The following is a 64,950-nucleotide window of genomic DNA, read 5'->3' on the forward strand; positions in this document are numbered from 1 at the left end:
AAGTTCTTGGTAAAGACCTGAGAATCTTTCTTACAAGCTCACTGTTAGTATAGGACTTATCAAGACTCTTTAAACCATCAATAATATCAGTAAAGCGAGTAAACATTCCAGTTATGGACTCATTATGCTCCATTTTAAACAATTCATATTTATGCATAAGCATGTTGATTTTAGACTCCTTTACTTGATTGGTTCCTTCATGGGTTACTTCTAACCTATCCCATATTTCTTTAGCAGATGAGCAAGTAGAAATGCGATTAAATTCGTTAGCATCAAGAGTACAATAAAGAACATTCATTGCTTTAGCATTTAATTGGGCCATCTTCTTATCAACCTCATCCCATTCTTTCTCGGGTTTGGTTGATTCCTCACCATCTATAATTTTAGTGGGTGTCTGAGGGCCGTTCACTATGATACTCCACATATCATAGTCGAGTGCTTGAATGAATATTTTCATCTGAGCTTTCCAATAGGTGTAATTAGACCCATTGAAAAGTGGAGGTCGGTTGGTGGATTGCCCCTCGGCTAGAGAAGTGCCGACATGAGTTGCCATAGATCTTTGGCTCTTTGATTGTTTAGATCAAAGAAGGGCTAGAGCACCGGGCTCTGATATCACTTGTTGCCCAGCTATGCAACCCAAGAGGGGGGGTGAATTGGGTTTCTAAAAATTTTAAGCTTAACTTATGACTTGTGAGAAATATTTGACAAAGCTTAATAGATAGAGTGAGTAGAATTAATTCAAGGCTAATAGCAAGAGCAAGAATGTAAGAGAATAATGAAGAGATAAAGAAGAGCAATTAGACACACACCGAACAAAAAGATTTATAGTGGTTCGGTGCCAACCTTGCACCTACGTCCACTCCCCAAGCTCCTACTTGGGAATTTCAATCCATTAATCTTGTATTCAACCCGAATACAAACGTCGAAAACTCTGACTCTAGCTATCCCAAGCTAGACCACTTATTTTACGGGTACAAGCCAACCCAATACACTCCGATTCTAGGTTCGGATCAATCTTCTCTTGTTTTGGAACCCCTCCAAAACAAAAGCAATCACTCAAACCGAGTATAACAATTTATAGCACAAATAAGTACAAAAAAAGCTCCTTCAATGAGCGAATACACTTTACTTAAGAGAAGAAGACCCTTTTGGATTTCCTCAAAGTGGATGGAGACTTGAATGTGCACTTGAGGAGTTGGTGAGCTTGGATTAAAGGCTTCTTGAAAGCTTTGAATGAGCTCTTGCTTAGGGCTGAAAAGTTTGCTTGAAATTCTTTTTTCAAAATCTCTCTACTTGAATGCTCTTCTTGATTCCCACCTTTTTGTCTCTTTTATAGCTTTAAGAAATAGAGAAAATCATTCTAGACTGAAAAAAGAGCCGTTAGACTGCATTAAATGAGCATTAAAAGCATCTAAAATGGGTTAAAAACTAGCTATTGCAGAAGAATCCCGTCACAGGGGTCGACTCATGAGTCGACTCATGCCTGGGGGTCGACTCATGGGTCGACCTCTGTGGAAAATCATCACAGAAGTGACCGGGATCCATGGTTCTGTAAAACTGGCAAAAAGACCCGCAGAGGTCGACTCATGAGTCGACTCATGCCTTGGGGGTCGACTCATGGGTCGACTCACAGGTATTGCCAAGTCTGTGCCGGCCAGGAATTTTAGCGTGCCAGTCATCTCATGTGCCATGAGTCGACTCATGGGTCGACTCATGATTTTCAATCATGCATATCTTTCAAAATACAAATCCAAAATCAATAAAATTTTCACCATTAGATCACAAATCTTTTATTCTATTATTTGATACTATCAAATCAGGATTTTGATAAAATTACAATTTTGCCCCTGAAGAGCAAAAAGGCTTTTTCAAGTGAGAAATATTAGTACCCCTTCAACTGCTTTGTAATCATCAAAATCAATCTTAGGAGCAACACAAATGCTAAGTTGAATGGACTCTCCTATTTAAAATCTGAGAGTGGTTTGATAAGCCCAAAGAACACATCATAATTCATCCACCCATAGCCCTTTAGCTCGGCTCAATCTTATTTTGAGGTCTTATAAAGTAGTCATATTTGTCACTTCAGCTTCTCCATTTGATTGTGAATATCTGACTGAGGTAAGTTTGCGAGCAGTATGGAGTTTCACACAAAATTTGTTGAATTTGGGATTGTCGATGCCGTCCATTATTTGTAACTATAGTTTGAGGCAACCCAAAATGACATATAGTTCACTTCCAAAGGAATTCTCTAACTTTTTACTTGGTAATTTAAGCCAATGGTTTTGCTTCTACCCATTTGATAAAGTAGTCAATTGCAATGATAAGAAATTTTTGTTGCCTAGTCGATTGTAGAAAGGGATCGAGAATGTCGACTCCCATTGATGTGAATGGCCATGGTGCTAACATTGGGGTCAATTGACTCACAGACTGTCATTGAATATTAGCCTACCTTGACATTGGTCGCATTTTTGGATAAGATCGACTGCATCACGTTGCATTGTTTGCTAGTAGTATATATTGACCTCTGGATTGATTTTGATGAAAACAAAAGTATTTGAGTATAAATTGTTAAGTTACTAATATTGTTTATGAGGATGTGTAGTTTCAAATTCTAAGTGCTCACAATTTTCAAGCATTTTTCGTCAACTAAATGAAGAACCACCACTCAAGAATTAAGTGAAGAAACTGTAGACTAGATATACTTTATAAAAAATTTTAATAAGGATTAAATCAAGTTGAGAAGGCAAGTCTAGCCTAGAAATCAAATTGGAGAAACAAGGTTGTCTAAGAACCCTTAGCATGCTTGGCACGCCAATTGAGTTGATCTAGTAAAAATCTGAGCCGACCCAATCTTAGAGAGGATAAAAAGATAGGAAGTCATATTTTGAAAAATAGGAGACTTAGCCGACCTAGTTTCTATTGAGCCAACCCAGTGAAAAACTTAGCCGACCCAGAGGATCAGTAAGCCGATAGAAACTTAGAAGGCAGCAAAAGATCGAGAGCTAATTTTTTATCTACCTGATATTAAGTCAATTTAAAGATCAACTGAGCTGACCCAGTGAGAAACTGAGCCGACTTAGAGAAGACAGAGTCGATCCAGTGAATGTAATGGCTAGTTTTTCAGAAACATGCCTCATAACAGATATTTTCTCTCTTCCAATGGCTAGAACATTAAATGCAGACATTCTAAATGCATTACAATGGTGAAAAATCTTAGGAGTATATAAAGAAACCCTTTGGAGCATTGAAGACATCTTTTGAAACCTATATTGAAGAGCATTCAAATGAATTTCTGTATATTCAAGTGTGTGAGCAAAATAATGAAGGAAAGGAGTGACTTTCAGACATTCTTTTTGTCCTTCCATCATCTTCAAGTTGAGAGAAGTCAGGCCATCAACATTGAAGATCACCACCTACTTCTTTCAAACATTCAAAGAGAAAAAAACCAAGCCAACAAGCAAAGTAACTCAGATTTTTTTCCCTTGGGCTTCATAGTGTTCGTTTTTTTAAACTTTAACTCTTGTATTACTTGTGGTTTTATTTCAAGTTTCTTCGGATGAGAAACTTGGGTTGGTCCAAGCCTGGAGTTGGATACTGTATTTGTTTGATTGGTGAGCCAAAGTTAAAATCAATCAGGATTGATTGTTAGTCCCAAAAAATAATCTTTGTATGATTGTGGTTGGTGAGCCAAAGTTAAAATCAACTAGATTGAATTGTCAACCCAAGAAAAACAATCAGACTGTAATTAAGCTAAGTGATTATAGTTGAATTTTTAAATGGTTTACTTGGAGAGTGGATGTAAGTACTGAGTTTGACATCGAACTACTATAAAATTGATAGTGTTTGTGATTGTGTGTTTTCTCTTTATTATTTTCATTCTATTGCATATTTTATATTTAAACTTATTAAATACTTAAGTATTATGATCTGCATAATTATCATTTAAAATTTTAAATTCTCAATTCATCCCCCCTCTTGGGTAGCCATCCTTAGGCAACAAGTGGTATCAAAGTAGGTGCTCACTTGTTACTTATCTTTTTGAGCTAAAAATACTATGGCAACCCTAATTGGGACTTCATTGGTTGACAGACAATCAACCAATGGACCCCAACTTTTCAATTGGACCAACTATATCCATTAGAAAGCAAGAATGAGAATATTCATCCAAGCACAAGATTATGACATGTGGAATGTCATAATGATGGGCCCACATACATCCACAATCATAGTTGATGGCATATCCATCTTCAAACCTAAAAAGAATTGGGATGAACATAAACAAGCTCAACTTCATGCCAAAGCAATAAATATTTTATATTGTACTTTGGATGCTAATGAATTAATAGGATATCAACATGTTTATCCACCAAAGAGATTAGAGATAAACTTGAAATCATCCATGAGGGTATTAGTCAAATCAAAAAATCAAAAATAAATATATTAGTATACAAATATGAGCTATTTAAAATAGATCCATAAAAAACTATCACTAAAATGTTCACAAGATTCACTGACATTTTGAATGGTTTAAAGAGTCTTGAAAGAGATTATACTAATAGTGATATTATACACAAAATTTTGAGATCTTTGTCGAAAATTGGGAGCCAAAAGTGACTACCATTCAAGAGGTCAAGGATATAAATAAGCTAATCTTGGAGGAGCTGATTGGTTCACTCATGACTCATGAGTTGAACATGAACCAAAAGAAGGAAGAAGAAGTGAAGAAAAAGAAAACATTACCCTCAAGTCAACTACCATATATGAAGATGATAATAACTCCGAAGAAGACTTGGAGGATAATGAAGAGATGGCACTACTCACTAGAAAGTTCAAGAAATTCATGAGAAGAAAGAAGAAATTTGAACCAAAGAAAAGAGGGTATAGTAAGGGAGAAGGTAGCAAAGAAAGAGAGAAAAAAAAAAGAGATGGATCAAGCTCTTTGCTATAAATGCAAGAAGTCCGAACATTTTTGAATGGAGTGTCTATTGTTAAAGAAAAGCTCCAAGAAGTCAAGAAAGAAAGCACTAAAAGCAACATGGTGCAATGTTGAGGATTCCTCTTCAAGTGAGGAAGAATTTCAAAAAGAAGAAAAGATAAAACTTTACCTTCATGGCTCTAAATGATGAAGTAAATGATGATGACTCAATTTTTGAATTTATATTTGAAGAATTATATGATACTTTCAATGATTTACTTTGTAATTTTAAGAAGCTATCTCACAAGAACAACGAACTTAAGAAAGAGAATCAATCCTTAAATAAAGATAAAGTTAAAATAGAAGAAGATATAAAGGAATTATAAGGTATGCTAGATGAATCAAATACAAAGAATGAATCCTTACAAGAAAAAGTGAATAAATTAAAATCTATAGTAGATAAATTTATGCTAAATTTTTAAAATTTATAAATATTAATTGAACAACAAAAGATGATTTTTGATAAAGCCGGTATAGGATATAATCTACTAAGGAAGCAAAAATTTTTAAAGAATGTATTTACAAAATCTCAAAATCATGATAGGAACATTACTTGTTGTAGACGTAATAAGATTGGACATAAATATATAGAATGCAAAATAATTAATGCAAGTAAAATCTCTAATTCAAGTAAAGCAAAGATAAAATAAATTTAGATTCTAAAAAGAACCATTTGTACTAATTCCAAAGGATTCAAATTAGCTTGGGTACCTAAGTTTACTTGATTGCTTGTGTAGTTGTGCTTAGCATCTATAAAAGCTAAAAGAAGATGGTACCTTGATAGTGAATGCTCGAGGCACATGATGGAAAATAAATCATAATTTATCTTTCTTAAAGCTAAAGATGGAAGTGTGATGATTTTTAGAGACAACGGTAAAGAAAAAATTATTAATCTCAATAATATCTTGTTAACATCATTTACTAGTATAGAAAATATATTGTTAGTTGAAGATTTGATGCATAACTTGCTTAGCATTAGTCAACTTTGTGATAAAGACTTTAATATTTCATTTAAATCATCTCATTGCATTGTAACTAGTTCATTTGATGATAACATTAAATTCATAGGAAAGAGATATGGAAATATTTATAATATTGATCTTGATGAACTTAAAAATGAAAATATTAAGTGTCTTGTTGCTATGAATGCTAAAGTAAATGAATCTAGTTGGATTTGACATAATAGATTAGGTCATGCAAGCATGGATTCATTAGCAAGATTAATTAAACTTCACTTAGTAAATAGTTTATCTAAGATAGATTTTGAAAAGAATAAAATTAGTAAAGCTTGTCAACTTAGCAAATAAACTAAATCTTCTTTCAAATCCAAGAATATTGTCTCAATAACTAAGCCACTAGAATTGCTTCATATGAACTTGTTTGGATACATCTCAACCACTAGACTTGGAGGAAAAAGATTTGGATTTATTATAATTGATGACTACTCTAAATTCACTTGGGTGTTATATTTAGCAAATAAAGATAAAGCCTTTAATATGTTTGTTAATTTATTTAACAAAATAACCAGTAAAAGATAGTATAGTATTTTGAAAATACGAAGTAATCATGGTATCAAATTTGAAAATCATATGTTTAAAAATTTTTGTTCTAAAAATAGAATTAATCATAATTTTTCTAGACCTAAAACACCTCAATAAAATGAGGTGGTAGAAAGAAAAAATAGGACTTTAATTAAAATGGCATGGACCATGCTTTGTGAAAGTAATCTCCCAAAATATTTTTGGACCAAAGCTATTAACACCGTATGTTATGTGCTAAATAGAGCATTAATTAGATCAATTTTAAAGAAAACTCCATAAGAACTCTATAAAAAAAAGAAACTTAATATTTTATATTTTAAAATTTTTGGATATAGGTGTTTTATTTTAATAAATGGTAAAGATAAACTGTAAAAATTTGATACAAAATTAGATGAAAGTATTTTTCTAGGTTATTCATCTAGCAGTAGAGCATATAGAGTATTTAACAAAAGAATGTTGATTGTAAAAGAATCTATGCATGTCATTTTTGATGAAACTAACTCCCTTAAAATAAGAAAAGAAGAGCTTGATGTGGATGTAGAAAATCTTAAAAAAAAAATTGAAAGACATGACTATTGAAGATACTACTTCTCAAGAAAAAAAAAATACAGAGCAAGATGTGGAAGAAGTTGTGCCACAACCCCAAGATGAGTAAGATACATTCAATTTATTAAAAGAATGGAGGTATGACCACAATCACCCTAAGAAATTAATAATAGATGATCCATCTCATGGTGTTAAAACTAGAGCATCACTTAGGGAAGCTATGAATCATTTTGCCTTTGTATCATATTTAGAATCTAAAAATATAATAAAAGCTGAAAAAGATCCTAATTGGATATTAGTAATGCAAGAAGAATTAAACCAATTTGAAAGAAATAAAGTTAAGAAATTAGTTGAAAGACCTAAAAATTTTTTAATAATTGAAACTAAATGGGTCTTTTGGAATAAACTTGATGAGAAGGATAATGTAATTAGAAACAAAGCTAGATTGATTGCACAAGGATACAATCAAGAAGAAAGAATTGATTTTTATGAATCTTTTGCACCCGTAGCTAGACTTGAAGCTATTAGATTGCTCTTAGCATTTATTTACTTTATGAATTTTAAGTTTTTTCAAATAAATGTAAAAAGTGCATTCTTGAATGGATTAATTGAGAAGGAAGTCTATGTAGAACAATCTCTAGATTTTGAAAATCAAGAATTGCCGAATCATGTATTCAAACTTAAGAAAGCCTTATATGAATTAAAACAAGCATCTAGGGCTTGGTACGATAGGTTAAGTAAATTCTTACAAACAGTAATTTTAAAAGAGGCAATGTAGATAAAATATTATTCATAAAAAGAAGATCAAATGATTTATTGATTGTGCAATTATATATTGATGACATTATATTCGGTGCTACTAATGAAGTCTTGTATAGAGATCTTTTTAGATTTATGCAGGATAAGTTCGAGATGAGCATAATAGGAGAGCTGAACTTCTTTCTCGGACTTCAAATCAAGCAATCAAATGAAGAGATCTTCATTAATCAAAGCAAATACATCAAAAAAATATTAAGAATATTTGGGATGGAGAATGTCAGAGGAAGTAGCACCCCTATAAGCACAAGTTACAAGCTTGATTAAGATCCAAAAGAAAAAATAGTAGATCCTAAGCTATATCGAGGTATAATTGAATCTTTACTCTATTTAACGCAAGTAGGTCAGATATAATGTTTACTGTATATATATATATATATATATATATATATATATATATATATATATATATATATATATATATATATATATATATGTATATTATCAATCAAATTTTAAGAAATCTCATGTAGTTACAGTTAAAAGATTCTTTAGGTATTTAATAAACACTCAAGATGTAGGTTTATGGTATTCAAAACAATCCTCATTTGACTTAATTGGAATAGTGATTCAGATTTTACTGGTTGTTGCTTAGATAGAAAGAGTACAAGTGGTACATATCAATTTTTAGGAGCAAATTTGATCTCATGATTTAGCAAGAAACAAAATTCAGTAGCCTTATCTACGGCAGAAGCCGAATATATTGCTACTGGGAGTTGTTGTACTCAACTATTGTAAATCAAAGAATAACTAGAGAACTATGGTATTACTTGTAATAATATTTTTATTCGATGTGACAACACAAGTGTCATAAACTTAACTAAAAATCCTATATGACACTCAAGAATAAAATATATAGAAGTTAGACACCATTATATTAGAGATCATGTACAAAATAATGATATAACTCTTGAATTTATGCCAACTGAAAATCAAATTGCAGATATTTTTACTAAGCCATTAAATGAAGAAAGATTTTGTACAATAAGAAAGCAATTAGATTTATTTGATCTAATTTGTTGAATTGTTGAATGAGCATTTTATGCTGAAATGATTGCTTCTCATATAATGAATTATTCATGTTTTAATTTTATTTGAAAGGCATGTTTAAATTGCATCATCTTTGACCTTGAAACCTAGGTAGTTTAGGTTTATGCCGGATTAAGTCGGCTAACCCATTTTCATCATGAAAAACTTAGCCGACATATCACTAAGCTGACTCAAAATTAGTCTGAGTTGACTAAATTATCAAGAATCTTATTTTTAAATGAGATTTTTCATGGGACCTATTTTGTTTATTTTTTGCTTATTTTGAGCCGTCCACTGATAGATCCTTAGGAAACCTAAATCCATCCCTTAGAACACCTAATCCACTGCGAATCGAGGAGGGTTTTAGATCAATGGCACCCAAGAAATGACTTACTCTGAAAAAGTTTAAGCTACCTTGCATGCTCCTGTCATCAAGTGGAGGGATTCATAGAGAATGACGGATCAAATTTTATCAAGACCCGTACCCTAAGCTATCTCAATCTGCTCCACCTCCTCCTCCTCCGACAGTCCCTGCTCAGCCTCCTCCGGTGCCTCGATCGTCTCCACCCTCTTCCATGTAAGAAAGGGCTGTTCCTCTCTCCTCTAAGGCTGTCATAATGGGAAGAAAGGTAGATTTTGATTTTTTGAAAAAAGAGATTTTTGAGATTGGTAATTGCTTGAAGTTTCAACGATGGGAATATCTTTGCTCTATTGATCTTCCAACCTATCCAAATCTAGTGAGGGAATTTTATGGAAATGCAAAAATTAAAGCAAAATCCTTTGAAATGAAAGTGAAAAAGGTTAAAATCAATTTGATCGAGGATTAGGAGTTTTGCTTAGAGCACCCACTAAAGAAGCAGAAAGATTAGATGATAAATCTAGTAGGTTAAGTCTTTTATTTGAAAAGAATGATGCAATGCACTTTGAAGAGGATTTTGCTACAGATTTATCTGTGGAACATAGACTTCTTCATCATATGACTGCTAGAGTCCTCCTCTCTCGAATTGGAAGGTTTAATTTTGTAACTAAGAATGATATAGCTATCATGTATCACCTTTTGAAGAAAGAAAAATTCAATCTTTCGATTATTATTTTAAAGGTAATGCAAGAAGCTTCTCTTAGGGGAAAGCTAGCTCTGTCCTATGGGATGTTCTTGATTTTGGTTTTCAAAGATTATGGAGTTAACTTAGAAGGAGAACCAAGCAAGAAGCTTCAACATTATGATACTTATAGCGAGAAGTCTTTAAAGAGGATGAAATTTAAAAAGATTGATGGACAGTGGGTCAAGAAAGATAAGGAAGAAGAAGATAGAGGTGTGCCGGAGCCCATGCCGCATCCTGCGCTAGCTGCATCTTCGTCCACTATTCGGCTTAATGAGGATCAGATTGAGAAGATTGTGCGGTGAGTATTTGATCGAGTTTCTGGTTGTCTGTCTTGTCTGGTGAAGGATGCTGTGAGGGAAGTCTTTGCCGCAGCATTCTTTTGCGCCCATGGATCCAGCTTCCTCCACCCCTCCCAAGCCTATCTTAGATTAGGTTGCATGTAGTTGCATTGTCATTTTAAACATTTTATTTGTCAATGCTTTATGTAATGATTAAGCTCGTTTTGAGATTTTGGACTCATTGTATCTTTCTTTATGAATAAATAAAACTTGAAGCTTGTTCTCTTTTATATGTACAATGTTTCTTTTATATATATTGTATATTGTTTGATAATGTTTATCTTTTTGATAACGATAAAAAGGGGGAGAAGCAAGTATTGATTGTATTGATTGAAATTACAATTGATGAAATATAGAAAAGTAATTATTTGGAATAAAGTATAACCCTAAAGAACATTCGACATATAGTAAGGGGGAGTAATATGAAGTTTGAAGTTAAATTGGACATAATTATCGTACTAAAGGGGAGTATTTATAAATTGATAAAACTTGAATGTGTATGATGTGTATGCAATGATTGAAAGTGAATTAATTTGAAATTTGAAAGAAAAATTATACTCAAGAGTTTTGTCGTCATAAAAAAGAAAGAGATTATTGATCTATGGATTGATTTTGATGATAACAAAAATATTTGAATATAAATTATTAAGTTACTAATATTGTTTATAAGGACGTATAGCTTCAAATTTTAAATGCTCATAACTTTTAAATATTTTCTGTCAACTAAATGAAGAACCATCACTCAAAAATTAAGTGAAGAAACTCTAGACTAGACACACTTTGTAAAAAATTTTAATAAAGACTAAATCAAGTTGAGAAGGCAAGTCTAGCCTAGAAATCAAATTAAAAAAGAAAGGCTGTCTAAGAACCCTTAGTATGTCTGGCACGCCAACTGAGTCGATCCAATGAAAATCTGAGCCAACCCAGTCTTAGAGAGGACAAAAAGATAGAAAGCCATATTTCAAAAAATAGGAGACTTAGTCGACTTAATTTCTAATGAGCCGACCCAATGAAGAACTTAACCAATTTAGAGGATTAGTGAGCCGACCTAGTCTCAGAAGGCAGCAAAAGATAGAGAGTAAGTTTTTCAGCCACCTGATACTAAGTCGATCCAGAGATCAACTGAGCCGATCCAGTGAGAAACTGAGCCGACTCAGAGAAGGCTGAGTCGACCCAGTGTTTGTAACGGCTAATTTTTTAGAAAGTTAGGTTTTACCCAAAAAGCCTCACAACAGGTATTTTCTCTCTTCCAATGGCTAAAACATTAAATGCAGATATTTCAGATGTCTTACAATAGTAGGAAACCTCAGGAGTATATAAGAGAATCCTTTGAAGCATTGAAGACATCTTTTGAAACCTACACAGAAGAGCATTCAAGTGAATTTCTGTGCATTCAAGTGTGTGAGCAAAATAGTGAAGGGAAGGAGTGATTCTCAAACATTCTTTTTATCCTTCCACCATCCTCAAGTGGAGAGAAGTCAAGCCATCAATATTCAAGATCACCACCTACTTCTTTCAAGCATTTAAGGAGAAGAAATCAAGCCAACAAGCAAAGCAACTCAGATTTTCTTCTCTTGGGCTTCATAGTATTCATTTTTCTAAACTTTAACTCTTGTATTACTTGTTGTTTTATTTCAAATTTTTTGGAGTGAAAAACTTAGGTTGGTCCAAGCCTTGAGTTGGACATTGTGTTGGTTTGATTGGTGAGCCAAGGTTAAAACCAATCAGGATTGATTGTTAGTCCGAAAAAATAATTTTTGCATGGTTGTGGTTGGTAAGCCAAAGTTAAAACTAACTAGATTGAATTATGAATCCAAGAAAAACAATCGGACTATAATCAAGCTTAGTGATTATAATTAAATTTTCAAGTAGTTTACTTGGAGAGTGGACGTAGGTGCTGAGTTTGACATCGAACCACTATAAAACTCATAGTGTTTGTGATTGTGTGTTTTCTCTTTATTATTTTCATTCTACTGCACATTTTATATTTGAACTCATTAAGTGCTTAAGTATTATGATCTACACAATTATCATTTAAATTTTTAAATACCCAATTCATCACCTCCCTCTTGGGCAGCCATCCTTGAGCAACAATATCCTTATTGGAGCATTTTGTAAGCCAACGATTTGTCGTTAGATGATTTTTATAAATACTCTTATGAATCTCTTGAAGAGCATAGTCTGCCTCAGAAGGTTGAAGGCACTTGAGCAGAGATAATAAAAATGATCTTTTATATTATTTTTTTTCAAGAGTATGTACCATGACGCACCATCCGCTTTAATCATCGAGCTTCTAATGGGTCATCAAAGAGGATCCCTTTTGTTCAATATGCAATGATAGGATCTATCCAACTCGGCTCCATGCTGACTTGTTAAACTTCACCTGAAGTATCTGTCTTTCAAGATGCTCAACATAAGTTTTTATAAGCTTGCCATACCTTGAAATGGTAAGGCAAAATAAAATGTTTGCTTGGGCATTCTCCGACCTAGGGATATGAGTGATCTCGAAATAGTCAAATACCAGTAACAAAGTTTGTAAAAGCTGTAGATATCTTATCAAGGTCGGTTCTCATGCTTCATATTCTCCATGGGTTTGGCCAGCCACAAATTGGGAGTCAATAAATACTTTTAATCTTTTGACACCAAGCTCCTTGGCAATCTTTATCCCAACTATCAAAGCTTCATATTCAGCTTGATTATTAGAGGCTTCAAAAGTAAATCGAAGAGCATACTCGATTACAATGCCTTCTGCATTGGTTAAGATGAGATCTGCGTCACTTTTTTGTGAATTAGATGCACCATATAGATGCAAAATCCATATGGATCCACAATTCAACTCTTCAGATTTGTTTGAGGTAAGTCTGTCCTCAGGAATGATGCATTCAATCATAAAGTCGGCCAATTCTTGAGCTTTGATTGAAGGTCGGGGATGATAGGAGAAATCAAATTCAATAAGTCCAATGTCCCATTTTGTCATCCTTCCCAAGTTATCAGGATATTGTGATGAGGCTCTTAATCGTTGATCAATTAAAAAAATAACTGAATAAGCTAGGAAACATAGCCTAAGTCTTCACACCAAGCTGATAAATGCGAAGACCATTTTTTCTATTCGTGAATACCTTTTCAGCAATGTGCAAAATAATAGCAACATATACATATCAGCTCCAAAAATATTATCTTTAATTTATTGTACTGCTAATAATAGCAACATATACATATTTATCTATTTGTCAATGTGACTTTGCTTACAAGGTCTTGGTCCAAGGCCCAAATGCATTCTAAACCTAAAGAAGCGAAATGGGATTTTAATTCCAATTTTATCTCTATAAAAAATGCATATCCTTTCAAGAATATTAGAGGCAGTGAACTATAGCATAACATCATACGTATAGAATTAATATCTATACAAGTCCAAAAGGTTAAGGAAGAATGACTTCTACTGATTGGTTTGACTCCCCAAGTCTTTGCAATGAACAATCATCAAGGATGTGTATTATGTTACGAGATTTTGAGAAGAGTTGTCTTTATTTGTTTTCAATGAGTAAGGCTTCTCTTGTGTTCACATTTTCAGAGACCCAATCTCTTGTGACATGCAGCAAAAGCTTTTGCGAATTCCCTTTATTTTATACCCCTACCTACTTACAGGTTTTGGTCAATTTGTGTTTTAATTTCCTGGTTTCAAGAAAACTCCCCTTAACTATGAAACAAGAAAGGGAATCAGAATGGCATGTACCAACCTCTGAAGGGAAGAAACAGGGGAAAAAAACAATGTAACATAAATCTTGATGTACCACTCTCATTCAGATGCATATAATCTTTCTAGGCTAGCATAACATACTTCAACATTCAATAATTCTAGAGTAAGAAGAAAATCTAGTTTACATGTCTAAAGGCATCTAGAAATTAACAGTGCCACGAAGCTATCTTACAACAACCTCCGAAAGTGGGTTGTAAAATGCCAGCACCCGAGAACCTTGCCTTGTATATTTTTTATGTCTCCATATACATTGGAGGCAAATCAATCAACCAGTCCTGAATAGTTTCACATGCATCCTACCATTCTATAGCAAGAAATCAACTAAAGACAAATTGAAACAATCAAATAAATACGGAACCAAGTTGTCACCACATTTTTTTTTACCAAAAGATGATTTTCTCCCTGACTAAAGCAATATATTCAATATAGAGAAGTAACAAAGTAAAACGAAGTAAGATAATAAGGGCTTGATAAAAAATTAATTTCATAAGCACTGATAATTTATATAATTGAACAATGCACCAAAGGAAATCTCAGATATTATGATTACCATAGACTTCTAATAAATTATTCCAAGCAGAACCAAAAAAATGCATGAGTGGCTTTAGCTATCAAATAGCAATAATCATGAGAAATAATATATCAAAGCAAAGGTGCAGATAATTGCACCAGAGATGATCAGCATGATAATTAATGAAAAGCTCGCAACTTCTAATTGTGATATAACTACATAACTTTCTACTGGCGGACAAACAGTAGCACCAAATCGGTGCCAAAGAATCAAAGAGTTTATAGTTTGGCACCACCAACCTTCATGAATGCAAGAAATTATTCCTGAATGTAAACAACAACAGCCATTCTTTTTAAGTGAGATGCAAAATGGTGTCTCTGTATAATGTGCATAGTATGTCCACCTGACCTGAATTCAAGTGCAATCAGAAAATCAAAATCACAAGAACAAGATCACAAAGCATAATGCCAATCACTGATACTTAAGCAAGATGATGAACATATTAAGCTTCACCTGTGCAGAGATAAATAAATCTAAAAGGTTGATATTCAAGTCGAAGCTGAAATGGCAGGTTTCAACAAAGCTCAAAAACTCTTAATAGAATTTCATCTAAATAAAGCAGTATAACTGAGGATAAGATACCCTAAATTATCTCTCATAACATTCCACACATACAACCAAAATGATTTTGTTAGGTACATGAATTTACTTCTAAGAATAACACATTTACTTTATAGAAAGTAGGAAAAATTATGCCAAAATTGAGAGAAGGTGCACATGCGGGGGAGCAGGCTGATATTTCTTAAAACTTCTAAAAGGAAACAATTCAGGAGAGGTTGCCAGCTTTGAGTTTCTGGAAAGTTTTCAAATAGGTAAACTACACTAAGTAGCATTTCCCTGCTACTAAGGATATAACCACAATCAAAGAACGTTATAGTTATTTTTACACAAGGTAGAATGGTCACCAGCAAGCTAAAATGTTTGATCCCCAGGATAAAATAACTGATTGAACCCTCTAGTAAACCCAGTCATTTTGAAGGTAGGCACCTACGTGCATAAAGAGAATGCCTAAGTAGGAAAGTTGATCAGTTTTTTTCTGATATTTACCCACCAAAGAACTGGCCCTAAATGAAATGCCTAAGTAGGAATAGTTGAATCGTGGGAAGATGGGAATGTGATTAGTCATGTATCCTTCATTGGGAAGGAAGATATTATACAGGTTAATAAGATGCGTCGATGTGCGGATAAGAAAAGGAAGAAAAAAGATAAAGGAAAAAAAGGAAAGAAAAAGAAAGGAGAAAAATATTTCCTTTTTTCCCTTCTACTTTCTTCTTCCTGTTTCAGATTTGTTTCCTCTTCACAAAAAAAACCAAGAAAGGGTTGATAAAGTTGACATTAAACAAAATAACAAGTCATGTAAGCAATAATTAATTATCAAGGTTTTTGAATCTTATATATATATATAAAGCACTATCCCTATTCTCTACAAATGATGCAGCTTACCTTTTGGGCATTGCCTTGTCATCAGATGTGTATATCCAAGCTATTTCTTTAAGTACAGCCTTTTCAAGAGCATCACCAACCTATATTCCAATGACACATTTTATAATATTATGCATTCATGATTAGCTTGTTTATAGCCTCATCTGTTATCACAAAAAGTTTGGCTTCTAACAATATCATACCAGTCTATTCTCTACAAATACCAATGCATAGCAGGCAGCAATTTATTTATATCAGATTCTAAATTTGCATTATTAGCCAAACCAGTAACTCCTTGAAACTCCTGAAAGAAAAAGCCAGATATCACCTGGTTAAAAATAACCAAAAGAAATAAATTGGCATATGAGTTAATTGGCATACCATGTCATCAAATGTGAGAGTTCCTGTCTTATCAAAGCAACATATGTCAACCTGCACCAAGCTAAGTTGATGAAAGGCATTGATCACTAAGAAGTTAACAATGCCTACAAGATATCATAAAAATCTTCACCTTCCCAGCAAAGGATATTTTGAATGCTCTGTGTAGAAAATTCCATGGCATGCTAATGCAATTAAAGATGTGTTGACAGCTATTGATATCTCCATTGATAGTTCAGGGGGTATCACAGAAGTGATAATTAACGAACAACTCATGAAAAGTTTGGATTTGCTCCTGGTTGGATCCTCTGATCCCTAACAGCAGAAAATCCATTTATTAGATGTAATGCTAATGAAGTATCATAGTTCCAGTGCAAGAAACAACGATGCTGGAAACCAGATTTGCAGGAAACAACTCCTAATTTTGCATTCATGATACAAGGCTGTTGGGTGAATGAATGCTTGTTGTACCTTTTTAAGCACATTGTCTGTAGCAATAATTGCAAAGAAAACTAGGAAAAGAATGAACAAGCCACTCTCCCAGCTATTTGCAGTCACCTTCCAAGGTGTAGGTGGGGGAATAAGTGATGGACCAAGCAAAGGAAAGGGAGAAGAATCATTGAAAAAAGACGTTGCTTTGGTTGACCAGCGAACAAGCATGAGCCAGGCAATAAGAAAGTAATAGCCGAGGTTGGGTCATCAGGAAGGATAGCCAACATAGAAGAGCTTTTGCCCATTCCATTAGTCGAAGCAAAGTCCTGTCCTTGAAAAGGGATCCTTGTTTGCCAAAGGTTCTTCTTCCCTCTCTGCAAATGGTGATTCCATAGCATCTGAGTTCATCAAGCGAAGAGTAGAGAAAGTGAAAGGATCTACTTATTTTAGGAAAAAGAATAAAGTGATCTTGAGCTGGAGAGAAGGTTTTCGAGGTGAAGGAGTGGGAGATCAATCTCCAATTATGTACATCCACGATGTGACCCAACTTCCACGTAATGGAAGCTGACTCCCAAAAAAATGTCATGTTCAAATAGTTCCAACCATTTTTGAATCTCCATTTTCACTTGATAAGAAATAATTTCGAAAAAAATCTGACTTAGAAGGAAGGCTAGACTTATTGACTGAGCGAGACTCCATCCAACTATTCTGCATCCATCAAGCAAAGCGACATGAGTGAAGCAGCCTAAACTTTATAGTCAAAGTAAAACTCCATCGTAAATATGAGGATCCCGTTCTATTGAGCCTTCCAACTTATCCTAAATACAACTCACTCAGATTAGGACCTCAAGCTATCACCTCGATATTTTGAGCTAGCCTATCTAGTCTAATTTTTTCAGCTGCGTCTGCTTACGCTCTAGTTGTCGGAAGGCTAGCTGGCTTGCTGCTTTCTTTCTCTCCTTATCGCTCACACTAGCCTATGTGCATTTTGATGCTTCTTTAGGATTGGAGTAAGCAGCAATAGTTATATCTTTAAACCGGACATGGTGTTATTTTCACATAACACAATCCATCGTATTTGTCACACAGAAACTAAACAGCAAGGTTCATCTTCAACCTGCAACTGTAGCAAGAAAAAGGTGGAAAGTACTTATAATTAGGCTAAGAAGCCCGATGTGCTAGCGCTTGTGACCCAAACCTGAAGTGACTGACTAATAAGAAAGTGATAGGAGTCATGCTCGGCTTTCTTTCTTTTATTTAGCCAAAGATATTCTTCTTCACCTTTCTTCTAAAATGAAAACTAAAGCTTGACATCACCTTCTATAAATATAGATGGAACTGAGATCTTAACTTCTTAATATGTTGGTTCGATTGTCCTCTTTGCTAGTTGGAGTATTCCATTATTTAGAACCATTTTCAGAAACAAACCAATAGGAGACAAGGGATGGATGTCACTAGGCTAGGTCAACTCTATCATTGGTATCATTATCCCTATCACGATCACTATATAAAGATATGTGCTATTACTATCCCGATGCAGCAAAGCTAGAAGGTGCTATTATGGTGGGGGAAGGGTCTACTTCTGCTCCATTAGAATACTTTTGTGGCAGGTATTTCTACTGCCGATATGAATCTCACTAATGGGTCTCGTTCTGTACCTAGGTATGGATCTATATCACTAAGGTTAGTATATGAATATGCTGCATCTTTTCTCTTTGGTGTTGGATCATCTACTATCTACTGCACTGCCATAAGAATTAGAACTGCCTCTGGATTTGCTACTGTTGTTGGTGCTGTGTCCACTAATGATGATTCTACTACTGCCACTTTATTGAAGTGCCTATTATCGCTGATAGCTCTTATAGCTTCTTCCATCGAACCGAACCGCCAGCTGACTACTACCAATTGTCTTCCCTTACCGCTTTTCCACTGCTAGCTTTTCTAACCTTCCTCCTTCTGCCCATGGAGCCCTTAGATCTGAAATTTTTTCAAAATATATATGAAGAAGACTTTTGAAAATGTCGGGTGAAACGTTTTGACAACAAAAGTGGTTTTGGATAGGTTTGTGAGGCAATACTCACATCTGTTATCTACGATAAATCGGTAGATAAGGTAGACGATACCCGATGAGAATTATTAAACAAGCATGTGGCACTTACCATCCAATGACCAATACTTGACTACTAATCAGAAGTTACCCTTTCAGTGGAAAATAGAGTTTTTCATATTAATTTGCCTTGGCTTGTCACAAATCCCATCTACAGTACAATCAGCCAAGCATCCCCCATCAGGTGTTTTCAGATTGAATGCTTGTATGTTATATATTAATTTAGCAATCAGACAAACATTAAAGTTGTAGAAATATTTAAACAAACTGGCACCATTACATTAACTAAACACAAATGAGCAATGAATGATAGCCACATATGAAACAACTTATCTGGAGTGTGTTGCAATATTTTTGTTCCAACAAATAGGATATGACTTTTATCTTGTTTAATAGATAATTTATTATCAGAACCAAGACTCGCAATTGAATCCTCAAGAAACAAATTACAATGTAAAGCAATAATAAGGAACAAATGAAGAAATAGAAAATCCTTGTTTACGTAGCCAATACAAATATTTTATATCCCCATACTGGAAAAAAAAAATGCCTGATCATATAAAAAACAAGAGATGCAAGAACCACCTTCCACTAAGAAGTAGACTTGCCTGTGAGAATGGCTTCATTTGCAATTGCACTTTGAGCTAATAATAGCATATCAGCTGGTACAGATTTCTCCTCCCACTAGGACCAGAGGAGCGACCAATGGAAACAATATCTCCAGGAAGGAGGTCTGTGCCAGAGAGCTATGCCAACCTGAAACCAAAAGCATTCAATATGGGGTAGCCATTATGAACTATACACACATATCCACAATGCACCATCTGAGTCTGGCCATTGACTCTTTCATGCCTAAGTTCAGTTAGAGTTGTCCACCTACTCTTAGCCATTGTAGATCCAAATAGAAACAGTACAAAAAGTGTGAATAAGATGTAGTACCAATAGTCATCCAAACACCAGAGGCCCACACAGAAAATCTAAACATGAAAAGCACATAATTAGAACAATGGCTATATTGATCCTCATAATTAATACAACATAATGCTTCATAAGACTTCAAAGTTGAAACACAAAAAATGGCTCCATGAAATGCTCTTTCATCAGCTATTGAAATGTGGGTTGTGGATACTCAAATATAATTGAAGACAGTAAAAATTACCATACCGTTGAATCATTTATAGAATAGCTATAGCCGAACCCGTTGAGAATAATATAAGAGATAATTCGAGCCTGAAATCCTTTTGTGCTTTGACAAAAGTAATAGGGATTAACATCCAAACAAATTCAAAACTAGAAACATAGAGGAAAAATAATGAACCAAAACAACAGCAGTGAGCAGATGCAAACAGATTTTTTACTGCAAAAGCCTGTTAGATAAACTAAAAACAGATTCAAAAAGATACACATAGAAGGCTTTCCATGTTTGGGCAGATAGAAGTACAGATACATCATGAATGTCATAACCATCACAAGAAAAAGTTGGTTCATAGAGTATTCTTTCAGAGCATACACTTCATTTAAAAAACTTAAGCACTAATATTAGCTATTATTTTTTGATTGATTATTAGCAAAAAAGGATAATAGAAAACTTTCTATCTAAATAAATCATGGCAACATGGACAATGGTACTTATCAGCAAAAGAAAAAAAATACAAAAATAAAAAACAAAACAAAGAAGAAGAAGTAGGAATCCTAAGGCCTTATTCCTTTTCCAGTGATTTTTCTTTTTTTCACCTCGATGAAAAACTAATTACGAAGCAAAATTAGTGCATTCCCCTAGAGGAGAATGAAGCATCCCCATCCAAAATAATGTCCACAAGCAATAAGAATAAAATAAAGCTTCTTAAAGCTATGTAGCAGAAAAACATAAATGATGAAGTGTCACTAAATACGCTAAGCATCCCTAGGAGAAAACTAGGCATATTAAGCATCCCCATTTTAAAGATGCCCATAGGCACCAAGAAAGAAACAAAATAGAATATAAACAAACATATATAGAAAGATGATGACAGCTTATCACACTCCCAATCTAAGATCGCTAGTTAGGGTCACAGCAATTACCGCATATTCAAAAAAATCTCTCCCCACAAATATGTAAGACATCTCATCATTATATCATAAAGGAAGGAGTGGAATAAATAATCAACTAAGCAGCAAGGAGTGGAATAAACAATCAACTAAGTAAATCCAAATCCAGAGCCCATTGTTGATGCATCCTTAAGGCGATCTGGTAGAGTACCACGTCAACCAGACAGATACTATGGTTTCTTGGTCCGGGATGGAGATTCTATCGAACTTGATGAAAATGATGAGGATCCGATCACCTACATGGATGCAATGTAGAGACCTGACTTTGAAAAATGACTAGAGACCATGAAATTCGAAATGGAGTCCATAAAGGACAATGATGTGTGGACATTGGTTGACCCACCCGAAGGAATAAAATCCATAGGGTGTAAGTAGGTCTTCAAGAGGAAGAGGGGTGCAAATGGAAAGGTGAAAACCTATAAAGCCCGTCTAGTTGTCAAAGGATATCGTCAACGTTATGGTATAGACTATGACGAGATATTTTCTCCTATGGCAATGCTCAAATCCATTCAGATTATGCTTACGATAGCTGCCCATCTGGACTATGAAATCTGACAGATGGATGTGAAGACAGCTTTCCTAAACGGAGAGCTGGACAAAGAGGTGTATATAATACAACCTGAAGGATTCACATCCACAGATGAGTCTAAGGTGTGTAGGCTACAGAGATCCATTTATGGACTTAAGTAGGCATCTCGGAGTTGGAACATACGTTTTGATAAGACGATCAAGACGTATGGCTTCGTTAAGAACGGAGAAGAGCTCTGCATTTATAAGTGAGCTAATGGTCCAGTAGTAGTATTTTTTGTACTGTATGTGGATGACATTCTCTTAATCGAGAATAATATCTCTGCATTACAGGGAATAAAGATTTGGCTGTCGTAACAATTCTTCATAAAGGATCTACGAGAAGCTTCCTATATCCTAGGGATGAGGATCTATAGGGATAGATCTAAAAGGTTGCTTGGCTTATCCCAATCCACGTACATTGATACTATGCTGAAGAGGTTCAGCATGAAGAATTTCAAAAAAGGCTATCTACCGATAGGCCATGAAATTTCTCTCTCAAAGAAGGATTGTCCGACAACACCTCAAGAGAGAGAGCGTATGAGTAAAATTTCATATGCTTCGGCAGTGGGATCTATTATATACTCCATGACATGTACACGACCAGATATGGCATACTCACTAGGGGTAGTGAGTAGATACAAATCTGATCCAGGAGAGAATCACTGGAAGGTTGTTAAAACCATCCTGAAGTATTTAAGAAATACTAAGGACCAGTGGCTTGTTTATGGTGAATCGGACTTGAGACTTATAGGGTTTACAGACTCTAGTTTTCAGTCTGATCATGATGACAGCAAGAGTGTGTCGGAATTTATTTTTACCCTTAATGGTGGGGCTGTTTACTGAAAAAGTTTCAAGCAGCACACAGTGGCTGATTCAGTTTGCGAGGCGAAGTATGTCGCTGCATCAGATGCTGCCAAAGAAGCGGTGTGGCTGAAAAAATTCATCACCAAGCTAGGAGTAGCACCCTCCCTTGTTGGTCCAGTTCTGTTCTACTGTGACAGCTCTGGAACCATTGCTCAGGCGAAGGAACCAAAGGCACACCAGCGGACGAAGCATATTCTGCACCGCTACCATTTCATCCGAGAAATCATGGATCGAGGTGACGTCGACCTTCAGAAGATCAACGAGAAGGAGAACCTGGCCGACCCATTCACTAAAGCCATTGCGGTGAAGGAGTTCGACGACTTCAAGTCGAAGATGGGTATTAGATACTGCACCAATTGGCTTTAGGCTAAGTGAGAGATTATTGAGAATAGTGTCCCAAAGCCAATCGTCAGCCTGTTGACGGTTGTGCTCTTTATTGTATTAGTATATAAATTATAAATAAATAAAAGTTATTTTGATATTTTTTATCATAAATTATTTCATCTTCTAATGAACTCCTGTGTTGTGGTGAAGTCCTTAGGACTATTTAAACTCGACAAAGGAGGATTTATCGTTTAGTCCTTAAACCAGTTCGCGATCAAATGATACGTTGTTACCAAGGACAACAATGTTTATCGAGCATAGGTCATTGTGTGCCATATAGGTTGGTTGTCCTCTTAATCAAGGAGTGTGGAGATACTGGTATGGCATACAGGTGAGATATAAGGGTACATTTGCACTGAACATGACTGACTCCGGAGCTATCTCTGCTGTCAAGATTTGCTCCGATGGGATATGGGTATAAATATCCCTCTGACCTGAGATCACCACGGTGACTTGCAAGCAACTCACTGCACTTAGGCACTGGACTACCTGAATTTCTAATTCAGTGACGGAAGGCTGCTGGGTGTAGTCAAGTACTTGACTTGTCAGTGCGTGTGTCAAGATGGGATTGACCATTCCAGTTCAGGAGCTGTGTACAGTTGTGTTTCAATTTAGCAAAACCTTGGCCAGGGTAGTCCTAGTGAGGAGTCACAGGACTGTTTGAGTTAAGCACGACTCGGATGATCTAATCAGGGTTGACAGTTTAATTTTGAGTCATCCTATACACAGGGGTCAAAAGGGATGAATTATACAATAATCATATTCACGTAGGTTCTGAGTATTGTGATTGTGACTATTCGACCTATCCGAATATCGGGTACCATTGCTAGATGGTTACTTCGATTAGTACAGGAATTGGTTCCTGTGCTACCGGCTTAGGTTCGAACCTGCGGGGTCACACACATTAGAGGTTCCTATCTGATCTGATGGCTGATGAAGAGTCCTAATATTCGTGGACTATGAGTCCTACGTGTCTGAAACTCTATGATCGAGAATCAGAATTCTTTGATCACAAGTCCCACACATTTTGGGTACCGGGGTCAAGAGTCCCACTGATTTGGGACTCTTCGATCAAGGTTTCATATTGATGAACTTTGATACCCGATTGCTCATCGGATTTGGACTCAATATTTATGAGAGGTTTAATTAATGATTTGATCACTAATTAACTCAATTTGATTGAGTAATTATTTTTGGATCAAGTCCAATTGAATTGGATTCAGTTGGGTTTGACCCGATTAGGTTAAGAGTTGACCTAATCGTCGAGATGGTTTGATCCCTGATTTGATCAGGGGTTGGGCTTAATCAATTTATGATTTGATTAGGATTTTATTGAGCCTAATTAAGCCTAATTAAGTTAGATTTAAATTAGTCTAATTGGGTCTAACTTATTTGGTTCAATTAGGTTGGTTTAAATAATGAAACCACCTTGACCCAAACTCCCTGCGCCATCTCACATCCACTGCACCCATTTGAATCATGAGAAGGAATTTTTTATGAATTTTTTCTCAAACAAAGCCCTCCCCACACCCACATTTGTGCACCATATGGATGGATAAAGCTGATTAGTTAACCATTCAAATTCAAAGCATGTTTGAATTTGAATGGATAACTTATCTCTTGTGCCTTCATGCTTATCCATCTTGTGCGCCACATAACTTACATGAGAAAAGGTTTCTCATGAAACCTTTCCACACACAAAGAGTCCACACCCTTCTCTTCTCATGCCATAAGTGGATAGGGATGAGTTGGTTTGTATTTGAATTCAAATGTGCAACCACTTATCTTTATCCTCTCACGCGGATAAGACACGTTCGATGTTGTTTTAAAAAGGAGAGAAAGGTGGGGCGTGCGTAGAAATTTTTGGAGAGAAAGTTTGGGGCGTGAGGAACCTTTCTACATGAGGTGAAGGTTCAAAATCTTCCGAGAGAAAAAGACAGAAAAGAAAGAAAAAAGGTCACAGAGTTTTTCTTAGTGTACCCTAGGGTTTCAGCCTAGGGTTCGGGAAGTGAGAAGGTGAGCTACGAGTGTCGTGAGCCCACCAAATTTCAGGAAGACCTTCAACATCTTCTCAAGCACATCTACTAATGACCCAGAGCATCCAAAGAATCAACAGACATCGATCAAAGGAGTTCGATCAGCATCGACCGTCGAAAGGGCTCTACAACGAGCTAGCACTCGTGAGGAGTCGATTAGATCGGGAGCTTCGTGTGGATGATTCATAGAGGCCAGACACGCTATGTGGCTGCATCGTGATGATCAGACTCTCTCGACGGTGATCAGATTACGGCGATCTACTATCCGCACAAAGGTATTGTGTTCTGAACATATTACAGTAAAGTGTTTACTGTTCAAATTCGAATTTCAAATTTAAATGCATGCATGCCATATATCATATTTAGATTTTAGTGTAGGATAAATATATATTAATTAATTAGATTAATTAATTATTTTTACTGTAAAATAGTGATTTTGAAAAAAATTTAAAATTACCATTTTACCCCTGCACTCAAATTTTGTTTCAAATGGTATCGGAGCAGGTTCTAAGATATAATATATGAATTTGCATGCGTAGATTAAGTTATAATCTAAAAGTTTAAATTTAAAATTTAAAATTTAAATTTTGAATTTTGAAAGTTATTCAAAATTCAAAATTCAAATATTTGAAATTCAAAATTTGAAATTTAAATTTTAAAATTTAAAATTTGAAATTCAAAATTCAAAAATTTGAAATTTAAAATTTGAAATTTGGTTGAAATTTTAAATTTAAAATTCAAAATTTAAAATTCAAAATTTGAAATTCAAAAATTTAACATTTGAAAATTGAAATTTGTTTGAAATTTGAAATTCAAAATTTAAAATTTAAAATTTGAAATTTAAATTTTAAAATTGATATATTTAGATATACTTGATCCAAGTAACAAGTAATCGAATTGGGTTGGTTGCCATGGCCATTCGGTCATAGGAAAAAAGTAGGGTTTAAAGGCCCTCTCCTCCCATTCGATGGGATCTCCTATGGCGGTAGGGGTGCCGCTGCAATTATATCCCATGCAGATGAAGCAGCGAAAGGACTTAATTGTAAAGGTTCTGTTGGTGCAGAATTCCGTCGAAGTCGGAGAAGCTGGAGTTGGGATGACCACAGCCGCCGTCGGGACCTACAAAGAAAGTCTAAACCAGAGTTGGGGGTACTCCGGCAAGATCCTCCGACGCTCAAGTCAGTACTCTGCTTCAACAGAAATGGAGTGCTCGAGTAGAAATTTTGGTAGAGTTTCGAGATAGAGTTACCAGCCTAGAGAAGAACGTGTCTGGGGGTTCCTTATTTATAGACGGAGGGTGTAACTGACCGACAGCGACGTCTGTAACCGTCTGGTAGTGGACCGCTCAGAGCTGCATGGAGTTTGTTACGGAGAGTAGTGGCGTCAGGGGTCGTTCAGGGCCACGTGGAGCTTGTTGCGGAGAGTGGAGTGGTGTTCATTATCGGGACTTGCCAGAGAGTGGTGGAGCTGCATGGAATCTGTTGCAGGGAGTGGAGCAGGAGGGCGGCTCTTGTCGTGACTTGTCAGAGAGTGGTGGAGCTGCATGGAATCCATTGCAGAGAGTGGAGCAGGATGGCGGCCCTTGTCGTGACTTGTCAGAGAGCTCGGATCCATCAGCTGGAGCTCGACTGAGACATCTGATGGAGCGGAATGGCTCTCTATTGTTGGTCTGAGAGAAGCTCAGATGTCTCCGAAGCTGCTGACGAGTCTACTGTTATCGGGTACCCTAGGCGCTGATACTACAGGCAAGAGTCACCTGCTGTAGAAGCTCGGATAGAGATTTTTCGTTGGCGAAGCCCGGTAGGAACCCGATTGCTAGAGAAGTCCATCTGAGATTCGCCTAATGTGGAAACTCATCTGAAGATGATCCGTTGGGGAAGTTCGGTTTTATGGAGGATCCGATGGGGGGTCGGTCGGTGATGGACTTCGGATGGTGCTGGGGAGGCTCAGCAGACATCGAAGGCGATCGGCTATCGCAGGGACCCAGTTACTGGAGCTCGTCCGTCATAGAAGCTAGTCCGGAATCCATCCGCTGGAGAAGTTCGGACGGGCTTCGGCTCTCGTGAAAGGTCGAAAAGGGACCGCTTATTGCGGAAGCTCGGGCGAGGACCAGTTGTCGTGGAAGCTTGGAGTAGTGTCCCGCTGTAGAAGCTCGTCCAGGGCTCACTCGCTACGGGGTAGCTCGGTTGAAGTCTACCTATGGTAGAAATTCGAAAGAAATTTATTTATAGTAGAGGCTTGAGTTAGAATTTGCTTACAGTAGAGGTCTGGACTGGATTGCCCGCTGTAGGGGTTCGGAGTAGACCGCTCGTAGCAGGAGTTCGGAGAAGACCGCTCGTAGTAGAAGGTCGGCTCTCGCAGGAGCTCAGCTAAAACTGCTCGTAGTAGAAGCTCAGAGTAGATTGCTCGTAGCAGGAGTTCGGAGAAGACCGCTCGTAGTAGAAGGTCGGCTCTCGCAGGAGCTCGGCAAGAATCCTGAAGGCGGTCGACCACCGTAGAAACTTGAAAGGTGTTTGGTTACTGTAGAAATCTCGTTATCGGAGAAGCTCGGATGCTGACGAAGTCCGGAAGGAGTTCGGAGGATAGTTGGTCACTGTAGAAGGTCGACTGGCGGTGAGGCCCAGAGGGCCTTTGGGGCGGCCTGGTAGGTGAACGCAGAAGTCCATCATCGAAGAAGTCCGGACGGCCGAGGGAATTTGGAGAGACGTCACATACAAGGTTGGGAGCCGGAAGAGCCCCGAAGGATCAGTCCATTGTAAACTTCGGTCGGAGGATACTTTATACCCAACACCGGTCCTCCTACTTTCGAGTTTGGGTTCAGAATGAAGGAAGTACAGAGAAATTCTCACGGTCGAAGCTGCTCTCCTCGATTTTCATACTCAGCGATCGCCAGATATGTTGACGTTCGGTGCGCTGGTACTGAAATGTCCTGACAACAAAAGTGGTTTTGGATAGGTTTGTGAGGCAATACTCACATCTGTTATCTACGATAAATCGGTAGATAAGATAGACGATACCCGATGAGAATTATTAAACAAGCATGTGGCACTTACCATCCAATGACCAATACTTGACTATTGATCAGAAGTTACCCTTTCAGTGGAAAATAGAGTTTTTCATTTTAATTTGCCTTGGCTTGTCACAAATCCTATCTACAGTACAATCAGCCAAACATCCCCCATCAGGTGTTTTCAGATTGAATGCTTGTATGTTACATATTAATTTAGCAATCAGACAAACATTAAAGTTGTAGAAATATTTAAACAAACTGGCACCATTACATTAACTAAACACAAATGAGCAATGAATGATAGCCACATATGAAACAACTTATCTAGAGTGTGTTGCAATATTTTTGTTCCAACAAATAGGATATGACTTTTATCTTGTTTAATAGATAATTTATTATCAGAACCAAGACTCGCAATTGAATCCTAAAGAAACAAATTACAATGTAAAGCAATAATAAGGAACAAATGAAGAAATAAAAAATCCTTATTTACATAGCCAATACAAATATTTTATATCCCCATACTGGAAAAAAATGCCTGATCATATAAAAACCAAGAGATGCAAGAACCACCTTCCACTAAGGAGTAGACTCGCCTGTGAGAATGGCTTCATTTGCAATTGCACTTTGAGCTAATAATAGCATATCAGCTAGTACAGATTTCTCCTCCCACTAGGACCAAAGGAGCGACCAATGGAAACAATATCTCCAGAAAGGAGGTCTGTGCCAGAGAGCTATGCCAACCTGAAACCAAAAGCATTCAATATGGGGTAGCCATTGTGAACTATACACACATATCCACAATGCACCATCTGAGGCTGGCCATCGACTCTTTCATGCCTAAGCTCAGTTAGAGTTGTCCACCTACTCTTAGCCATTGTAGATCCAAATAGAAACAGTACAAAAAGTGTGAATAAGATGTAGTACCAATAGTCATCCAAACACCAGAGGCCCACACAGAAAATCTAAACATGAAAAGCACATAATTAGAACAATGGCTATATTGATCCTCATAATTAATACAACATAATGCTTCATAAGACTTCAAAGCTGAAACACAAAAAATGGCTCCATGAAATGCTCTTTCATTAGCTATTGAAATGTGGGTTGTGGATACTCAAATATAATTGAAGACAGTAAAAATTACCATACCGTTGAATCATTTATAGAATAACTATAGCCGAACCCATTGAGAATAATATAAGAGATAATTCGAGCCTGAAATCCTTTTGTGCTTTGACAAAAGTAACAGGGATTAACATCCAAACAAATTCAAAACTAGAAACATAAAGGAAAAATAACGAACCAAAACAACTGCAGTGAGCAGATGCAAACAGATTTTTTACTGTAAAAGCCTGTTAGATAAACTAAAAACAGATTCAAAAAGATACACATAGAAAGCTTTTCATGTTTGGGCAGATAGAAGTACAGATACATCATGAATGTCATAACCATCACAAGAAAAAGTTGGTTCATAGAGTATTCTTTCAGAGCATACACTTCATTTAAAAAACTTAAGCACTAATATTATCTATTATTTTTTGATTGATTATTAGCAAAAAAGGATAATAGAAAACTTTCTATCTAAATAAATCATGGCAACATGGACAATGGTACTAAGCAGCAAAAGAAAAAAAATACAAAAATAAAAAACAAAACAAAGAAGAAGAAGAAGTAGGAATCCTAAGGCCTCATTCCTTTTCCAGTGATTTTTCTTTTTTTCACCCCGATGAAAAACTAATTATGAAGCAAAATTAGTGCATTCCCTTAGAGGAGAATGAAGCATCTCCATCCAAAATAATGTCTACAAGCAATAAGAATAAAATAAAGCTTCTTAAAGCCATGTAGCAGAAAAACATAAATGATGAAGTGTCACTAAATACGCTAAGCATCCCTAGGAGAAAACTAGGCATATTAAGCATCCCCGCTTTTAAAGATGCCCATAGGCACCAAGAAAGAAACAAAATGGAATATAAACAAACATATATAGAAAGATGATGACAGCTTATCACACTCCCAATTTAAGATCGCTAGTTAGGGTCACAGCAACTACCGCATATTCAAAAAAATCTCTCCCCACAAATATGTAAGACATCTCATCATTATATCATAAAGGAAGGAGTGGAATAAATAATCAACTAAGCAGCAAGGAGTGGAACAAATAATCAACTAAGTAAATCCAAAATCTAAATAACTAAAATCCAAACTTTAACGCCACAAAATTCTACGATATTCACAAAACAAGTATAACACTTTCTAGTTGTTAAGCATATTTATTATCTAATTACTATACTAATACAACATGATTAATATTTTCTAATTAGTATTGGTACAACTTTCCTTATTAATCTCAACTCAATCTTCTTGAAGCAAGATCTTGAGATCCCATGACTTCTGGCAACACCATCAAGTATGGATACATGGACATTTGTTCTAACTTTGTTTCCAACTCTTGTAACACATACCCTCTGTGACGTGTAATAATTAGTTCTTTAGATGAGACAAACACTAGTTTGTACATAGTTTTAGATTAAATTTAGATGATCTTTCCAGTTGTCTTTATTCTCAAAACTGACAATAAACTGAATCAAATCGGAGATTATGTATATAAAAATGATAATGGAAGAAACGAATAAATATGACATAGAAGATGATAAGAAACAAGAAGGAAGAAGAGATATAAGAAAAATGGTGTGCGCAGAGAAGAGAGATTAATTCAAATATCCTTCATTTAACATGTTGCTTCCAGCAAACATACAGCAACTAGAAGTAGAATGTCAACTATCACAAGCACCTGCCCAATCGGCATCACAATATTCTTGAACAGCAAGATGGCCTTGATTCTGAAACAGCAAGCTTCTTCCAGGGAGCCATTAAACAACATTTTGGTTTAGATTGAGATATAAAGCTCTCTAGTTTGATCTTGTTATAAAAAAAAAAAAGGTCAAAACAAAAGTCCAAGCAAAACAATTGTGAAATTTTAGGTGTTTGTTATGGAAAAATAGAAAAATGGTACGAGACCTCCCCATCAAAAAATATTTCCTCTACACTGATGGATGCCGAGATTGGCACAAAAACCATCAATTATCTTGCGATGGTATGCTAGAAGTGTTGAGAAATATTTGGTACTAGACTACCAGTACTGTTGCACTACTCGAGAGAAGGGGCTTCAGAGCATAACATAGCAAACAAAGTAACATCTCAACATATAACATCATTTTAATACAAACTCCAAGCTCAAGATAAACCAAGTTCGATAGTTGAAATACTAGAATGAAAAAAAAGGGGCGATGTTGCACATGAGCTTTACTATTTAGACAGTATTTACAGCATCATACCTAGCAATTCATCTGTCCCATCTAGTTGGCTTTTAAACCATTTGTTTTATCTCAGACATTCTGACACATACAACCATTATAACCACAAACGAGCCAAGGAGGGCTCTATCATCTCCCAAAAGCATTTCAAGAATGCTGCACATCGAAACAAGTTAGTACTTTTCTATGGTGAAAATTTGAAGAACTCATTATACTGCACTAATGGCATTTCAGAGAAGACCAGCTCACAGGAAAAGCAAGAGAAACAGACATGATAACAATGCAACATGATATAATTATTGAATAAAAAGCCCATGGATGGGATTCAAATACAAATAGCAAATTTCTCATCTATCCTGTCTTTCGAACACTTACATCGTGCCAATAACATGGCCAATACATTGCTACTGGGAGTTATTGTGCTTAACTATTGTGGATCAAAGAACAACTAGAGGACTATGGTATTATTTGTAATAATATTTCTATTTAATGTGACAACACAAGTGCCATAAACTTAACTAAAAATCTTATATTACACTCAAGAATAAAATATATAGAAGTTAGACACCATTTTATTAGAGATCATGTATAAAATAATGATATAACTATTGAATTTATGCCAACTAAAAATCAAATTGTAGATATTTTTACTAAGCCATTAAATGAAGAAAAATTTTGTGCAATAAAAAAATAATTAGGTTTATTTGATCTAATTTATTGAATTGTTGAATGAGCATTTTATGTTGAAATGATTGCTTCTCATATAATAAGTTATTCATGTTTTAATTTCATTGGAAAGGCATGTTTAAATTACATCATCTTTGACCTTGAAACCTAGGTAGTTTAGGTTTGTGCCGAACTAAGCTGGCTAACCCATTTTCTACATGAAAAACTTAGCCGACACATCACTGAGCCAACTCAAAATTAGTCTAAGTCAACTAAATTATCAGAAATCCTATTTTTAAACTAGATTTCCCATGGGACCTATTTTGTTCGTTTCTTACTTATTTTGAGCCATCCCCCTGATAGATCTCTAGGAAACCTAAATCCATCTCTTAGAACCCCTAATCCATCATGAATCGAGGAGGATTTTATATCAATGGCATCCAAGAAATGACTTGCTCCGAAAAGGTTTAAGCTACCTTGCATGCTCCTGTCACCAAGTGGAGGGATTCATGGAGAATGACGAATCAAATTTCGTCAAGACCCACACCCTGAGCCGTCTCAGTCTGCTCCACCTCCTCCTCCTCCGGCAGCCCCTGCTCAGCCTCCTCCTTCGGCACCTCAATCGTCTCCACCCTCTCCCATGCAAGAAAAGGCTGTTCCTCTCTCCTTTAAGGCTATCACAATGGGAAAAAAGGTAGATTTCGATTTTCTAAAAAAAGAGAGTTTTGTGATTGATAATTGCTTGAAGCTTCAAGGATGGGAATATTTTTGCTCTATTGATCTTCCAACCTATCCAAATCTAGTGAGGAAATTTTATGAAAATACAAAAATTAAAGCAAAATCTTTTGAAATGAAAGTGAAAAAGGTTAAAATCAATTTGACTAAGAAAATATTAGGAGTTTTGCTTAGAGCACCCACTGAAGGAGCAGAAAGATTAGATGATAAATCTAGTAGGTTAAGTCTTTTATTTGAAAAGGATGATGCAATGCACTTTGAGAGATTTTTGCTCGAGATTTATTTGTGAAACATAGACTTCTTCATCATATGACTGGTAAAATCCTCCTCCCTCGAATTGAAAGGTTTGATTTTGTAACTAAGAATGATACAGCTATCATGTATCACCTCTTGAAGAAAGAAAAATTCAAGCTTTCGATTATTATTTTAAAGGTAATGCAAGAAGCTGCTCTTAAGGGAAAGCCAGCTATGCTCTATGGGATGTTTTTGACTTTGGTTTTCAAAGATTATGGAGTTAACTTAGAAGGAGAACCAAGCAAGAAGCTTCAACATTATGATACTTATAGCAAGAACTCTTTAAAGAGGATGAAATTCAAAAAGATTGATGGACAGAGGGTCAAGAAAGATGAGGAAGAAAAAGATAGAGGTGTGCCAGAGCCTATGCTGCATTCTACACCAACTGCATCTTCGTCCACTATTCAATTTGATGAGGATCAGATTGAGGAGATTGTGCGGTGAATATTTGATCGAGTTTTTGGTTGTCTATCTTCTCTAGTGAAGAATGCTGTGAGAGAAGTCTTTGCCAAGCAACATTCTTCTATGCCCATGGATCCAGCTTCCTCCGCCCCTTTCAAGCCTACCTTAGATTAGGTTGCATGTAGTTGCATTGTCATTTTGAGCATTTTGTTTGTCAATGCTTTATGTAATGATTAAGCTTATTTTGAGATTTTGGACTCGTTGTATCTTTCTTTATGAATAAATAAAACTTGAAGCTTGTTCTCTTTTATATGTGCATGTTTCTTTTATATATGTTGTATATTGTTTGATAATATTTATCTTTTTGATAATGACAAAAAGAGAGAGAAGCGTGTATTGATTGTATTGATTGAAATTACAATTGATGAAATATGAAAAAGTAATAATGTGGAATAAACTATAACCCTAAAGAACATTCGGCATATAGTAAGGGGGAGTAATACGAAGTTTGAAGTTAAATTGGACATAATTATTGTACTCAAGGGGAGTATTTGCAAATTGATAAAACTTGAATGTGTATGATGTGTATGCAACGATTGAAAATGAATTAATTTGAAATTTGAAAGAAAGGTTATACTCAAGGATTTTATCATCATCAAAAAAGGAAAGATTGTTGACCCCTAGATTGATTTTGATAATAATAAAAGTATTTGAGTATAAATTATTAAGTTACTAATATTGTTTATGAGGATGTATAGTTTCAAATTCCAAATGCTCCCAATTTTCAAACATTTTTCATCAACTAAATGAAGAACCACCAAATTCAAGAACTAAGTGAAAAAACTCTAGAATAGACACACCTTGCAAAAAATTTTAATAAGGATTAAATTTAGTTGAGAAGACAAGTCTAGTCTAGAAATCAAATTGGAAAAAGAAAGGCTATCTAAGAACCCTTGGCATGCCTGGCACGCCAATTGAGTCGATTCAATGAAAATCTGAGCCGACCCAATCTCAAAGAGGACAAAAAGATAGAAAGCCATATTTTAAAAAATAGAAGACTTAGCCGACCCAATTTCTAATGAGCCGACCCAATGAAGAACTTAGCCGATCCAGAGAATCAGTGAGCCAACTCAGTCTTAGAAGGCAGCAAAAGATAGAGAGCCAGTTTTTCAGCCACCTGATACTGAGTTGATCTAGAGATCAACTGAGCCAACCCAGTGAGAAACTGAGCCAACTCAGAGAAGGCTGAGTCGATCCAGTGACTGTAACGGTTAGTTTTTTAGAAAGTTAGCTTTTTACCCAAAAAGTCTCATAATGGGTATTTTCTCTCTTCCAACGGTTAGAACATTAAATGCAGACATTTCAGATACCTTACAATGGTGGGAAACCTCAGGAGTATATAAGGGAACCCTTTGAAGCATCGAAGACATCTTTTGAAACCTACATTGAAGAGCATTTAAGTGAATTTCTGTACATTTAAGTGTGTGAGCAAAATAGTGAAGGGAAGGAGTGATTTTCAGACATTCTTTTTATCCTTCCACCATCCTCAAGTTGAGAGAAGTCAAGCAATCAACATTGAAGATCACCATCTACTTCTTTCAAGCATTCAAGGAGAAGAAATCAAGCCAACAAATAAAGCAACTCAAATTTTCTTCTCTTGGGCTTCGTAGTATTCATTTTTCTAAACTTTAACTCTTGTATTACTTCTAGTTTTATTTCAAGTTTCTTGGGGTGGAAAACTTTGGTTGGTCCAAACCTTGAGTTGGACATTGTATTGGTTTGATTGGTGAGCCAAGGTTAAAACCAATCAGGATTGATTGTTAGCCCAAAAAAATAATTTTTGTATGATTGTGGTTGGTGAGCCAAAATTAAAACCAATCAGGATTGGATTATGAACCCAAGAAAAACAATCGAACTGTAATCAAGCTTAGTGATTATAGTTGAATTTTCAAATAGTTTAATTGGGGAGTGGACATAAGTGCTGAGTTTGGTACCGAACCACTATAAAACTCATAGTATTTGTGATTGTGTGTTTTCTCTTTACTATTTTCATTCCACTGCATATTTTATATTTGAACTCATTAAGCACTTAAGTATTATGATCTGCACAATTATCATTTAAATTTTTAAATACCCAATTCACCTCTCCTCTTGAGTAGCCATCCTTAGGTAACAGTATCCTTATTGGAGCATCTTGTAAGCCAACAATTTATCTCCAGATGATTTTCATAAATACCCTCATAAATCTCTTGAAGAGCATAGTCGGTCTCCGAAGGTTGAGGGCACCTGAGCAGAGATAATAAAAATGATCCTTTATATTATTTTTCTTCCAAGAGTATGTACCATGATGCACCATCCGCTTTAATCATCGAGCTTCTAATGGGTCATCAAAGAGGATCCCTTTTGTTCAATATGCAATGACAGGATCTATCCAACTCGGCTCCATACTGACTTGTTGAACTTCACCTGAAGTATCTGTCTTTCAAGATGCTCAACATAAGTTTTTGTAAGCTTGCCATATCTTGAAGTGGCAAGGCAAAATAAAGTGTTTGCTTGGGCATTCTCCGACCTGGGGATATGAATGATCTCAAAATAGTCAAATGCCAGTAACAAAGTTTGTAAAAGCTGTAGATATCTTATCAAGGTCGGTTCTCATGCTTCTTATTCTCCATGGGTTTGGCCAGCCACAAGTTGGGAGTCAGTAAATACTTTTAATCTTTTGACACCAAGCTCTTTGGCAATCTTTATCCCAACTATCAAGGCTTCATATTCAGCTTGATTATTAAAGGCTTCAAAAGTAAATCGAAGAGCATACTCGGTTACAATGCCTTCTTCATTGGTTAAGATGAGACCTGCTTCACTTTCTTGTGAATTAGATGCACCATATAGATGCAAAATCCATGTGGATCCATAATTCAACTCTTTGAATTTGTTCAAGGTAAGTCTATCCTCGGGAATGGTGCATTCAATCATAAAAGTCGACCAATTCTTGAGCTTTGATTGAAGGTCGGGGATGATAGGAGAGATCAAATTCAATAAGTCCGATAACCTATTTTGTCATCCTTCTTAAGTTATCAAGATATTGTAACAAGGCTCTTAATCGTTAATCAGTTAAAATAATAACCGAATAAGTTTGGAACATAGCCTAAGTCTTCATACCGAGCAGATAAGTGCGAAGATCATTTTTTCTATCTGTGAATACCTCATTTCAGCAATGTGCAAAATAATAGCAACATATACATATCAGCTCCAAAAATATTATCTTTAATTTATTTTACTGCTAATATAGCAACATATACATATTTATCTATTTGTCAATGTAACTTTGCTTACAAGGTCTTGCTCCAAGGCTCAAATGCATTCGAAACCTAAAGAAGTGAAATAGGATTTTAATTCCAATTTTATCTCGATAGAAAATGCATATCCTTTCAAGAATACTAGAGGAAATGAACTGTAGCATAATATCATATATATATAGAATTAATATCTATATAAGCCCAAAAGGTTAAGGAAGAATGACTCCTACTGATTGGTTTGACTCCCCAAGTCTTTGCAATAAACAATCATCAAGGATGGGTATTATGTTATGAGATTTTGAGAAGAGTTATCTTTATTTGTTTTCAATGAGTAAGGCTTCTCTTGTGTTCACATTTTCAGAGTCCCAATCTCTTGTGACATGCTGCAAAAGCTTTTGCGAATTTCCTCTTTTTTATACTCCTACCTACTTACAGGTTTTGGTCAATTTGTGTTTTAATTTCCTTGTTTCAAGAAAACTCCCCTTAACTATGAAACAAGAAAGAGAATCAGAATTGCATGTACCAACCCCTGAAGGGAAGAAACAGGGGAAAAAAAATAATGCAACATAAATCTTGATGTACCACTCTCATTCAGATGCATATAACCATTCTAGGCTAGCATAACATCAACATTCAATAATTCTAGAGTAAGAAGAAAATCTAGTTTACATGTCTAAAGGCATCTAGAAATTAACAGTGCCACGAGCTATCTTACAGCCATCTCCAAAAGTGGCTTGTAAAATGCCAGCACCTGAGAACCTTGCCTTGTATATTTTTTATGTCTCCATATACATTGGAGGCAAATCAATCAACCAGTCCTGAATAGTTTCAGATGCACCCTGCCATTCTATAGCAAGAAATCAACTAAAGACAAATTGAAACAATCAAATAAAGACAAATTGAAACCAAGTTGTCACCACATGTTTTTTTACCAAAAGATGATTTTCTCCCTGACTAAAGCAATATATTCAATATAGAGAAGTAACAAAGTAAAAAGAAGCAAGATAATAAGGGCTTGATAAAAGTTAATTGCGTAAGCACTGATAACTTATATAATTGAATAGTGTCCCAGATATTATGATTACCATAGACTTCTAATAAATTATTCCAAGCAGAACCAAAAAAAATGCATGAGTTGCTTTAGCTATCAAATAGCAATAATCATGAGAAATAATATATCAAAGTAAAGGTGCAGCACCAGAGGCAATCAGTATGACAATTAATGGAAATCTCGCAACTTCTAATTGAGATATAACTACATAACTTTCTACTGTCGGACAAACAGTAGCACCAAATCGGTGCCAAAGAATCAAAGAGTTTATGTTTTGGCACCACCAACCTTCACAAATGCAAGAAATTATTCCTAAATGTGAACAACAACAGCCATTCTTTTTAAGTGAGATGCAAAATGGTGTCTCTGTATAATATGCACAGCATGTCCACCTGACCTGAATTCAAGTGAAATAAAAAAAAATCAAAATCACAAGAACAAGATCACAAAGCATAATGCCAATCACCGATACTCAAGCAAGATGACGAACACATTAAACTTCACCTGTGCAGAGATAAATAAATCTCCTAATAGAATTTCATCTAAATAAAGCAATATAACTGAGGATAAGATACCTAAATTATCTCTCATAACATTCCACACATACAACCAAAATGATTATGTTAGGTACATGAATTCACTTCTGAGAATAATGCATTTACTTTGTAAAAAGTAGAAAATATTAGGCCAAAATTGAGAGAAGGTTCACATGCGGGGAGCGGGCTGATATTTCTTAAAACTTCTTAAAGAAAACAATTCAGGAGAGGTTGCCAGCTTTCAGTTTCTGGGAAGTTTTCAAATAGGTAAACTATACTAAGTAGCATTTACCTGCTACTAAGGATATAACCACAATCAAAGAACGTTATAGTTATTTTTACATAAGGTAGAATGGTCACCAGCAAGCTAAAATATTGATCCCTAGGAAAAAATAACTGACTGAACCCTCTAGTAAACCCAGTCATTTTGAAGGTAGGCACCTAAGTGCATAAAGGGAATGCCTAAGTAGGAAAGTTGACCAGTTTTTTCCTGATATTTACCCACCAAAGAACAGGCCCTAAATAAAATGCCTAAGTAGGAATGGTTGAATCGTGGGAAGATGGGAATGTGATTAGTCATGTATCCTTCATTGGCAAGGAAGATATTATACAGGTTAATAAGATGCATTGATGAGCAGATAAGAAAAGGCAAAACAAAGGTAAAGAAAAAAAAGAAAAGAAAAAGAAAGGAGAAAAATATTTCCCTTTTTCCCTACTACTTTCCTCTTCCTGTTTCAGATTTGTTTCCTCTTCGCAAAGAAAACCAAGAAAGGGTTGATAAAGTTGACATCAAACAAAATAACAAGTCATGTAAGCAATAATTAATTATCAAGGTTTCTGAATCTTATATATACAAAGCACTGTCTCTATTCTCTACAAATGATGCAGCTCACCTTTTGGGCATTGCCTTCTCATCAGATGTGTATATCCAAGCTATTCTTTTAAGTGCAGTCTTTTCAAGAGCATCACCAACCTATATTCCAATGACAAATCTTGTAATATTATGCATTGATGATTAGCTTGTTTATAGCCTCATCTATTATCACAGAGAATTTGGCTTCTAACAATATCATACCAGTCTATTCTCTACAAATACCAATGCATAGCTGGCTGCTAAAACTTCAACTATTTGTGCAGGCAATTTGTTTGTATTTGATTCTAAATTTGCATTATTAGCCAAACCAGCAACTCCTTGAAACTCCTGGAAGAAAAAGCCAGATATCGTCTAGTTAAGAATAACCATAAAAAATAAATTGACATATGAGTTACTTGGCATACCATGTCATCAGATGTGAGAGTTCCTGTCTTATCAAAGCAACATATGTCAACCTGCACCAAGCTAAGTTGTGAAAGGCGTTGATCACTAAGAAGTAAACAATGCCTACAAGATATCATAAAAATCTACACCTTCCCAGCAAAGGGTATTCTGAATGCTCTATGCAGAAAATTTCATGGCATTCTAATGTAATTAAAGATGTGTTGACAGCTATTGATATCTCCATTGGTAGTTCAGGGGGTATCACAGAAGTGATAATTAATTAACAACTCATGAAAAGCTTGGATGTGCCCCTGGTTGGATGCTCTAATCCTTAACAGCAGAAAATCCATTTATTAGATGTAATGCTAATGAAGTATCATAGTTCTAGTGCAAGAAACAATGATGCTGGAAACCAAATTTGCAGGAAACAACTCTTAATTTTGCATTCATGATACAAGGCTGTTGGGTAAACGAATGCTTGTTGTATCTTTTTAAGCACATTGCCTGCAGCAATAATTGCAAAGAAAACTCGGAAAAGAATGAACAAGCCACTCTCCCAGCTATTTGCAGTCACCTTCCAAGGTGTAGGTGGGGGAATGAGTGATGGACCAAGCAAAGAAAAGGGGGAAGAATCACTGGAAAGATGCTGCTTTGGTTGACCAGTGAACAAGCCCGAGCCAGGCAATAAGAAAGCAAAGGCTGAGGTTGGGTCATCGGGAAGGATAGCCAACATAGAAGAGCTTTTGCCCATTCCATTAATCGAAGCAAAGTCTTGTCCTTGAAAAATTCTTTGATTCACGTTTCCTATCTCTCCTTGATAGAAAAAGGATCCTCACTTACCAAAGGTTCATCTTCCCTCTCTGTAAACGGTGATTCCACAGCATCTAAGTTCATCAAGCGAAGAATATAGAAAGTGAAAGGATCTACTTATTTTAGAAAAAAGAATAAAGTGATCTTGAGCTGGAGAGAAGGTTTTTGAGACGAAGGAGTGGGAGATAAATCTCCAATTATATACATCCATGATGTGACCCAACTTTCACATAATGGATGCCGACTCCCAAAAAAATATCATGTTCAGATAGTTCCAACCATTTTTGAATCTCCATTTTCACTTGATAAGAAATAATTCTGAAAAAAATCTAACTCGAAAAGGAGACTAGACTAATTGATTGAGCGAGACTCCATCCAACTATTCTGTGTCCATCAAGCAAAGCCGCATGAGTGAAGCAGCCTAAACTTTGTAGTCAAGGCAAAGCTCCATTGTAGATGTGAGGATCCTGTTCTATTGAGCCTTCCCGCTTATCCTAAATATAAGTCACTCAGATTAGGACCCCAAGCTATCATCTCGACGTTTTGAGCTAGCCTATCTAGTCTAATTTTTTCAGCTGCATCTGCTTACGCTCTCGTTATCAGGGGGCTAGTTGGCTTGCTGCTTTCTTTCTCTCCTTACCACTCACACTAGCCTATGTGCATTTTGATGCTTGTTTAGAATCGGAGTAAGCAGCAATAGTTATATCTTTAAACCAGGCATTGTGTTATTTTCACATAACACAATCTACTATATTTATCATACAGAAACTAAACAGTAAGGTTCATCTTCAACCTACAACTGTAGCAAGAAAGAGGTGGAAAGCACTTATTTTTTAGGCTAAGAAGCCCAATTTGCTAGCGCTTGTGATCCGAGCCTGAAGTGACTGACTAATAAGAAAGTGATAGGAGTCATGCTTGGCTTTCTTTCTTTTATTTAGCCAAGGATATTCTTCTTCATCTTTCTTCAAAAATGAAAACTAAAGCTTGATGTCACCTTCTATGAATATAGACGGAACCGAGATCTTAACTTCTTCTTAATATATTGGTTCGGTTGTCCTTTTAGCTAGTTGGAGTATACCATTATTTAGAACCATTTTCAAAGACAAACCAATAGAAGACCAGGGATGGATGTCACTAGGCTACGTCAACTCTATCATTGGTATCATTATCCCTATCACGATCACTATATAAAGCGACATGAGTGAAGCAGCCTAAACTTTATAGTCAAAGTAAAACTCCATCGTAAATATGAGGATCCCGTTCTATTGAGCCTTCCCACTTATCCTAAATACAACTCACTCAGATTAGGACCTCAAGCTATCACCTCGACATTTTGAGCTAGCCTATCTAGTCTAATTTTTTCAGCTGCGTCTGCTTACGCTCTAGTTGTCGGAGGGCTAGCTGGCTTGCTGCTTTCTTTCTCTCCTTATCGCTTACACTAGCCTATGTGCATTTTGATGCTTCTTTAGGATTGGAGTAAGCAGCAATAGTTATATCTTTAAACCGGACATGGTGTTATTTTCACATAACACAATTCATCGTATTTGTCACACAGAAACTAAACAGCAAGGTTCATCTTCAACCTGCAACTGTAGCAAGAAAAAGGTGGAAAGTACTTATAATTAGGCTAAGAAGCCCGATGTGCTAGTGCTTGTGATCCAAACCTGAAGTGACTGACTAATAAGAAAGTGATAGGAGTCATGCTCGGCTTTCTTTCTTTTATTTAGCCAAAGATATTCTTCTTCACCTTTCTTCTAAAATGACAACTAAAGCTTGACATCACCTTCTATAAATATAGATGGAACTGAGATCTTAACTTCTTCTTAATATATTGGTTCGATTGTCCTCTTTGCTAGTTGGAGTATACCATTATTTAGAACCATTTTCAGAAACAAACCAATAGGAGACAAGGGATGGATGTCGCTAAGCTAGGTCAACTCTATCATTGGTATCATTATCCCTATCATGATCACTATATAAAGATATGTGCTACTATTATCCCGATGCAGCAAAGCTAGAAGGTGCTATTATGGTGGGGGAAGGGTCTACTTCTGCTCCATTAGAATACTTTTGTGGCAGGTATTTCTATTACCGATATGAATCTCATTAATGGGTCTCGTTCTGTACCTAGGTATGGATCTATATCACTAAGGTCAGTATATGAATATGCTGCATCTTTTCTCTTTGGTGTTGGATCATCTACTATCTACTGCACTGCCACAAGAATTAGAACTGCCTCTGGATTTGCTACTGTTGTTGGTGTTGTATCCACTAATGATGATTCTACTACTGCCACTTTATTGAAGTGCCTATTACTGCTGATAGCTCTCATATCTTCTTCCATCAAACCGAACCACCAGCTGACTACTACCAATTGTCTTCTTTTACCGCTTTTCCACTGCTAGTTTTTCTAACCTTCCTCCTACCCATGGAGCCCTTAGATCTGAAATTAAGCCCTTAATGCTTAATTTTTTCAAAGCATACACTTCATTTAAAAAACTTAAGCACTAATATTAGCTATTATTTTTTGATTGATTATTAGCAAAAAAAGACAATAGAAAACTTTCTATCTAAATAAATCATGGCAACATGGACAATGGTACTTATCAGCAAAAGAAAAAAAATACAAAAATAAAAAACAAAACAAAGAAGAAGAAGAAGAAGGAATCCTAAGGCCTTATTCCTTTTCCAGTGATTTTTCTTTTTTTCACCCCGATGAAAAACTAATTACGAAGCAAAATTAGTGCATTCCCCTAGAGGAGAATGAAGCATCTCCATCCAAAATAATGTCCACAAGCAATAAGAATAAAATAAAGCTTCTTAAAGCTATGTAGCAGAAAAACATAAATGATGAAGTGTCACTAAATACGCTAAGCATCCCTAGGAGAAAACTAGGCATATTAAGCATCTCCGCTTTTAAAGATGCCCATAGGCACCAAGAAAGAAACAAAATGGAATATAAACAAACATATATAGAAAGATAATGACAGCTTATCACACTCCCAATTTAAGATCGCTAGTTAGGGTCACAGCAATTACCGCATATTCAAAAAAATCTCTCCCCACAAATATGTAAGACATCTCATCATTATATCATAAAGGAAGGAGTGGAATAAATAATCAACTAAGCAGCAAAGAGTGGAATAAACAATCAACTAAGTAAATTCAAATCCAGAGCCCATTGTTGATGCACCCTTAAGGCGATCTGGTAGAGTACCACGTCAACCGGACAGATACTATGGTTTCTTGGTCCGGGATGGAGATTCTATCGAACTTGATGAAAACGATGAGGATCCGATCACCTACATGGATGCAATGTAGAGACCTGACTTTGAGAAATGGCTAGAGGCCATGAAATCCGAAATAGAGTCCATAAAGGACAATGATGTGTGGACATTGGTTGACCCACCCGAAGGAATAAAATCCATAGGGTATAAGTAGGTCTTCAAGAGGAAGAGGGGTGCAGATGGAAAGGTGAAAATCTATAAAGCCCGTCTGGTTGTCAAAGGATATCGTCAACGTTATGGTATAGACTATGACGAAATATTTTCTCCTATGGCAATGCTCAAATTCATTCAGATTATGCTTGCGATAGCTGCCCATCTGGACTATGAAATCTGACAGATAGATGTGAAGACAGCTTTCCTAAACAGAGAGCTGGACAAAGAGGTGTATATGATACAACCTGAAGGATTCACATCCACAGATGAGTCTAAGGTGTACAGGCTACAGAGATCCATTTATGGACTTAAGCAGGCATCTCGGAGTTGGAACATACGTTTTGATAAGACGATCAAGACGTATGGCTTCGTTAAGAACGGAGAAGAGCTCTGCATTTATAAGTGAGCTAATGGTCCAGTAGTAGTATTTCTTGTACTGTATGTGAATGACATTCTCTTAATCGAGAATAATATCCCTGCATTACAGGGAATAAAGATTTGGCTGTCGTCACAATTCTCCATAAAGGATCTGCGAGAAGCTTCCTATATCCTAGGGATGAGGATCTATAGGGATAGATCTAAAAGGTTACTTAGCTTATCCCAATCCACGTGCATTGATACTATGCTGAAGAGGTTCAGCATGAAGAATTTCAAGAAAGGCTATCTACCGATAGGCCATGGAATTTTTCTCTCAAAGAGGGATTGTCCGACAATACCTCAAGAGAGAGAGCGTATGAGTAGAATTTCATATACTTCGACAGTGAGATCTATTATGTACTCCATGACATGTACACGACCAGATGTGGCATACTCACTAGGGGTAGTGAGTAGATACAAATCTGATCCAGGAGAGAATCACTGGAAGGTTGTTAAAACCATCCTGAAGTATTTAAGAAATACTAAGGACCAGTGGCTTGTTTATGGTGAATCGGACTTGAGACTTATAGGGTTTACAGACTCTAGTTTTCAATCTGATCATGATGACAGTAAGAGTGTGTCGAAATTTATTTTTACCCTTAATGGTGGGGCTGTTTACTGAAAAATTTTCAAGCAGCACATAATGGCTGATTCAGTTTGCGAGGTGGAGTATGTCGCTGCATCAGATGCTGCCAAAGAAGCGGTGTGGCTGAAAAAATTCATCACCAAGCTCGAAGTAGCACCCTCCCTTGTTGGTCCAGTTCTGTTCTACTGTGACAGCTCTGGAACCATTGCTCAGGCGAAGGAACCAAAGGCACACCAGCGGACGAAGCATATTCTGCACCGCTACCATCTCATCCGAGAAATCATGGATCGAGGTGACGTCGACCTTCAGAAGATCGACGAGAAGGAAAACCTGGCCGACCCATTCACTAAAGCCATTGCGGTGAAGGAGTTCGACGACTTCAAGTCGAAGATGGGTATTAGATACTGCACCGATTGGCTTTAGGCTAAGTGAGAGATTGTTGGAAATAGTATCCCAAAGCCAATCGTGAGCCTGTTGACGGTTGTGCTCTTTGTTGTATTAGTATATAAATTATAAATAAATAAAAGTTATTTTGATATTTTTCATCACAAATTGTTTCATCTTCTAATGAACTCCTGTGTTGTGGTGAAGTCCTTAGGACTATTTAAACTCGACAAAGGAGGATTTATCGTTTAGTCCTTAAATCAAATGATACGTTGTTACCAAGGATAATAATATTTATCGAGCATAGGTCGTTGTGTGCCATATAGGTTGGTTGTCCTCTTAATCAAAGAGTGTGGAGACACTGGTATGGCATACAGGTGAGATATAAGGGTACATCTGCACTGAACGTGACCGACTCCGGAGCTATCTCTGCTGTGAAGATTTGCTCCGATGGGATATGGGTATAAATATCCCTCTGACCTGAGATCGCCACGGTGACTTGCAAGCAACTCACTGCACTTAGGCACTGGACTACCTGAATTTCTAATTCAGTGACGGAAGGCTGCTGGGTGTAGTCAAGTACTTGACTTGTCGGTGCGTATGTCAAGATGGGATTGACCACTCCAGTTCAGGAGCTGTGTACAATTATGTTTCAATTTAGCAAAACCTTGGCCAGGGTAATTCTAGTGAGGAGTCACAAGACTGTTTGAGTTGAGCATGACTCGGATGATCTAATCAGGGTTGACAGTTTAATTTTGAGTCGTCCTATACACAGGGGTCAAAAGGGATGAATTATACAGTAACCATATTCACGTAGATTCTGAGTGTTGCGATTGCGACTATTCGACCTATCCGGATATCGGATACCATTGCTAGATGGTCACTTCGATTAGTACAGGAATTGGTTCCTGTGCTACCGGCTTAGGTTCGAACCTGCGGGGTCACACACATTAGAGGTTTTTATCTGATCTGATGGCTGATGAAGAGTCCTAATATTCGTGGACTATGAGTCCTACGTGTCTGAAACTCTATGATCGAGAATCAAAATTCTTTGATCACAAGTCCCACACATTTTGGGTACCGGGGTCAAGAGTCCCACTGATTTGGGACTCTTCGATCAAGGTTTCATATTGATGAACTTTGATACCCGATTGCCCATCGGATTTGGACTCAATATTTATGAGAGATTTAATTAGTGATTTGATCACTAATTAACTCAATTTGATTGTGTAATTATTTTTGGATCAAGTCCAATTGAATTGGATTCAGTTGGGTTTGACCCGATTAGGTTAAGAGTTGACCTAATCGTCGAGATGGTTTGGTCCCTGATTTGATCAGGGGTTGGGCTTAATCAATTTATGATTTGATTAGAATTTTATTGAGCCTAATTAAGATTAATTAAGTTAGATTTAAATTAGTCTAATTGGGTCTAACTTATTTGGTTCAATTAGGTTTGTTTAAATAATGAAACCACCTTGACCCAAACTCCCTGCGCCACCTCACATCCACTGCACCCATTTGAATTCATGAGAAAGAATTTCTCATGAATTTTTTCTCACACAAAGCCCTCCCCACGTCCATATTTGTGCACCATATGGATGGATAAAGCTGATTAGTTAACCATTCAAATTCAAAGCATGTTTGAATTTGAATGGATAACTTATCTCTTGTGCCTTCATGCTTATCCATCTTGTGCGCCACATAACCTACATGAGAAAAGGTTTCTCATGAAACCTTTCCATGCACAAAGAGTCCACACCCTTCTCTTCTCATGCCATAAGTGGATAGGGATGAGTTGGTTTGTATTTGAATTCAAACTTGATTTGAATTCAAATGTGCAACCACTTATCTTTATCCTCTCACGCGGATAAGACACGTTCGACGTTGTTTTAAAAAGGAGAGAAAGGTGGGGCGTGCGTAGAAATTTTTGGAGAGAAAGTTTGGGGTGTGAGGAACCTTTCTACATGAGGTGAAGGTCCAAAACCTTCCGAGAGAAAAAGACAGAAAAGAAAGAAAAAAGGTCACAGAGTTTTTCTTAGTGTACCCTAGGGTTTCATCCTAGGGTTCGGGAAGTGAGAAGGTGAGCTACGAGTGTCGTGAGCCCACTAAATTTCAGGAAGATCTTCAACATCTTCTCAAGCACATCTACTAATGACCCAGAGCATCTGAAGAATCGACAGACATCGATCGAAGAAGTTCGATCAGCATCGACCGTCGAAAGGGCTCTACAACAAGCTAGCACTCGTGAGGAGTCGATTAGACTGGGAGCTTCGTGTGGATGATTCATAGAGGTCAAACATGCTGTGTGGCTACATCGTGATGATCAGACTCTCTCGATTGTGATCAGATTACGATGATCTACTATCCGCACAAAGGTATTGTGTTCTGAACATATTACAGTAAAGTGTTTACTGTTCAAATTCGAATTTTAAATTTAAATGCATGCATGCCATATATTATATTTAGATCCTAATGTAGGATAAATATATGTTAATTAATTAGATTAATTAATTATTTTTACTGTAAAATAATAATTTTAAAAAATTTTAAAATTACCATTTTACCCCTGCACTCAAATTTTGTTTCAAATGGTATCAGAGCAGGTTCTAAGATATGATATATAAATTTGCATGCGTAGATTAAGTTATAATCTAAAAGTTTAAATTTAAAATTTAAAATTTAAAATTTAAAATTTGAATTTTGAAAGTTATTCAAAATTCAAAATTCAAATATTTGAAATTCAAAATTTAAAATTTAAATTTTGAAATTCAAAATTTAAAATTTAAAATTTAAAATTTGGTTGAAATTTCAAATTTGAAATTCAAAATTTAAAATTCAAAATTTGAAATTCAAAAATTTAAAATTTGAAAATTGAAATTTGTTTGAAATTTGAAATTCAAAATTTGAAATTTGAAATTTGAAATTTAAATTTTAAAATTGATATATTTAGATATACTTGATCCAAGTAGCAAGTAATCAAATTGGGTTGGTTGCCATGGCCATCCGGTCATAGGAGAAAAGTAGGGTTTAAAGGCCCTCTCCTCCCATTCGATGGGATCTCCTATGGCGGTAGGGGTGCCACTGTAATTATATCCCATGCAGATGAAGCAGCGAAAGGACTTAATTGTAAAGGTTCTGTTGGTGCAGAATTCCATCGAAGTCAGAGAAACTGGAGTTGGGATGACCGCAGCCACCGTCGGGACCTGCAAAGAAAGTCTAAACCAGAGTTGGGGGTACTCCGGCAAGACCCTCCGACGCTCAAGTCAATACTCCGCTTCAACAGAAATGGAGTGCTCGAGCGGAAATTTTGATAGAGTTTCGAGATAGAGTTACCAGCCTAGAGAAGAACGTGTCTGGGGGTTCCTTATTTATAGACGGAGGGTGTAACTGACCGACAGCGACGTCTGTAACCATCTGGTAGTGGACCGCTTAGAGCCGCGTAGAGTTTGTTACAGAGAGTAGTGGCGTCAGGGGTCGTTCAGGGCCACGTGGAGCTTGTTGCGGAGAGTGGAGTGGTGTTCATTGTCGGGACTTGCCAAAGAGTGGTGGAGCTGCATGGAATCTGTTGCAGGGAGTGGAGCAGGAGGGCGGCTCTTGTCGTGACTTGTCAGAGAGTGGTGGAGCTGCATGGAATCCATTGCAGAGAGTGGAGCAGGATGGCGGCCCTTGTCGTGACTTGTCAGAGAGCTTGGATCTATCAGCTGAAGCTCGGCTGAGACGTCTGATGGAGCAGAATGGCTCTCTATTGTTGGTTTGAGAGAAGCTCAGATATCTCCGAAGCTGCTGACGAGTCTACTATTGTCGGGTACCCTATGCACTGATACTACAGGCGGGAGTCACCTGCTGTAGAAGCTCGGATAGAGATTTTTTGTTGGCGAAGCCCGGTAGGAACCCGATTGCTAGAGAAGTCCGTCTGGGATTCACCTAATGTGGAAACTCATCTGAAGATGATCCGTTGGGGAAGTTCGGTTTTATGGAGGATCCGATGGAGGGTCGGTCGGTGATGGACTTCGGATGGCGCTGGGGAGGCTCAGCAGACATCGAAGGCGATCGGCTATCGCAGGGACCCAGTTACTGAAGCTCGTCTGTCATAGAAGCTCATCTGAAATCCATCCGCTGGAGAAGTTCGGACAGGCTTCGGCTCTCGTGAAAGGTCAAAAAGGGACCGCTTATTGCGGAAGCTCGGGCGAGGACCAGTTGTCGTGGAAGCTTGGAGTAGTGTCCCGCTGTAGAAGCTCGTCCAGGGCTCACTCACTACGGGGTAGCTTGGTTAAAGTCTACCTGTGGTAGAAATTCGAAAGAAATTTGTTTATAGTAGAGGCTTGAGTTAGAATTTGCTTACAGTAGAGGTCCGGACTGGATCGCCCACTGTAGGGGTTCAGAGTAGACCACTCGTAGCAGGAGTTCGGAGAAGACCGCTCGTAGTAGAAGGTCGGCTCTCGCAGGAGCTCGGTTGGAACTGCTCGTAGTAGAAGCTCGGAGTAGATTGCTCGTAGCAGGAGTTCGGAGAAGACCGCTCGTAGTAGAAGGTCGGCTCTCGCCGGAGCTCAACTGGAATCCTGAAGGCGATCGACCGTCGTAAAAACTTGAAAGGAGTTTGGTTACTGTAGAAATCTCGTTATCGGGGAAGCTCGGATGCTGACGAAGTCCGGAAGGAGTTCGGAGGATAGTTGGTCACTGTAGAAGGTCGACTGGCGGTGAGGCCCAGAGGGCCTTTGGGGCGGCCTGGTAGGTGAACGTAGAAGTCCATCGTCGAAGAAGTCCGGACGGTCGAGGGAATTCGGAGAGGCATCACATACAAGGTTGGGAGCCGGAAGAGGCCCGAAGGATCAGTCCATTGTAAACTTCGGTCGGAGGATACTTTATACCCAACACCGGTCCTTCTACTTCCGAGTTTGGGTTCCGAATGAAGGAAGTACAGAGAAATTCTCACGGTCGAAGTTGCTCTCCTCGATTTTCATACTCAGCGATCGCCAGATATGTTGACGTTCGGTGCGCTGGTACTGAAATCTTTTCGAAAAAGGCTTCCTCTTTTTGGAATTTCAGTCCGAACGCAGTCCCAGGTATGGTGCCATAATGGTTTTACTAATTGTCGGCCACCTCTAGCCACTTGCCACGATGAGTGGGCCACGCGGCGGTCACGGACTGGTCAGAGGAGATCCGCGATCATAACCTCTCCAGGTCCTGTTGCCTATTTAAACATGTCCTCCTCCTTAGGGGTTTCATCCTGCCTGATAGAGTCCTTCGGTCCCTTTTTCTTCCCCGAGAGCACCAGCCTCCTTTAGCATCCTTCTCAGCTTTAGACGTCCTCCGGGTCTCCCATCGTCCTTGCCGCCTTCCCGCACTCCCTAGGCCAACTGTTGCTCCTTGGATTGATTTTGATGATTACAAAGCATTTGAAGGGGTACTAATGATTTTCGCTTGAAAAAGACTTATTGCTCTTCAGGGGTAAAATTATAATTTTATCAAAACCCTGATTTGAAAGTATCAAATGATAGAATAAAAGATTTATGATCCATTGGTGAAAATTTTATTAGTTTTGGACTTATATTTTAAAAGATATGCATGTTTGAAAAACATGAGTCGACCCATGAGTCGACTCATGGCACATGAGATGAGTGGCACGCTGAAATTCTTGGCCGGCACAAACTTGGCACACCCTGTGAGTCGACCCCCAAGGCATGAGTCGACCCATGAGTCGACCTCTGTGGGTTTTAAGCCAATTTTACAGAACCTTGCATCCCGTTTGATTCTCTGATGTTCTTCCACAGAGGTCGACCCATGAGTCGACCCCCAGGCATGAGTCAACCCATGAGTCGACCCCTGTGACGGGATTATTTCGCAACGGCTAATTTTTAACCCATTTTAAGTACTTTTAATACTCATTTAATGTGGTCTAACGGCTCTATTTCAGTCTAGAATATTTTTCACTATTTTTTGAATCTATAAAAGGGACAAATAGGTGAGAATCAAAAAGAAGAATCAAGAAGAGAGATTTTGAAAAAAGAATTTCAAACAAACTTTGCAGCCCTAAGCAAGAGCTCACTTAAAGCATTCAAAAAGCCTTTAATTCAAGCTCACCAACTTCTCAAGTGCACATTTAAATCTCCAACCACCTTGAGGAAATCAAAAAGAGTCTTCTTCTCTTTGAGTGAAGTGTATTTAAAGCATCATACGCTCATTAAAGGAACTTTCTTTGTACTTACTTGTGCTATTCATTGTTATACTTTGTTTGAGTTATTGTTTTTGTTTTGGAAGGGTTCCAAAATAAGGGAAGGTTGATCCGAACCTTGAATCGGAGTATATTGGGTTGGCTTGTACCCGAAAAATAAGTGGACTAGCTTGGGATAGCTAGAGTCGGAGTTTTCGACGTTTGTATTCATGTTGAATAGAAGTTAGTGGATTGAAATTCCCAAGTAGGAGCTTGGGGAGTGGATGTAGGTGCAAGGTTGGCACCGACCACTATAAATCTTTTTATTTGTGGTGTGCCTAATTGCTCTTCTTTAACTCTTCATTATTTTCTTGCATTCTTACTTTTAGCCATTAGTCCTGAATTAATTTTACTCTCCCTATTTATTTAGCTTTTGTCAAACATTTTTCATAAGTCATAAGTTAAGCTTAAAATTTTTAGAAACCCAATTCACCCCCTCCCTCTTGGGTTGCATAGCTGGGCAACAAGTGGTATCAGAGCCCGATGCTCTAACCCTACTTTGATCTAATCAATAAAAAAGCCAAAGATCTATGGCAACTCAAGTCGGCACTTCTCTAGCCGAGGGGCAATCCACTAAACGATCTCCACTTTTCAATGGGTCTAATTACACCTATTGGAAAGCTCGGATGAAAATATTCATTCAAGCACTCGACTATGATATGTGGAGTATCATAGTGAACGGTCCTCACACACCCACTAAAATTATAGATGGTATGGAATCAGCCAAACCCGAAAAAGAATGGAATGAGGTTGATAAGAAAATGGCCCAATTAAATACTAAAGCAATAAATATTCTTTATTATGCTCTTGATGCTAACGAATTTAATCATATTTCTACTTGCTCGTCTGCTAAAGAAATATGGGATAGGTTAGAAGTAACCCATGAAGGAACCAATCAAGTAAAGGAGTCTAAAATCAACATGCTTGTGCATAAATATGAATTATTTAAAATGGAGCATGATGAGTCCATAACTGAAATATTTACTCGCTTTACTGATATTATAAATGATTTAAAGAGTCTTGGTAAGTCCTATACTAACAGTGAGCTTGTAAGAAAGATTCTCAGGTCCTTATTAAGAACTTGAGAAGCCAAAGTGACCGCCATCCAAGAAGCCAAGGACTTGAACATTCTACCCTTGGAAGAGCTTCTTGGATCATTGATGACTCATGAGCTGAGCATGAAGCAACATCAAGAGGAAGAAGTCAAAAAGAAGAGAACAATTGCCCTCAAATCCACAGCTCTACCAGATGAAGAAACTGATGACACCAAAAATGAAGAGCAGGATGAAGAGTTGGCACTCATTACCCGAAGATTTAAAAAAATTTTTAAAAAAAGGAAACAAGGGATGAGAAAGAGGCCATTCACAAAAGAGGAATAGAGCAAAGAAAAGGAGAAAGACCAGCCCCTTATCTGCTACGAATGCAAGAAATCGGGATACTTCAAGTCCGAATGCCCACAACTGAAGAAGGGTCCCAAGAAGTACAAGAAGAAGGCCATGATGGCCACTTGGAGTGCGAGTGATGACTCAAGCTCAGAAGAGGAAGACTCGACTGAACAAGCCAACCTGTGCCTTATGGCATACGAAAATGAGGTAATTTTTGAAACTCCTAGTGACTTTACATTTGAAGAACTACATGAAGCTTTTTATGATTTAGTTGATGAATTAAAGAAACTAGGGATGAAGAACAAAGATCTAAAATCAAAAAATCAATCTTTATTGAAATAAAATAAAAGTATTTTAATTGAAAAATCTATCCTGCTTCAAGAAAATCAAAGATTAAAGAATGAAATTACCAAGTTAAAATCATTAGTTGAAAAATTCACCTTGAGTTCAAATAAACTTAATATGATTCTTGAAAATCAAAAGGCCGTGTATGATAAGGCTGAACTTGGCTATAACCCCTTGAAGAAACAAAAGTATCTGAAAAATATCTATGTAAACTCTTTAAGTAATAAGTCTTCTAATATTACTTGCTTCAAATATGGTAGAGTAGGACATAAGTCATACACTTGCTTCTCTAACAAATCTGCAAACTTAAATATAAAGAAAATATGGATTCCAAAAAGAACCATTATGACTAACCAAAAAGGACCCAAGAAAGCTTGGGTACCTAAGACAAAAATTTGACTTTTGCTTGCAGGTGTGTCTAGATCCCAAGGAGAAAACAGAAAATGGTATCTTGACAGCGGATGCTCGAGACACATGACTGGTGATGAATCTCAATTCATCACTCTTGATGCTAAGAATGGAGGGATGGTCACCTTTGGAGACAATGGCAAAGGAAAGATCATCGGTATAGGTAACATTGGTATCACTCCCTCCAAATACATTGAAAATATTTTGTTAGTAGATGGTTTAAAGCATAATTTACTAAGCATTAGTCAATTTTGTGATAAAGGATATAAAGTTATTTTTGAATCTTCTGTTTGCATTGTAACTAGTCCTATTAATAATGGTATTAAATTTATTGGACATAGATATGGTAATGTTTATATGGTAGATTTAAATGATCTATCCAAAATAAACATGCAATGCTTGGTATCCTTGAATGCTAAAATTAATGAGACTAGTTGGCTTTGGCATCGTAGGCTTGCACATATTAGCATGCATTCACTTTCAAAATTAATTAAGAAAGAATTAGTTCTTGGTTTGCCAAAATTGAACTTTGAAAAGGATAGAATTTGTGATGTATGCCAACTAGGTAAACAAACAAGAGTTTCATTTAAATCCAAAAATATTGTTTCAACCTCTAGACCTTTAGAGCTTTTGCATATGGACTTATTTGGATCTATTAGAACTACTAGTCTAGGAGGAAAACGATATGGTTTTATAATTATAGATGATTACTCTCGTTTTACTTGTGTTTTCTTTTTGGCACACAAAGATGAAATTTTTCAAGTTTTCACTAAATTTTATCGAAAAGTCATTAATGAGAAAGGATTTTCAATTCAAAATATTCGAAGTGATCATGGAACTGAATTTGAAAATCAAGACTTTGAAAAATTTTATGATGAAAAAGAAATTGGCCATAACTTCTTTGCACCTAGGACACCCCAACAAAATGGGGTAGTAGAAAGAAAAAATAGAATCCTAGAAGAAATGGCCCGTACCATGCTATGTGAAAGCAACCTTCCAAGATACTTTTGGGCGAAAGCTATTAACACAGCATGTTACATTTTAAATCGTGCTTTGATTAGATAAATTTTAAAGAAAACCCCCTATGAGCTTTGGAAAGAAAGAAAATCTAATATTGCATATTTTCATATTTTTAGTTGCTGATATTTTGTATTAAATAATGGTAAAGAAAGAGTTAGAAAATTTGATGCAAAATCAGATGAAGCAATCTTTCTTGGTTACTCCTCCACTAGTAAAGCTTTTAGAGTTTTTAACAAAAGAACTTTAGTAGTAGAGGAGTCGATACATGTTGTCTTTGATGAATCTAACGATCTTCCTTCAAGGAAGAATGAAGGTGTTGATGATGCAGATCCTCTTATAAAAAGAATGAAGGAGATCACTCTGAAAGATTCAACATTTTAAGATGATGAGGAACATGAAGACAAACAGGATGAAGGAGGTGAAGAACATCAAGAATAATCTCAAGGTACAAATAACATATCCAAAGAATGGAGGTATGTTCATAATCACCCTAAGGAGCTAATTATTGGTGATCCTATGCATGGGGTAAAAACTCGTTCTTCACTTAAAGATGTATTTAATCATTGTGCTTTTATCTCTCATCTTGAACCAAAAACTATTGAAGAAGCTGAAAATGATTATAATTGGATTAATGCAATGCAAGAGAAACTTAATCAATTTGAAAGAAATAATGTATGGACTTTAGTATCAAGACCTAAAAATTATTCAATAATTGGCACAAAATGGGTCTTTAGGAATAAATTAGATGAACATGGAAATGTAATAAGAAATAAAGCAAGATTGGTTGCTAAAGGTTATAATCAAGAAGAAGGAATTGATTTTGATGAGACTTTTGCATCTGTTGCTAGATTAGAGGCCATTAGACTTTTACTTGCATATGCTTGCTTTATGAAATTTAAATTATTTCAAATGGATGTCAAAAGTATATTTTTGAATGGATATATTGCTGAAGAAGTCTATGTAGAACAACCTCCAGGTTTTGAAAATCATACTTTTCCTAATCATGTTTTTAAATTAAATAAAGCTCTATATGGTTTGAAACAAGCACCTAGGACTTGGTATGATAGGCTAAGTAAATTTTTACTAAATAATGGTTTTTCAAGAGGTAATGTAGACACAATCCTTTTCATTAAAAGAAATTAAAATGATATGTTAATTATACAAATATATGTTGATGACATTATTTTTGGATCTACTAATGAATCTCTTTGTCAAGACTTTGCTAAGCTCATGCAGGGGGAGTTCGAGATGAGCATGATGGGAGAACTTACATTCTTTCTCCGACTCAAAATCAAACAAATAAAAGAAAGAATCTCCATCACCCAAAGCAAGTACATAAAAGAACTACTCAAAAGATTTGGAATGGAGAACTCCAAAGTAATTGGCACACCTATGAGCCCTTCATGTAAGCTTGACAAGGATGAAGAAGGTAAAAGTGTAGACTTAAAATATTATAGAGGTATGATTGGCTCACTATTATATTTAACTGCAAGTAGACTTGATATCATATTTAGTGTTTGTCTGTGTGCTAGATTTCAATCTAATCCTAAAGAATCTCACTTGAATACTGTTAAAACAATCCTTAGATATTTAAATGGCACTCAAACTCTAAGATTATGGTACTCTAAGGACTCATTAATTGACTTAATAGGATATTCAGATGCTGATTTTGCTGGATGTAGATTAGATAGAAAAAGCACTAGTGGAACCTGCCAATTTTTTGGAGTTAATCTAATCTCCTGGTTTAGCAAGAAACAAAATTCGGTAGCACTGTCTACGGCTGAGGCCGAATACATTATAGCCGAAAGTTGTTGTGCTCAAATCTTGTGGATTAAGCAACAACTCGAAGACTTTGGTATCAAACTTAATGAAACATCCATAAGATGTGATAACACTAGTACCATAAATCTTACTAAAAATCTAATTCAACATTCAAGATCTAAACATATTGAAATCAGACATCATTTTATAAGAGAACATGTTCAAAATAAAGATATAATTCTTGACTATGTTTGCACTGAAAATTAATTAGCCGATATCTTTACAAAGGCCCTAAGTGAAGATAGATTCTGTGAAATTAAGAGAGATCTAGGAATTCTTGATCCATTTGCTTATATATCTCTCTAATTCCAAGGAATCGATGTCAAAATTTTTTTGAGCTCAATTTCTATCATCTCTCTTGGACCTAAAAGCTCAAGATTATCCTTCTCACAACTTGTCATTGAGCAAAAATTCTTCTCCCAGAATTCTAAATTTTTTTGGAATTTATTCATAATTTTCCTGAAATTTTGTGAATCATGAGTCGACCCCCTAGGGTCGACCCAATGGCATACTTGCAATTTTCGGCCAACATCCCACGGGTTCATCTCTTTTTAACTAAAAATCCGTTCATGAGCCGACCTCTCCATCTTCATCTTCCTCCCTCCAAAACTCGTAGTCCTCCTCTTCTTTCTCTCCAAATCCAAGGTCTAAGCCCAAGATCCTTCTCCCATCACCTTTCTACCTCAAATCGCCCCTTGGGAAAGGCACTATTCCCATTTTTCTCCCTTGATTGGAGAGGTTGGAGCGTGCCCTAGCTTCCACCATTCTTCTCCAAATCGGGATTACTCTCCTCCAAAAATCCCTTTCCATCCCCTAATAACCCTCCTTCTCCTCACCCATTTGATCATCCAAGTCTCCTTGCTTGTTCTTGTGGTGAGAATGGCTCCAAAAATGAAACTCCCTAAAAGAAGGAAATCGATCCGTGAGTTGGAAGAGGGCGTGCGCAGGAAAAGGCAAGCTTCTCAGACCTCCTCTGCTCCCATTCCTGCTTCAGCATCTGCTCCAGGTTCCTCTCGATCTCCTCTCAGCCCTAGTAAAATTTCTCTATCTGTCAGAAAGGTAGAAATCGAGAAAAATATTGACTTCAGATTTTTTGAAAATGAGGGATTCTCCATTGGTTCAAAGATCAAAAACCAGGGTTGGAAATTTTACTGTTCACTTAAAGAAGTTACATATGTAGATTTGGTTAGAGAGTTTTATCTGAATCTGCACTATGGCAATGGAACAGTAACATCTACTGTTAAGAAAATTGATATCTGCTTAGATCCTATTATTTTGGGAGAGATTCTTCATTTGCCATGTGAGGGATATTCAAACATAGAACTCCCAGTGAAGGAAGAAGAGATCAATGTGATTTTAGGAGGAACCTACTCGGGAAGCCTAAATAAATTAGAGGCCAAGATCCTGTCAATTGAAATGAGAATTCTACATCAATTGGTAACAAAACTTTTCTTCCCAAGAAGTGGTAGACATGACCTCCTTTCAGGCCAAGACATATGCATCATGTTTCATGTGATCACCCAAACCCCCTTAAACCTCCCAACTTTAATGATTGAGGCCATGAGAGAAACACTGAATAGATCCAAGGCACATCTGCCTTTTGGTATGGCCCTCACACTGGTATTCAGGAGGTTTGGAGTTAGTTTTGAGGGGGAGGCATTAGCTAGGCTCTCTCACTCTGACACCATCAACCAACACACTTTGCACCGCATGAGATTCACTAGGACCGATGGTGGTTGGATTAAGGGTGCAGAAGAGAGAGTTGAGGACAGAGCTGAGGAAGAAGGCCCTTCATCACCTCTTCATGACGTCAGGACAGTATCTCCAGACATCCTGTTTGTTTCAGATCCAGAGGATGGCCCTTCAGAGTCCACCAGGAGGCACACTCCAGTTCAGCAGCCAGACAGCAGAGCACCTCCCTCAGAGATCAGATTGGCTGATGATCAGATTGAGATGATTTCTCAACGTGTGGCTTTCTTACTTTCTCGACAGTGGAGTACTTCAGCTTTTGCATCGGGATCCACATCATTTGATGCATCTAATCAGACCTTGATCCCCTACATCTCCACTGTATTTCAGATGATCACAGATCAGTCAGTTCGGATTCAGTAGCTCGAGGGTTATATTTTGAGACTGACTGGGAGAGTACTTGACTTGCAGGGGCAAGTGTTAGCTCTGGCACATCCACAGCCACAGGAGTGCACTACTGAGGTCTCAGACCTATCTACGGAGGCAGCCAGACTTAGAGGAGTATTGGAGAGTGGATTTGATTTTCTGAGGAGAGAGATCAGAGGCTCTAGTGAGCATGCATCTACACAGTTCGCTGCACTGCTTCAGTCTGTTTCGAGAGCTCTGAAACTTCTTGACACCATCAGGCTCTCTCTTGCAGTTCAGTCTATTGCTTCTCAGCCTTCAGGATCATCTCGCCCATCTACCCGTGCCAGCACCTCCACTCGTGGCAGAGGCAGACGGGGTAGAGGACGAGTCCTTGGTCGTGATCCTTCATCTCCCCACCCCATCTCCGATACATCTGATTCTGATCCATCCAGTCATGAGCTCTACTAGATCCTTGTTGTTAGTCTTGACTTTTGTTTCTTTCTAGGATCTATCTTTTGGGCCATGTAATAATGTTAACTAATTAACTTTTATATTTTGGAATATGTATTGGAACAACTATGGTATCAATCTCTTTTTGATTATATATCTACTCTTTGACTTTTAATGTATGTCCTTTAAATTGAGTTACTTTCAATTTTGTGCATGCTTAAAATACTATGAATTACTATTTCATATCTATGGTACTCATGGTATATTTTGTTTTATGATTGCTGTATTCAAGGGGAGTAAACATTAATGTTAGTAAAATTAATGATTAGTACAAGAAGTTCAAGAAACAAAAAGAGAAAATGTATTCAAAAGAAAAGGGGGAGTAAACAATGTTTGATGATGTCAAAAAGGAGGAGAAATTAAAGAAAAATATCAAAAGCAAGATAAATAAAAGACTTAAAAATAAAATGAGTAAATTACAAAAGCAAATGAGCAAACTTTAAAATTAATTCTTAGACATGCTCTGATACACTTTAAAATTAATTCTTAGACATGCTTTAATACACTTAATTGTTAAACATGCTCTGATACCAAAATTAAATAATCAAATGAGAATGAGCAAATTTTCAAGATGCTAAAAAATTTGAAAAATAAGTAAATGAGCAAATGAGATATTTTCAAATACGTAATTTTTAAATTCTTAGACAAATTCTGCTTTGCTCTGATAGTAAAAACAAATTTTGCTCCGATACCAAAATCACATAATCAAATGAGAAAATTTTCAAATCTTTAAGCAATAGGCAAATTGTTTATCCAAATGAGCAACACAAGCAAATGGGCACATGTATCACATGCCAAACGTATCAATCTTCTTTTCAAGCAAATGTACTTATAAGTAATTTTCAAGTTGGTAGTAAATTTTTTATTTATCTTCAAACTACCTATAATGCATTTTATTCCTTTGAAATTCATGCTCATTAATTCATATATATGCTTTTGTTCTTATTTTGTCATCATCAAAAAGGGAGAGATTGTTGCTCCTTGGATTGATTTTGATGATTACAAAGTATTTGAAGGGGTACTAATGATTTTCGCTTGAAAAAGACTTATTGCTCTTCAGGGGCAAAATCATAATTTTATCAAAATCTTGATTTAAAAGTATCAAATGATAGAACAAAAGATTTGTGATCCATTGGTAAAAATTTTATTGGTTTTGGACTTGTATTTTAAAAGATATGCATGTTTGAAAAACATGAGTCGACCCATGAGTCGACTCATGGCACATGAGATGAGTGGCACGCTGAAATTCTTAGCCGGCACAAACTTGGCACACCCTGTGAGTCGACCCCCAAGGCATGAGTCGACCTTTGTGAGTTTTAAGCCAATTTTACAGAACCTTGCATCCCATTTGATTCTCTGATGTTCTTCCACAGAGGTCGACCCATGAGTCGACCCCCAAGCATGAGTCGACCCATGAGTCGACCCCTGTGACGGAATTATTCCGCAACGGCTAGTTTTTAACCCATTTTAAGTGCTTTTAATACTCATTTAATGTGGTCTAACGGCTCTATTTCAGCCTAGAATATTTTTCACTATTTTTTGAAGCTATAAAAGAGACAAATAGATGGAAATCAAAAAGAAGAATCAAGAAGAGAGATTTTGAAAAAGAGATTTCAAGCAAACTTTTCAGCCCTAAGCAAGAGCTCACTCAAAGCATTCAAGAAGCCTTTAATCCAAGCTCACCAACTCCTCAAGTGCACATTCAAGTCTCCAACTACCTTGAGAAAATCAAAAAGAGTCTTCTTATCTTTGAGTAAAGTGTATTTAAAGCATCATACGCTCATTAAAGGAGCTTTCTTTATACTTACTTGTGCTATTCATTGTTATACTTTGTTTGAGTTATTATTTTTATTTTGGAAGGGTTCCAAAACAAGGGAAGGTTGATCCGAACCTTGAATCAGAGTGTATTGGGTTGGCTTGTACCCAAAAAATAAGTGGACTAGCTTGGGATAGCTAGAGTCGGAGTTTCCGACGTTTGTATTTGTGTTGAATACAAGTTAGTGGATTGAAATTTTCAAGTAGGAGCTTGGGGAGTGGATGTAGGTGCAAGGTTGGCATCGAACCACTATAAATCCTTTTGTTTGTGGTGTGCCTAATTGCTCTTCTTTAACTCTTCATTATTTTCTTACATTCTTACTTTTAGCCATTAGTCCTGAATTAATTTTACTCTCCCTATTTATTTAGCTTTTGTCAAACATTTTTCATAAGTCGTAAGTTAAGCTTAAAATTTTTAGAAACCCAATTCACCCCACCCCCTCTTGGGTTGCATAGCTGGGCAACACCAACCTAGGTTAGTCCTGGAACTTCTTATTATTTTTTTATTTTTTTTTTCTTCGTGCTCTGTTCGTTTAGCTTCCTTAAGGGCCTGTTCGCTATTTTTCTGATTTTTTCAAGATTTTGTAGCTTTTGTTTGATCCAAAATGTCTTCTGATATCTCCTCTTCTAGTGGTTCTAGGAGTTCATCGGCTCCAGTTCCCCAAAATTCTGGTATCGTGGCCGAACCTGTAGTCAGGACCGAACCCTGTCTGGCCTTTGCACTGGACACCATCCCCGGCTCCTTGACTCCAGATGAACTCTCACAGATAAGGATTCAGTATGGGGTTCCTCCAGAGTACGAGCTGGAGCTTCCCAGGCCATCTGATCGGGCTAGCGCCCCTCTTCCCAGCCACTTTTACCTGTACCTGGAGGTCTTCCATGTCGGACTTCGACTTCCGCTGCCATCCTTTGTCGTTGCTCTCTTCCGTTTCCTGAATATTTCTCTAGTTTCTGTCGTGCCGAACTCCTTTAGATTTTTGATAGGATTTCTTTCTCTTTGTAGTTTAGCCGAAGTTTGGCCGACTCTTTCTTTGTTTAGGAACTTCTACACCTTCAAGCGCCATCTCTTGGCAAAGGATTAGTGGTACTTCTCCCTCCAGTTCGGTAGGAAGGGGTTGCTGAAAGGCGCCCCCTCTTCTGTCCATAACTGGAAGGAGAAGTTCTTCTATGTCCGATGCCCGACCTTGGAGCTAGGATTACCCCCGTGGGGCTCCCTGAGGGATTCCGTCCGTCGGGCTCCTACTCTGGAAAGGGACGTCCTCGAGGCCTCCAAAAAACTCGAGGCCTATCAAGCCCCCCTCCTCCCCGACCTTTTGAGGGAATAACTTTTGTTCAACGTCGGCCTGAGCCCTCTTAATCTCGTCGGTACCGATTCATCATTTCATTTTTTTTTTATTCCATCTCTGAGCCATGTTGATTTTCTTTTATCGCAGACATGGACGCAAGCATGGCTCGGAGGCTAGCCCAGGGTCTCAAGACCCACAAGAGGAAAGATGCCTCAACTTCGGGGTTGGTGAAGAGAGCCAGGACAGAAGGGACAAGCTCGATCGTGCCTGCTCCGATGTCCGTCACCGTCGAAGTCCCTTTCGACGCCGAACCCACGGTCCCCCAAGCCCTTTCAAGGAGCCCCCCGATCGAGGATCCCGCTCCCGAAGTTCGTCCTGAGAGGGTACCCGAGGTCGAAGGGAGGAAGAGAAAGAAGACCCTGACCCGAAGGAGCCGCAGTCGCAAGATTACCATCGAGGGGGCCAGCGGCTCCGAGGAAGACCTGGGGGACAATCCCTTCAACAACAGGGACTTAATAAAGAGGCTGATCGAAGGGTGTATTCTGCCTGAGGTAGTTGAGAGGATCGTCCTCGTTGATCCCAAGCTGTGGGTCTGGAACTCTCTGGGATCTTTCTTCGAAGTAGGTTAACTCATCCTTTTTCTTCTTCCTGCTTCTTTACTTTATTCTTCAGCCCTTATGTCAACTCCCTGACCTTTCTTGCAGATTGGGCACCAACTCGTCGCCAACGTCGAGGCGGCGAAGATCACCAAGAAGGAGGCAGCTCGGGCAGAGGAAGGTCGCCTAGTCGGGGCCACCCATCTTGAGGAGAAGATCGCCGAGGTCTTAAGCCTCCAAGAGGCGTTGGAAAAGGAGGGACAAACCTCGTCCGATCTGAGGACCGCCTTGGAGGAAGAGAGAGGGAGGACTGAGGCTGAGGTCTCTGCATTAAGGGCACAGGTCTCCAAGTTGAAGGAGCAGATTTTCAAGTTGAAAGTGCAGATTCCGTCTCTGGTCTCAGAGGCAAGGGCTCGAGCAGTGGAGGAGTTCAAAGCCTCCCCTGAGATGGAGGATCTGAAGGTCCAGTTCGGCCAGGATGCCTTCATCAAGGGTTTCGAACTCTGTCAAGAGAAGGTGGCTGGGAGGTTCTCCGAATTGGATCTCGACTTTCTGAATGAGGCATCCGATGATGAAGCCGGACCATCCAAAGCTGCTGCCGGTCCTCCTCCAGTTGGGACCTCGTCGACCGCCGCGGTCGCCACTGACGATCTTCTGGGGACGTCGAGCCCCTCTACTTCTACCCCAGAGGTCCGGAACCTCTAGCTTTGTATTTCTCCTTTGTGGTGATATATATATATATATATTTTTTGTTCTCTTGTACTTGAAACTTATTTGATCATTGAAGCTGGATTCATCTTTATGGAGGGTCCCTCCCCCCTTTTTGTATTCCTTTCCTTCTTTTTGTCTTCTTGCGTTAATTTGAATCGTGGTGCTCTTGTCTTCCAACGACAGTGTCCTGTCGAAACTCTTCCCCTGTCAGAGGATATTTCCATGAAGTCGATGATACGAGACCTCTAAAGGAAAGTCTGTCGGTTGATAAGAAAATCTAAGAAACTGAAAGATGAACTTCACCGACTGAGAAAGAGCCACTCGAAAGTTACTGCGAAGGCTATTCGCCTTCAGGACCTCCATAAAAAGGGGCTCATGGAATTCACCCGGAAGAAGGCCGACTTCGTGACGGAGCTCGAGGAACTCCAGAAGCGTGCCAGCGATCGATCTTAGGCTCAGGCTTCCAAGATCAGCTCTCTCGAGGTCGAGCTGGCAGCTGCACGGGAGAAGATCGTCCAGCTGGAAGGGAGCTCGTCCTGGCTCACAGTCCAAGCCAACCGCGACCGAGACTAGTCAAAGAAATTTTCCGACCTTCAGAAATAGCTGCAGAATGTTGAGGCGAACTACAACGCCTACCGAGTCGGCTGGAGTGGGCAGGCAGAGGACTACCGAAGGAAGCTCCAGACGGTGACCGACGAAGTAGCCCACCTTCGGAGGCAGTTGTCCGGGAGAGTCCAGCCCACCTCTGCATGAGGCTTCGATGAGCTCTGCTCCTTGAGGGAGACCATGGCGGAACTGTCTGTGGCCCTTGGGCGGGGGGAGGCCGAACTGTAGCGGCTGAAGATTCAGCTAGTACACGAGCAGCAAGCGATCAAAGATGCTGAGACAGAGTCCGAGGTCCTGAGGAGGAGGCTCCAAGAGTCAGAGGATGAGCGCCAGTAGTTCCATCGGATGTTCTAGGATATGCAGCTGAAAAAGAGAGAACTAGAAGAGGAAGTCAAAAATTTAAGGCAATTCATAGCAAGGGCCAGAACCGAGAGCTCGAAGTCGAAAGAAACTGGACTTCCTTAGAGCCTCTTTTTCTTCTTTCTTTTTTTTATTTTTTGGCCTTTAAGGCTTTGTGACGTGTACTTCATCAACAAAATGAAAATGCAATTGTCTATCACCTTGTTCATTCTGGTATTAAATGGTTGTTTACCAAACTCCATTTGTCTTCCATCTTATTTGACGTCGACGTAGTTTGTAATCCCTCGCTGGTTCTTGCATTGAGTCGTCGTTCACTGAACCTCTTCTGTCTTCCTTCTTGTTCATTGCCGACGTAGTTTGAAGGTTTCTGGTTGCCGCCATATCGATTTGCCCTTAGGGACTAGAGATTTTCGACAAGGGTTCTCTCTCTCATCGAGATGAGGTCCCTTGCACTTTTGATGTAGTTCATTTTTCACCTATCATCGGTGTAGTTCGTAGCTTTTTCTTTTCGTCTCTCCTTTTCTTTCGTGTTCGAGTGAGGATCTTCCCTCTGCTCTTGACAGAACCGTGAGAGTGTGGAGGAGTCATTGAGGAAGCTTTCCTCCTTGTCGGTCGATCGA

General features: G+C 37.5%; 1 protein-coding gene across 1 annotated transcript; it reads right to left on the minus strand.

Moving 5' to 3' along the window:
• Positions 1-39,153: 39,153 nt before the first annotated feature.
• LOC105033892 (probable manganese-transporting ATPase PDR2) lies at positions 39,154-40,488 on the minus strand. The gene is made up of 4 exons (XM_073250779.1): positions 40,363-40,488; positions 39,543-39,603; positions 39,340-39,465; positions 39,154-39,237 (listed from the first exon to the last, which is right to left on the minus strand). Exons 1-4 carry the CDS (start codon positions 40,404-40,406, stop codon positions 39,154-39,156), a joined length of 315 nt encoding a protein of 104 aa, XP_073106880.1. The 5' UTR covers positions 40,407-40,488.
• Positions 40,489-64,950: the final 24,462 nt, after the last annotated feature.

This window comes from Elaeis guineensis, chromosome 1 (assembly GCF_000442705.2).
Source record: "Elaeis guineensis isolate ETL-2024a chromosome 1, EG11, whole genome shotgun sequence".
NCBI classification, from domain to species: domain Eukaryota; kingdom Viridiplantae; phylum Streptophyta; class Magnoliopsida; order Arecales; family Arecaceae; genus Elaeis; species Elaeis guineensis.

Bases quoted from the DNA above. Each gene is read 5' to 3' on its own strand.
- LOC105033892 (XM_073250779.1), bottom strand. From the start codon at position 40,406: ATGCTGTGGAATCACCGTTTACAGAGAGGGAAGATGAACCTTTG. The intron at 39,604-40,362 runs GTAAGTGAGGAT...TTCACAACTTAG, and splicing joins AGAGGGAAGATGAACCTTTG to CTTGGTGCAGGTTGACATAT. The intron at 39,466-39,542 runs GTATGCCAAGTA...TTTTTCTTCCAG, and splicing joins CTCTCACATCTGATGACATG to GAGTTTCAAGGAGTTGCTGG.